Below are 72,089 nucleotides of genomic sequence, written 5' to 3'. Positions count from 1 at the left end.
GGTGAGATTTAGTAACCAGCGTACAGCAGGAGGTAACAGATTGGGGGTCTTGTAGAAACTATCATACAGCTTGTTGCAGTATAGTAGTACCCAGCATACAACAGGAGATGGTGGACTGGTGCAACTAGTATCCAATATACACCAGGAGGTGGCGGCTGTTATCCAGTGTAAAGCAGCTGGTGATGGACTGCTGTTGGAGTGGGGCTAGCATACAGCAGGAGGTCATATGCTGTTGGTCGCCAGCTACAGCAGGAGATGGCTGAATGTTGTCTTCGAGTTTCCAGCGTACAGCAGGAAGTGGCTGTCCATAGTATTTAGCATACAGCAGGAGTTGGCAAGCCATAGTAACCAACGTACAGCAGGAGGTGGATGTAATGTAGTGTCCAGAATACAGCAGGAGGTAGCGGATTGGGGGCTTGTAGAAACTAGCATACAGCAGTAGGTCGCAGTATAGTAATATCCAGCATACAGCAGGAGATGGTTGACTGGTGCAAGTAGTAACCAACATACAGCAGGAGGTGGCAGTTGGTAGTATCCACTGTAGAGCAGCAGGCGATGGACAGAGTAGTACTAGCCAGCATACAGCAGGAGGTCGTAGGCTGTTGGTCGCCAGCATACAGCAGGAGATGGTGCTTTGCTAGAAGTCAGTGTATAGCAGGAGATGACTGACTTTTGTCTTGTAGTTTCCAGCACACAGCAGGAAATGGTTGTCTATACTATTCAGGGTATAGCAGGAGTTGGCAGCCATAGTAACCAGCGTACAGCAGGAGGTGATGGAAGATGGCTTGTTAGTCTGAGCAGCTCAATAGCAGGTGACGGTGACACTAGGTCTGGATCTGAAGGCCTGAGGGAAAAAGGCTGCGCGCCTGATGAAAGGGCCATCTTGGCCATGAAACGCATTGTGTGTGAATAAAGGTTTTCATCATATTCATCTTTGGCTCCTACCTTGTTCCTTGGAGATTTGGCAGCGCGGGAAGACTTCCAATAATTTCCATTGGGTTTGGTCCGGTATCTATTGCACACCATTCTGGCGTGGGAAGCCTGCAGCAGCCAGTCAGCACTGCTGGTGTGAACTCTGTTAAGCCCTGTGAGCGTTGTGCCTTGTCTATTGCACAACAACATAAGGGGAGCAAAATACTCACCTATCTGTCCTATTGCTTTATTGGTTGTCCTACACATACAAGCGCTCCTGTCCCCGTTATGTTCTCTGCAGATACGGCACTGTGCCTGCTTTCCTACATCTGGTAAGATAGTAATTTCCACGTGGCAGAATACCGTAAAGAGATAGATACATCACAATCCAACTGTGCCCCTGAACATTACCACTAGAGATGAGCGAACTTTTCAAAAATTTGATGCGGCCGATTAGCCGAATTTTCCCGGAAAGTTTGTTTTGATCCGAAATTATTTGTGGCAAATTGATATTAAAAAAAGGCTATTTCTAGCCTACATACAGCCTCTATAGGGGTATAGAACACTTTGCTGTGTCCTAAAACGCATATGGAGTGTTCTGGGGTAGTGAAATAATACTGTTATTCAGAATAACATGCAGATTACCGGCATCGCTTTTAGAATCATTGCTGCACAGCAGCACAATGACAGAGCCTGGTGGTGGCATCAGTGTCAGGAGACCATATAGTGGCTGAATGGCACAGCCTGGAGGTGTTGGCAGCATGAGGAGACCATTTAGTGGCTGAATGGCACAGCGTGGAGTTGGCTGATACACTAGTACACTACACACCAGGGCTTCACAATCCCCCCCCAAAAAACAACAAAATATATGAAATTTTTACAAAGATTTCTCATAGGTAGCACCCGCTATCCAAAAATTAGAAATTTCCAGACCCAGGCCCCACCCCTGCGGCATCAGGAACCCATATATTGCCTGAAGGACACAGCCTGGAGTTGGCTGATGCACCAGTACACACCCGGGCTTCACAATCCCCTCCAAAAAACAACAACATTTTAGATTTTTTTTTTAAGAAATACCTTTGTGTAAGAACAAGCGCATATCCAATAGTTCACAAGACCCTATAATGCAGGACGGTGGACCACCCAAAGACATTCTTCTCAAAAATAATAAACCACACAATGTTTGACATTTTTTTACAAAAACTAATTCAATATGTGTGTAAGCGCCTCTGTCTCCAAAAGATCAAATCACCAAAGGACTTTTTTGCCCAAAATGATGAAGCAGAGTTAATCCCTGTCCGTATTTTTTTTAAAGTTTTTTAAATTTTCCTAAAAAAATCACACGCAACAAGCATTCCATTGTGTAACGATTAGCATTCTGGAAAATTCAATTTTATTACTGATAAAATTATCAGTAAATAAAAAAATAAAAAAAACACTACCAAAGAGTATTTAATAACCCCTGACATTGCACCAGGAGCAGTCAGGAGTAGGCCTCAGCACTACCCAAGAGTGTTTAATTACCCCATACATTACACCAGGAGCAGTCAGGAGTAGACCTCAGCACTACCCAAGAGTGTATAATTACCCCATACATTACACCAGGAGCAGTCAGTAGTAGGCCTCAGCACTACCCAAGAGTGTATAATTACCCCATACATTACACCAGGAGCAGTCAGGAGTAGGCCTCAGCACTACCCAAGAGTGTTTAATTACCCCATACATTACACCAGGAGCAGTCAGGAGTAGGCCTCAGCAGTACCCAAGAGTGTTTAATTACCCCATACATTACACCAGGAGCAGTCAGGAGTAGGCCTCAGCAGTACCCAAGAGTGTTTAATTACCCCATACATTACACCAGGAGCAGTCAGGAGTAGGCCACAGCAGTACCCAAGAGTGTTTAATTACCCCATACATTACACCAGGAGCAGTCAGGAGTAGGCCTCAGCACTACCCAAGAGTGTTTAATTACCCCATACATTACACCAGGAGCAGTCAGGAGTAGGCCTCAGCACTACCCAAGAGTGTATAATTACCTCATACATTACACCAGGAGCAGTCAGGAGTAGGCCTCAGCACTACCCAAGAGTGTATAATTACCCCATACATTACACCAGGAGCAGTCAGGAGTAGACCTCAGCACTACCCAAGAGTGTATAATTACCCCATACATTACACCAGGAGCAGTCAGGAGTAGGCCTCAGCACTACCCAAGAGTGTTTAATTACCCCATACATTACACCAGGAGCAGTCAGGAGTAGGCCTCAGCACTACCCAAGAGTGTTTAATTACCCCATACATTACACCAGGAGCAGTCAGGAGTAGGCCTCAGCACTACCCAAGAGTGTATAATTACCCCATACATTACACCAGGAGCAGTCAGGAGTACCCAAGAGTGTTTAATTACCCACATACATTACACCAGGAGCAGTCAGGAGTAGGCCTCAGCACTACCCAAGAGTGTTTAATTACCCCATACATTACACCAGGAGCAGTCAGGAGTACCCAAGAGTGTTTAATTACCCCATACATTACACCAGGAGCAGTCAGGAGTAGGCCTCAGCACTACCCAAGAGTGTTTAATTACCCCATACATTACACCAGGAGCAGTCAGGAGTAGGCCTCAGCACTACTCAAGAGTGTTTAATTACCCCATACATTACACCAGGAGCAGTCAGGAGTAGGCCTCAGCACTACCCAAGAGTGTTTAATTACCCCATACATTACACCAGGAGCAGTCAGGAGTAGGCCTCAGCAGTACCCAAGAGTGTTTAATTACCCCATACATTACACCAGGAGCAGTCAGGAGTAGGCCTCAGCAGTACCCAAGAGTGTTTAATTACCCCATACATTACACCAGGAGCAGTCAGGAGTAGGCCTCAGCACTACCCAAGAGTGTTTAATTACCCCATACATTACACCAGGAGCAGTCAGGAGTAGGCCTCAGCAGTACCCAAGAGTGTATAATTACCCCATACATTACACCAGGAGCAGTCAGGAGTAGGCCTCAGCACTACCCAAGAGTGTATAATTACCCCATACATTGCACCAGGAGCAGTCAGGAGTAGGCTTCAGCAGTACCCAAGAGTGTTTAATTACCCCATACATTACACCAGGAGCAGTCAGGAGTAGGCCTCAGCACTACCCAAGAGTGTTTAATTACCCCATACATTACACCAGGAGCAGTCAGGAGTAGGCCTCAGCACTACCCAAGAGTGTTTAATTACCCCATACATTACACCAGGAGCAGTCAGGAGTAGGCCTCAGCACTACCCAAGAGTGTTTAATTACCCCATACATTACACCAGGAGCAGTCAGGAGTAGGCCTCAGCACTACCCAAGAGTGTTTAATTACCCCATACATTACACCAGGAGCAGTCAGGAGTAGGCCTCAGCACTACCCAAGAGTGTTTAATTACCCCATACATTACACCAGGAGCAGTCAGGAGTAGGCCTCAGCACTACCCAAGAGTGTATAATTACCCCATACATTACACCAGGAGCAGTCAGGAGTACCCAAGAGTGTTTAATTACCCACATACATTACACCAGGAGCAGTCAGGAGTAGGCCTCAGCACTACCCAAGAGTGTTTAATTACCCCATACATTACACCAGGAGCAGTCAGGAGTACCCAAGAGTGTTTAATTACCCCATACATTACACCAGGAGCAGTCAGGAGTAGGCCTCAGCACTACCCAAGAGTGTTTAATTACCCCATACATTACACCAGGAGCAGTCAGGAGTAGGCCTCAGCACTACTCAAGAGTGTTTAATTACCCCATACATTACACCAGGAGCAGTCAGGAGTAGGCCTCAGCACTACCCAAGAGTGTTTAATTACCCCATACATTACACCAGGAGCAGTCAGGAGTAGGCCTCAGCAGTACCCAAGAGTGTTTAATTACCCCATACATTACACCAGGAGCAGTCAGGAGTAGGCCTCAGCAGTACCCAAGAGTGTTTAATTACCCCATACATTACACCAGGAGCAGTCAGGAGTAGGCCTCAGCACTACCCAAGAGTGTTTAATTACCCCATACATTACACCAGGAGCAGTCAGGAGTAGGCCTCAGCAGTACCCAAGAGTGTATAATTACCCCATACATTACACCAGGAGCAGTCAGGAGTAGGCCTCAGCACTACCCAAGAGTGTATAATTACCCCATACATTGCACCAGGAGCAGTCAGGAGTAGGCTTCAGCAGTACCCAAGAGTGTTTAATTACCCCATACATTACACCAGGAGCAGTCAGGAGTAGGCCTCAGCACTACCCAAGAGTGTTTAATTACCCCATACATTACACCAGGAGCAGTCAGGAGTAGGCCTCAGCACTACCCAAGAGTGTTTAATTTCCCCATACATTACACCAGGAGCAGTCAGGAGTAGGCCTCAGCACTACCCAAGAGTGTTTAATTACCCCATACATTACACCAGGAGCAGTCAGGAGTAGGCCTCAGCACTACCCAAGAGTGTTTAATTACCCCATACATTACACCAGGAGCAGTCAGGAGTAGGCCTCAGCACTACCCAAGAGTGTTTAATTACCCCATACATTACACCAGGAGCAGTCAGGAGTAGGCCTCAGCACTACCCAAGAGTGTTTAATTACCCCATACATTACACCAGGAGCAGTCAGGAGTAGGCCTCAGCACTACCCAAGAGTGTTTAATTACCCCATACATTACACCAGGAGCAGTCAGGAGTAGGCCTCAGCAGTACCCAAGAGTGTTTAATTACCCCATACATTACACCAGGAGCAGTCAGGAGTAGGCCTCAGCACTACCCAAGAGTGTTTAATTACCCCATACATTACACCAGGAGCAGTCAGGAGTAGGCCTCAGCAGTACCCAAGAGTGTTTAATTACCCCATACATTACACCAGGAGCAGTCAGGAGTAGGCCTCAGCAGTACCCAAGAGTGTTTAATTACCCCATACATTACACCAGGAGCAGTCAGGAGTAGGCCTCAGCAGTACCCAAGAGTGTTTAATTACCCCATACATTACACCAGGAGCAGTCAGGAGTAGGCCTCAGCACTACCCAAGAGTGTTTAATTACCCCATACATTACAACAGGAGCAGTCAGGAGTAGGCCTCAGCACTACCCAAGAGTGTTTAATTACCCCATACATTGCACCAGGAGCAGTCAGGAGTAGGCCTCAGCACTACCCAAGAGGCTTTAATAACCCCCTACCTTTGTACGATCAATTGCGAGATCGAGCAATACCAGGTGTGTTATGCCCTCTGATTTCCGGGGCCACAGGCGCGCTCCATTGAAAGGATTAGCGTCTCTCTATCTTTCATCGACCGGTGCTGGTAACCCGCTAACTCCCGGAAAGGTAAGCTGCCGCGAAGCAGGTGGTCTCCCCCGGGCACGTTTGGCTCCAGAATTTCCACTACTGCCGCACCACGCTGACTGCCAACCATGCTACCTCCTTGCTGACTCAAGGGCAACCTGCAACTCTCTTCTCCCGATGATGAACCCCCCTTCTCCTGAGATCGAGCAATAACAGGTGTGTTATGCCCTCAGATGTCCGGGGCCGCAGGCACGCTCCACTGAACGGATTAGGGTGTGTCCATCTTTTTTTGTAGCACCCGCAATCCAAAAATTTTAAATTCCCAGACCCAGGCCCCACCTCTGCGGCATCAGGAACCCATTTATTGCCTGAAGGACAAAGCCTGGAGTTGGCTGATGCACCAGTACACACAGGGCTTCACAATCCACCCCAAAATCAGCAAAATTGTATAATTTTTTTTTTTTATTTACAACTTTGTGTAAACACAAGCGCATATCCAACATTTCAGAGGACTCTATAAGGCAGGACGGTGGACCACCCAAAGACTTTCTTCTCAAAAATAATGAACAGCCAATCAAAGGGCCGTATGTGGCAAGCGGTCCGTACAATGCCCAGGTCTGCCCCAGAGGGTTTCATAACCAACCACAATAGAGAAAATGTTGTTGTAGGAGCATGGTCAATCTACTCAGACCCATCTGTCATTGGTGGCTGGAGATCCTGGCTGATCCATCCCTGATTCATCTTGACAAACGTCAGTCTCTCCACATTTTTAGTGGACAGACGAGTTCGCCTTGGGGTGACCATGGCCCCGGCCGCACTAAACACCCGCTCTGATGGCACACTACTGGCCGGGAAGGACAGCTTTTCCAGGGCAAACTCCACTAATTGCGGCCATAAATTGAGCTTGGCTGCCCAGAAGTCCAGCGGATCTTCAACGGTTGTTGGCAGGGTCATGTCGAGGTAAGCCCCCACCTGCTGGTTCAGGTCCTGCTCCATGTCCACCTGCTGCTGATGAGTAGCTTCACTATGCGGCTGAAGGAAGCTACTCATCAGCGACTGTAGACTCAGGCTGCTGCTGATAGAGCCGGTACTGATCCTGCCACCCCTCCCCTCCCCAGCAGCCGTGGCAGTGGAAGGTGAGAGCAGAGGGCCCCCCGAGTCAGACCTGCGAGTGGATGGACCATGTGGCCGATAGCATCGGCCAACCGACTACATAGAAGCTCCCTGAAGTAGGTCAGTTTGTCCTCCCTCTCAGTGGGTGTAAAAAAGGCCCCCATTCTGGGCCAGTAGCGAGGGTCTAATAAGGTGGAGATCCAGAAGTCATCGCGCTGACGAATTTTGACAATTCGGGGGTCACTACGCAAGCAACTCAGCATGCATCATGCCATTTGTGACAGTGACTCGCTGGGACTACCTGCCTCCATCTCCACTGCACACTGCCACGGTGTGTCTTGGACCTCTGTCTTGCCTCCCTCGTAATAACCCTCCAGCTCCTCTGGCTGCTCCTGCTCCTCCTCTCCTGTCCAATGACCAGAAACACCGGCCATCTCATCCACCGTAAACTGTGCTCTGCTCTGCCCCTCCTCATCCTCCTCCAGTTCATCCCCCACAGGACTCATGTAGCCTTCTGATGTAGGCGCAACATCTCCATTGCCGTGACCAGCCATGTTTTCAATCATTTTTTGGAGTAAATGTAAGAGTAAAATTATGTCGTTCATGGCTTAATTCGAGCGACTAACAAAAAATGTGGCTTCCTCAAAGGGCCTCAGCAAACAGCAGGTGTCACGTATGAGCTGCCACTGGTTCACATTGAAGTTACACAGGGGAGTACTCCTATCTGCTTGTATCATCAAAAAATCGGTGATGGCTTTTCTTTGTTCGTATAGTCTGTCCAACATATGGAGGGTGGAATTCCAACGTGTGGCAACGTCACAAATGAGACTATGTTGTGGGATACCATTCTGACGCTGCAGTTCCAGCAAAGTGTGCTTGGCGGTGTACGAGTGGCTGAAGTGCATGCACAGTTTCCTTGCCATTGTCAGGACGTCTTGCAAATGGGGTGAAGACTTGATGAACTTCTTGACAACCAGATTCAACACGTGTGCCATGCAGGGCGAATGGTTCACACTTCCTTGTCGCAGCACGGCCACAATGTTCTTCCCATTGTCGGTCACAGTGGTTCCCATTTCCAGATTTCGTGGAGTAAGCCATACTCGGATTTCTTCCCTAATGAACATCAGCAGTTTCTCCCCTGTGTGACTCCGTTCGCCAAGGCAAACCATGTGAAGGACGGCTTGACACCGCTGTGCCCTACACACATGGTACGATGAAGGGCCACCAAGATTTGGACGTGCAGTGGAGGACGAGGACACAGTGGAGGATGACGAGGCGGAGGCGCACACTGTAAAAGGACCAACTGCCTGAGAGTGTGGAGGAAGAAGCGGTGGGACCTGTCCAAGTTGCTGTTGTGGCTATGCAGGAACAACATTTACCCAGTGGGCTGTAAAAGACAAGTATTGTCCCTGCCCGTAGTTACAGCTCCACACGTCAGCGCTCCCGTGCACCTTTGAACACACCGACAGGCTCAAGGACTGGCCCACCTTCTCTGGTACAAACTTATGCAGGGCTGGTACTGCTTTCTTCGCAAAGAAATGACGTCTTGGGACTCTCCACCTCGGCTCGGCACAAGCCATCAATTCTCTGAAAGCTGCAGAGTCCACCAGTTGAAATGGGAGGGAATGCAACACCAGCAACTTGGACAGGAGCACATTCAACTTCTGCGCCATTGGATGAGTGGGCGCATACTGTTGTCTCTTGGACATGGCTTCGCTGATCGATTGTTGGTGGAATGGCTGACTACGAGCGGAAGAAGCAGGAGCGCAAGAAGGAGAGTTTGACACAATGCTCCCTTCGGCTGAGGTGGTGGAGTCTTGGCTGGATGACGGAGGGAGCGGATAGCCACTGGGTGATGCGGCAGGCTGGACCACTACCTCGGAGCCACGGTTATCCCAGGCAGCTTTATGGTGGCGAATCATGTGTTGACGCAGGGCCGTGGTGCCGAGATTGGGACCCTGGCCACGCTTCACTTTCTGCCCACAGATTTTGCATGTGACTACGCTAAGGTCCTCCGGATTCTTTATGAAGAACAACCACACCGCAGAGTAGCTGATTTTCCCACCCGCAGTTCGCACTATTTCACTGCTATTGGCGCCGTCTCCAGGAACCCCTGTTCCACTACCTCCCTGAATGGTAGCTTGCCGCGAAGCAGGTGGTCTCCCCCTGGCACATTTGGCTCCTGCATTTCCACTACTTCCACTACCACGCTGATTGCCAACCGTGCTACCGCCTTACTGCCTCATAGACAAAGAGCAAATCTCTTCTCCTGATGATAATGAAGCCCCGGCTTCCGCACCCGGCTCCCAATTGCGATCGGCTTCATCGTCATCAAAAGATGTGTGCACGTCACTGATGTCCTCCTCGTGTTCCACAACAGTGTCTGCCTCAGGACCCTGAACAATTGAAACACCGCCTCCCACGTCACTCTCCGCATCAATACTTGGCCGCCTTGCGGAGCAAGGGACGCATGTCTCCTCACATTCTTGGCTGCCCATTAGATGCTGACTGTCCTCTATTACATCGTCCTTGCTAAATAGTGGAGCTGAACCCAAAGCATGAGATACTTCTTTGGGAGAGGGAACAGCATAGGACAAAGGCAATGGGATTACAGGGACTGCTCCTGGGCCATGCCAACTGAGGGTTGTGTCTGAGGAACCCACCGACTCTTGAATGGGGTTGTCAGATGTCACTTGTGATGATGGGGATGAGTGTGCAAAAAAATTGACAAGGAGAGATGGGTCGACGACACGACCGCTGGGTGTTAACGGGAGCTCAGGCCTATTGCTGCGACTCCTGCTGCCACTCGCCCCAAGTCTGCTGCCAACTCTGTCTGATGTATGTAGGCCTCTGCCCCTTCTCTGTGCACGTCCTGGCACTTCCCTGCCTGACATACTTAGTGCATTTATGAGGGTATAGAACAGCAGCAGGCGATTACTTACGGCTGTCCTTTCAAAGTATATAGGCCCTAGACAGAATAACAGTTACTAAATAGTACACTCCTTTGTTGTATGTATGCCCTTTGTAATGATGAGCGCACTGTTAAACGTATTTATACACAGAAAAAAACTCTTTTTTTGTTGTATACACCAGCCAGTGTATGCTAATGTGTGGAATAGCACTGAATTTAGCACCGAGACAGAAATAGAGCTAGTAAATAGTACACTACTTGGTTGTATTTAGGCCTTTTGTAATGATGAGCGCTATTTGTACGCAGGAAAATCTTTTTTTTCTTTAATACATCGGCAGATATATAACATGTGGTATAACTCTTAATTTAGCACAGAGACAGAAAAAAACGTGGTATATGGTATGCTATTTGCTTGTATTTAGGCCCTTTGCAATGATGAGCGCACTGTTAAGCGTATTTGTACGCAGGAAAAACTTTTTTTCTTTAATACACCGGCAGGTATATAACGTGTGGTATAACACTGAATTTAGCACAGACACAGAGTAACAGGTGAAAGATGGTAAAAAGGCACTAAAATCCACACTAATATGACGTATTTCTGAACAGCAGCAGGACCCAACAGTGCAGCACCACAAAAAAAAAAAATCCAGGGATTAACCCCTAAATTGCACTCTGTCACACAATTCTGAGCAGCAGAAGATTTGTGGAGCAAATAAAATTAAACTCAATTGGGCTGAACAATGAGGAGATAAGATGGATGATAAAGTTGAGGCAGCTTGGAGATGTGTATGAGGCAGCTGACAGCTATCTGCCCCTCTCTGCTGCAATGCTCAATAACGTGAATAGGAGGTTTAGCAATCAATGATCCTTCTCACAGTAACAGCACAGCACTCTGCACTCCTGCCTTTCCCTAATGCTGATGTGACTAGCAGTTGCAGTGTAACGCTGTGGTATGAGCTATTCACACACACAGTCCCGTCCTCTCCATCTGACTGCATAGAGGAAATGAAGAGAGGCAAGATGGCCGCCGATTATATAGGGGCTGTGACATCACAGGGGTCAGTGAACACTGATAGGCTGCATCTCACATGTGGTTCTGGGTCAGTCCGCCTACCTTCATTCCCGCCGCTGTTTCCCGCCCTCCCATAATCCCCTGCCCCATGTACTCACATGTGGATCCGCCATCTTAGCTCTACAATAGCCTGGAACGCTGTAAAATGGAGTTTAATGAAGCGATTCGTGTGATAGATTCGCGGCGATATTCGTATTCGTTGCAAATCGAATTTTTCATGAAATTCGTAACGAATTCGGGTTCGTCAAGTTCGATTCGCTCATCTCTACCCGTAAGTATTGGCCTATGGGGATGTTTTCTATGAGATGACGTGGGTGGGCAGATGCGGCGTGTTAGACAATGTTTGCTGATGTCTTCTTTCTGAAGAGATCCGTGGTAATGTAGTTACGCTCATCAACATGGATTTTTATGTCCAGGAAATCAATGGACAGATTCCCAATCTGATCAGCTTAATATTGATGAAGTTCCAATTTAACCTTCCAATGAATTCTTCTAGTTCATCCGAAGTGCCCTCCCAAATGATGAGAATATCACCAATATAGCGGACGCAGAGTTGTACTTTTTGGACACCAAGTTCTCTAGTATCATCTTTTGTGCGCAGCGCGCATGTGAGGCGGCCATATTTTTGTAGATTTTTATTCAGTTGTCCTCTAGTACCCGGAGTCGGCCACTTTGCTGTGGTTCTTCAGGTGTTTTTAATACACGCCACATCCGGCTTACCAGATGCGGCGTCCATCCCACATGTAACGTCATGCTACTATTCACAGGAGTTTATTTTCATTCCGATTGGCTCCAGTTTCCCACCACTCCTGGACAAAGCCCCGCTTGGGCAAAATGCGTCGGAGGTGTGGTGGGTGACTGGGGAATACACAGGGGGCTTTTACCTTGAGAACCATTGTATTCTCCCTTCTCTGTGCGTTGGAGTTTTCACTCCATACTATTGTGGATCCTTGGATTTACTATTCACTATATTTGACATCTACCTTGGTACATTCCCTTTTTTTGCACTTTTTATGTATAATTGCACTTTATAATTGGGGGGCATGTGCTATTGATTCTTACCTTGCTATATCCAGTTACTGCGCAGTTTCATGCACATATGCACCTTATATAAAGACGCCATTGATTACTGCTGCTATATTTTCGCTCTTCATTTGATTTGTTACCATTTTTGCACTGGACCTGCATTTGCTTTTTCTCTCCCCCGTTCCCTGGTCCCCACCAATTTTCTGTGTCCATGTCTTTTTGTGTCTTTTTAACATTCTTTATGTGTACTTATATTGCTTAATAAAATATATTTCCTTTTACAAGTGGTCCTCTTTAGAGTGGTCTTTCTAGATTGGATATTCATACAATGGGAGCTTTGTAAACGCACATGGCCCCTGATCTCAATTCACGCCAAATTCTCTCTCCAAAAGCCCAATTACGCTCCTTCCCTTCTGAGACCTCTAGTGCGCCAGCAGAGCACTTTTTTGACCAAATATAGGTTTTTCCTTACTTGGGAGAAATGGAGTTTAAAATTTTGGGGGGCATTTTCTCCTATTACCTCATGTGAAAATGAAAAATTTGGGGTAACACCAGTAATTTAGTGTTAAAAATTAAATTTTTAATTTTTTTGTCCAATTTTAATGAAAAGTCGTCAATCACCTGTGAGGTGTTAAGGCTCACTGTACCCCTTATTACATTCCTTGAGGGGTGAAGTTTCCCAAATAGTGTGCCATGTGAGGTTCTTTTGCTGTTCTGGCACCCTGGGGGCTTCCTAAATGCAACATGCCCCCAGTAAAAATAAAGTGCAATATTCATTCTACAAAATCCTAAAGTTGCTCCTTCCCTTCTGAGCCCTCTAGTGCGCTTGCACAGCACTTCACATGCACATATGAGGTATTGCCATACTCAAGAGAAATTGGGTTACAACTTTTTGGGGGATTTTTCTTCTTTTACCCCATGCAAAAATAAAAAATGGGGCTGCAAGAACATATTAGTGTAAAAATTGGAGATTTTGAGTTTTCTCCTCCACACTGCTCCTATTCCTGTGAAACACCTAAAGGGTTAACAAACTTTCTGAATGTGATTTTGAATACTTTCAGAGGAGCTGTTTACATAATGGGCTCCATTATGGTAGAATTCTTACAGAAAGGCCCCTCAAATCCACTTCAAACTGAACTAGGGCCCTGAAAATTTCCGATTTTGCATTTTTCATGAAAATTTGGGAAATTGCTGCTTTACTTTGAAGCCCTCTAATATCTTCAAAAAGTAAAAACATGTCAACTTTATGATCCCAACATAAAGTAGACATATAGTATACGTGACTCAATTTATAATTTATTTGTTATGACCATTTTTCTTAGAAGCAGAGAGTTTCAAAGTTAGTAAAATGCAAAATTTTCAAATTTTTCATGAAATTTTGGAATTTTCACCCAAAAATTATGCAAGTATCGACAAAAATTTACCACTATCAGAAATCCCAATATTTCACAAAAAAAAATCTCAAAATCAAATTCCTAAGTAAAAGCATCTCAGAGTTATTAATGCTTAAAGTGACAGAGGTCAGATTTGCAAAAAATGCTCCCGTCCTTAGGGTCAAAATGGGCTCCATCTCAAAGGGGTTAAGGACTCCATACACTTCAGGGAAAAGTTGGCCAAAGCCGATGGTTTCAGTAGGACTGGCCAACTATGTAATGTGTACTTAGGCCTCCTGAATCTCCCTCAACAGGCGAAGTTAGGTGACAGATAGATTGGGCATGTTGGATTTGAACTGATTGATTCTTTTGTTCTCTAAAATATATGGGGGGTAGGTGTGTGGCAGTAACCCCCCCCCCCCCTCCATTTATAACATAGAAACACTTTGCTGAGCTAAGCATGCATGTATATGAGGGATGGGAAGAGATAACTTATTAATTTGAGTCTGTCCATTAATCTTTGATCCACCAAATAACCGGCTTCTGAAGGGTTTCCTGTACAGCTTTCCTGATGTCTTTATTCCTCAGACTGTATATTAAGGGGTTGACCAAAGGAGTGAACACTGTGTATAGCAGGGAGAGGATCTTACTCATGGAGAGTGTTCGGCCTTTTGTTGGGACAAGATAAACTCCGATCAGAGTCCCGTAGAATATGGAGACCACAATGAGGTGGGAGCTACAGGTGGAGAAGGCTTTCTGTCTGCCGGTACTGGATGAGATCCTTAAGACAGATGAGAAAATATAAGTATAAGACACAACAATGATGGTGGTTGGAATGAAGAGAATCGGAACGCCTAATAGATAAATCACCAAGTGGACAATGAAAGTGTCAGAGCAGGAGAGGTCTAGTAAAGGCATGATGTCACAGAAGAAATGGTCAATGATATTTGGTCCGCAAAAGTTTAGCTTTACTAATGTGATGACTAAAAATAATGCAATCAAAAACCCGCTGGTACTGCGCTAGTACCGAACACTTCTTGGTGGATTGCCCTATTCGCCCTCCACGTCTGGGAAACGCACGCACGCATCCAGCTCACGTGGGTGTGGTGTCTCTTGGTACGAAGTCTGCTTCTCCACGTCTCACTGTGCCCGTGCGGATTTCTCCTTCTGCCAACTCCTCCTTCTCAGCTGTGGCCTTCTTGGACTCTGGTTCTTCTGGAAATTTTATTCTGGCCTCTTTGGTGAATAAGTTCTGCATCCCGGTGACCCGTCTCGTCAAGCCGCTCTACATTTCCTCGGTCAACGGAGTTAAATTGGACTGCACCATGCGTTACCACACAGAACCCCTGCTCATGAGTATTGGACGGCATCACGAAAAAATTGAACTTTTTGTTTTGCCTAACTGCACCTCTGAAGTCCTCCTTGGTCTGCCATGGCTCCAACACCACTCTCCTACCCTTGATTGGACCACCGGGGAGATCAAGAGCTGGGGGGCTTCTTGCCATAAAAAATGCCTCACGTCTGCTCCCAGTCCCGTCAGTCAAACCTCAGTGTCTCCTCCTTTACCTGGCCTATTAGGACTATGCTGTGTCTCCTCCTCATAGCCCCCGTACTGTTACGCCGAGCGCTCCGGGTCCCTGCTCCTCCCCGGAGCGCTCGCGGCGTTCCTCTCTCTGCAGCGCCCCAGTCAGACCGGGAGCGCTGCACTGACATTGCCGGCGGGGATGCGATTCGCATAGCGGGATGCGCCCGCTGGCGAATCGCATGCCAAGTCACTCACCTGCTGTCACGTCCTGGCGTGCGTGGCTCCGCTCCTTAGGGGGCGCGCGCGCCAGCTCTCTAAGATTTAAAGGGCCAGTGCACCAGTGATTGGTGCCTGACCCAATCAGCCTAATTAGCTTCCACCTGCTCCCTGTCCATATTACCTCACTTCCCCTGCACTCCCTTGCCGGATCTTGTTGCCTTGTGCCAGTGAAAGCGTTTAGTGTTGTCCAAAGCCTGTGTTCCAGATCTTCTGCTATCCTTATTGACTATGAACCTTGCCGCCTGCCCCGACCTTCTGCTACCTCTGACCTTGCCTCTGCCTAGTCCTTCTGTCCCACGCCTTCTCAACAGTCAGCGAGGTTGAGCCGTCGAGGTTGAGACGACCTGGTTGCTACCGCCGCAGCAAGACCATCCCGCTGTGCGGCGGGCTCTGGTGAAAACCAGTAGCAACCCTAGAACCGGTCCACAGACACGGTCCACGCCAATCCCTCGTTGACACAGAGGATCCACATCCAGTCTGCCGAATCGTAACAGTCATTCATCCACTATATGGTCTCCTCATGCTGCCAACACCTCCACGCTGTGTCATTCAGCCACTATATGGTCTCCTCTCACTGCCAACACCTCCATGCTGTGTCATTCAGCCACTAAATGGTCTCCTCATGCTGCCAACACCTCCACGCTGTGCCATTCAGCCACTATATGGTCTCCTCATGCTGCCAATACCTCCACGCTGTGCCATTCAGCCACTATATGGTCTCCTCATGCTGCCAACACCTCCACGCTGTGCCATTCAGCCACTATATGGTGTCCGCATGCTGCCAGCACCTCCACGCTGTGTCATTCAGCCACTATATGGTCTCCTCATGCTGCCAACACCTCCACGCTGTGTCATTCAGCCACTAAATGGTCTCCTCATGCTGCCAACACCTCCACGCTGTGTCATTCAGCCACTTTATGGTCTCCTCATGCTGCCAACACCTCCACCCTGTGCCATTCAACCACTATAAGGTCTCCTCATGCTGATAACATCTCCACGCTGTGTCATTCAGCCACTATATGGTCTCCTCATGCTGCCAACACCTCCATGCTGTGCCATTCAGCCACTATATGGTCTCCTCATGCTGCCAACACCTCCACACTGTGTCATTCAGTCACTATATGGTCTCCTCATTGTTACGCCGAGCGCTCCTGGTCCCCGCTTCTCCCCGGAGCGCTCACAGCGTTCTCCTGTTCGCAGCACCCCGGTCAGACCTGCTGACCGGGTGCGCTGTGATAATGTCCCCAGCCGGGATGCGATTCGCGATGCGGGACACGCCCGCTCGCAATGCGCATCCCGACCCGCTTACCAGACTCGTTCCCCATCTGTGCTGTCCTGGCGCGCGCGGCCCCGCTCCCTAGGGCTCGCGCGCGCCGGGTCTTTGCGATTTAAAGGGCCGGTGCGCCACTGATTGGCGCATGAGTTTTATCAGTACCTTCAGCCCGAGCCTCTTCTGCCGAGACTGCCCTGCTGAACCTGGTCCAGGGTAATTCTTCTGTTGGCGAGTACGCCATCCAATTCCGTATTCTCGCCTCCAAATTGTCCTGGAATAACGAGGGCCTCTGCGCGACCTTCAAAAAAGGCCTATCCAGTAACATCAAAGATGTGCTGGCCGCACCAGAAATCCCTGCTAACCTGCATGAACTTATTCATCTGGCCACCCGCATTGACATGCGTTTTTCCGAAAGGCGTCAGGAGCTCCGCCAGGATATGGACTTTGTTCGCACGAGGCGGTTTCTCTCCCCGGCTCCTCTCTCCTCTGGTCCTCTGCAATCCGTTCCTGTGCCTTCCGCCGTGGAGGCTATGCAAGTTGACCGGTCTTGCTTGACACCTCAAGAGAGGACACGCCGCCGCATGGAGAACCTTTGCCTGTACTGTGCCAGTACCGAACACTTCTTGAAGGATTGTCCTATCCGACCTCCACGTCAGGAAAGACGCATTCCGACTCCGCACAAAGGTGAGACAGCTCTAGGTGTGAACTCTGCTTCTCCACGTCTTACTGTGCCTGTGCGGATTTCTTCTTCTACCTTCTCAGCTGTGGCCTTCTTGGATTCCGGATCTGCAGGAAATTTTATTTTGGCCTCTTTCGTCAACAGGTTCAACATCCCGGTGACCAGTCTCACCAGACCCCTCTACATCGCCTCTGTTAATAATGGAAGATTGGACTGTACTGTGCGTTACCGCACGGAACCCGTCGTAATGTGGACCCCATCACGAAAAGATTGAATTTCTGGTCCTCTCTAACTGCACTTCGGAAATTCTTCTTGGTCTACCTTGGCTTCAACGCCATTCCCCAACCCTCGATTGGACCACCAGAGAGATCAAGAACTGGGGTACTACTTGCCACAAGAACTGTCTTATGTCTGCTCCCAGTACTGTCAGTCAAAACCCTATGGCTCCTCCGATACCAGGTCTCCCCAAGGCCTATCTGGACTATGCTGATGTTTTTTGCAAAAAACAAGCAGAAACTTTGCCTCCTCACAGGCCTTATGACTGCCCAATTGACCTCCTCCCTGGTACTACTCCACCCCGGGGCAGAATCTATCCTCTGTCCACTCCGGAAACACAAGCCATGTCGGAGTACATCCAAGAAAATTTAAAAAGGGGGTTTATCCGCAAGTCTTCCTCCCCTGCCGGAGCTGGATTTTTCTTCGTTTCCAAAAAAGACGGCTCCTTACGACCTTGCATTGATTACCGCGGACTTAATAAAATCACTGTAAAAAAACGCTATCCCCTACCTCTTATCTCGGAACTCTTTGACCGCCTACGTGGCGCAAAACATCTTTACCAAATTGGACTTAAGAGGTGCATATAATCTTATCCGCATCAGGGAAGGGGACGAGTGGAAGACCGCATTTAACACCAGAGATGGACACTTTGAATATCTGGTTATACCTTTTGGGCTTTGCAACGCCCCTGCCGTCTACCAAGACTTTGTAAATTAAATTTTTCGTGATCTTCTATATACCTGTGTTGTGGTCTACCTGGATGATATTTTGATTTTTTCTTCTAACCTAGAAGAACACCGCCGGCATGTCCGCATGGTTCTTCAGAGACTTCGGGACAATCAATTATATGCCAAAATGGAAAAATGTCTCTTTGAATGTCAATCTCTTCCCTTCCTAGGATATTTAGTCTCTGGCCAGGGACTCCAAATGGACCCGGACAAACTATCAGCCGTATTGGATTGGCCACGCCCCTCCGGACTCCGTGCTATCCAACGTTTCTTGGGGTTTGCCAATTATTACAGACAATTTATTCCATATTTTTCCACTATTGTGGCCCCAATCGTGGCCCTAACCAAGAAAAAACACCAACCTTAAGTCCTGGCCTCCTCAAGCGGAAGAGGCGTTCAACCGTCTCAAAACTGCCTTTTCTTCTGCTCCAGTACTCTCCAGACCTGATCCATCTAAACCCTTCTCACTGGAGGTAGACGCCTCCTCGGTGGGAGCTGGAGCGGTACTCCTACAGAAAAATTCTTCTGGACATGCTGTTACTTGTGATTTCTTTTCTAGGACCTTCTCTCCGGCAGAGAAAAACTACTCCATTGGTGATCGAGAACTACTGGCTATAAAATTGGCGCTTGTGGAATGGAGGCACCTGCTGGAGGGATCCAAATACCCAGTTATTATATACACCGACCACAAGAATCTCTCTTATCTTCAGTCTGCCCAACGGCTGAACCCTCGCCAGGCTAGGTGGTCGTTGTTCTTTGCCCGTTTTAACTTTGAAATTCATTTTCGCCCCGCTGACAAGAACATTAGGGCTGACGCTCTCTCTCGTTCATCGTATGCCTCTGAAATGGAAGCTTCCCCGCAACACATCATTCCTCCGGACTGTCTGATCTCCACTTCTCCAGCTTCCATCAGACAAACTCCTCCAGGGAAGACCTTCGTCTCTCCACGCCAGCACCTCAGGATTTTCAGGTGGGGACACTCCTCACACCTCGCAGGCCATGCTAGCATCAAAAAATCCATCCAGCTCATCTCTCGATTTTATTGGTGGCCTACCCTGGAGGCTTCCTACACATATCGTCTCGGATAGAGGCGTTCAATTTGTGTCGAAATTCTGGAGGGCCCTCTGTAATCAACTTAAATCAAATTAAACTTCTCGTCTTCTTATCATCCCCAATCCAATGGGCAAGTGGAAAGAATTAATCAGGTTCTTGGTGACTATTTGCGACATTTTGTTTACTCCCGCCAGGATGACTGGGCCGATCTTCTACCATGGGCAGAATTCTCGTACAATTTCAGAGTCTCTGAGTCTTCCGCTAAATCCCCATTTTTTGTGGTGTCCGGCCATCACCCTCTTCCCCCCCTTCCCACCCCCACGCCTTCTGGTTTGCCCGCTGTTGATGAGGTGACTCGGGACTTCTCCACCATCTGGAAAGAGACTCAAAAATCTCTCCTACAGGCCTCATCCCGGATGAAGAGACATGCCGATAAAAAAAGAAGAACTCCCCCTGTTTTTTCTCCCAGAGACAAAGTATGGCTCTTTGCCAAGTATGTCCGCTTTCGTGTCCCCAGTTATAAACTGGGACCACGTTATCTTGGTCCTTTTAAAATCAAATGCCAAATCAACCCTGTCTCCTACAAACTCCTTCTTCCTCCTTCTCTCCATATTCCCAATGCTTTTCATGTCTCTCTCCTCAAACCACTCATCCTTAACCGCTTCTCTCCCAAGGTTGTTGCTCCTACTCCTGTTTCCGGGTCCTCTGACATCTTCTCGGTGAAAGAAATTCTGGCATCCAAGACGGTCAGAGGTAAAAAAAAATGTCTTGTAGATTGGGAGAATTGCGGCCCAGAGGAGAGGTCATGGGAACCCGAGGACAACATCCTTGACAAGAACCTTATCCACAAATTCTCAGGTTCTAAAAAGAAGGGGAGACCCAAGGGGGGGGGGGGGGGGGTACTGTTACGCCGAGCGCTCCGGGTCCCCGATTCTCCCCGGAGCGCTCACAGCGTTCTCCTGTTCGCAGTGCCCCGGTCAGACCTGCTGACCGGGTGCGCTGCGATAATGTCCCCAGCCGGGATGCGATTCGCGATGCGGGACGCGCCCGCTCGCGATGCGCATCCCGACCCGCTTACCAGACTCGTTCCCCGTCTGTGCTGTCCCGGCGCGCGCGGCCCTGCTCCCTAGGGCGCGCGCGCGCCGGGTCTTTGGGATTTAAAGGGCCGGTGCGCCACTGATTGGCGCATGGGTTTTATCAGTACCTTCACCTGTGCACTTCCCTATTTATACCTCACTTCCCCTGCACTCCCTTGCCGGATCTTGTTGCTATTGTGCCAGTGAAAGCGTTTCCTTGTGTGTTCCTAACCTGTGTTCCAGACCTCCTGCCGTTGCCCCTGACTACGATCCTTGCTGCCTGCCCTGACCTTCTGCTACGTCGGACCCTGCTCTTGTCTACTCCCTTGTACCCCGCCTATCTCAGCAGTCAGAGAGGTTGAGCCGTTGCCGGTGGATACGACCTGGTTGCTACCGCCGCTGCAAGACCATCCCGCTTTGCGGCAGGCTCTGGTGAAAACCAGTAGCAACTTAGAACCGGTCCACCGACACGGTCCACGCCAATCCCTCTCTGGCACAGAGGATCCACCTCCAGCCAGCCGAATCGTGACACTCATGCTGCCAACACCTCCACGCTGTGTCATTCAGCCACTATATGGTCTCCTCATGCTGCCAACACCTCCATGCTGTGTCATTCAGCCACTATATGGTCTCCTCATGCTGCCAACACCTCCACACTGTGTCATTCAGTCACTATATGGTCTCCTCATGCTGCCAACACCTCCATGCTGTGTCATTCAGCCACTATATGGTCTCCTTATGCTGCCAACACCTCCACGCTGTGTCATTCAGCCACTAAATGGTCTCCTCATGCTGCCAACACCTCCACGCTGTGTGATTCAGCCAATATATGGTCTCCTGACACTGATGCCACCACCTCCACGCTGTGTCATTCATCCACTATATGGTCTTCTCTCACTGCCAACACCCCACGCTGTGTCTTTCATAGTTACATAGTTAGTATGGTTGAAAAAGACATACATTCATCAAGTCCAACCAGGGAATTGAAGTGCAGGGTGTAAGGGGATAAGGGAAAGGGATGTAGTTTTATAATTCTGCATAAGCATTAATGTTATTTTGTTCCAGGAATGTATCTAACCCTGTTTTAAAGCTATTAATTGTTCCTGCTGTGACCAGTTCCTGAGGTAGACCGTTCCATAAGTTCACAGCTCTCATGGTAAAGAAGGCGTGTCGCCCCTTTAGGCTAAACCTTTTCTTCTCCAGACGGAGGGAGTGCCCCCTCGTCCTTTGGGGGAGTTTTAGCCTGGAACAGTTTTTCTCCATATTTTTTGTATGGGCCATTTATATACTTATATACGTTTATCATATCCCCCCTTAAATGTTTCTTCTCAAGACTAAACAATTGTAACTCCTTTAATCGCTCCTCATAGCTAAGATGTTCCATGCCCCATATTAGTTTAGTTGCGCGTCTCTGCACCCTTTCCAGCTCCGCAGTGTCCCTTTTATGGACAGGCGACCAAAACTGAACAGCATATTCCAGGTGAGGCCGTACCAATGCTTTATAAAGGGGGAGTATTATGTCCCTGTCCCTTGAGTCCAGGCCTCTTTTTATACATGACAATATCCTGCCGGCCTTGGAAGCAGCAGCCTGACATTGTGCTATTCTGTAGTCTGTGATCTACAAGTCACCCAGATCCTTCTCTACCAGTGACTCTGCCAGTTTAATCCCCCCTAAGACATACGACGCTGCAGGTTATTAGTATACGCAGCCCCCCTCTATATACACAGCCCCCCTCTATATACACAGCCCCCCTCTATATACACAGCCCCCCTCTATATACACAGCCCCCCTCTATATACACAGCCCCCCTAAGACATACGATGCATGCAGGTTATTAGTACCCAGATGCATAACTTTGCATTTATCCACATTGAACCTCATTTGCCAAGTGGAGGCCCAGACACTTAGTCTATCCAAGTCATCTTGTAACCTATACACATCCTCTATAGACTGTACTGTGCTACAAAGCTTGGTGTCATCTGCAAAGATAGAAACAGAGCTGTTATACCATCCTCTATATACACAGCCCCCCCTCTATATACACAGCCCCCTCTATATACACAGCCCCCCACTATATGCACATCCTCATTGTCATTGGTGCCAATTTGTACCATGACTGCTGGATCCTCTCCAGCCCCACCCAGCAACCTGTCAACCCGATCCGCGATGTGCCGAACTCGAGCGCCAAGAAGACAACACACTGTTCGGCGATCACGGTCTTTGTGACAGATCGCCCTGTCTGTCCCCCTAATAATTGAGTCGTGGTATTGGAGGCAAGTCTAATTTTTGCATCCGGGTCCGTCCCGATGCAAATCCCTAATTCAGGCCTCAAATGTGCATGGCGCTCTCTCACTTCGGAGCCCTGTAGTGTTTCAAGGCAACAGTTTAGAGCCACATATGGGGTATTTCTGTACTCGGGAAAAATTCTGTTACAAATGTTGGGGGGCTTTTTCTCCTTTTACCACTTATGAAAAGGAAAAGTTGGGCGCTACACCAGCATTTTAGTGTAAAATATATCCTTCCCTTCTGAGCCTTCTAGTGCGCTAGCAGTGCATTTTTCGACCACATATGGGGTATTTCCTTACTTGAGAGAAAAGGAGTTTTCAATTTTGGAGAGTATTTCCTTCTATTACCCCATGTGAAAATGAAAATTTGGGGTAACACCAGCATTTTAATGTTATTTTTTTTTTTTTCATTTTCATGTCCAACTTTAACGAAAAGTGGTCAATCACCTGTGAGTTGTTAAAGCTCACTGGACCCCTTGTTACATTCCTTGAGGGGTGTGGTTTCCCAAATAGTGTGCTATGTGAGTTTCTTTGCAGGAGGGAACGAGGAGAAAGTGGAAGCTGAGGTCGCGCTGTCATAAAGTGGAACAAATCCGGGGTATAAAGGTAAATTCCTTTATTTGAAATACATGCAACGCGTTTCAAAACACTTAGGTTTTTTCATCAGGAATGATCTAACAAGGTTTTGGCTGAGATTTATACAGGATGTGATCATGACGTCACAATCATGTGACATATTAATCCTTTGTAAAACATGGAAAAAGGTAAAAACAAAAGTATGGAAAAAAGATTAAAAAAAGGAGAAAAAGGAAAAAAGAAAAAACAGCTCATTTATGAGAAAAAGACACACGACCCATATATCCTTATACATTAATAAATACATTGCAAGGCACACACACAAAAAAAAAAAAAAATATATATATATATATATATATATATATATATATACAAAAATTGTACATATAAAAAGAACATATAGACGTATCCATATATGTATGTATATATAAAAAACATGCAAAAGATTTGCAAATAGATATACATACACACATACACATACATCACAGCATTAGGCAAGGATATCCCAAAAGGAAAAAATTATGATGAAATTAAAGATTAAAAAGTCGTCTTTTCGATCTGTTCATTTAATCCATATGGCCATAATGAATTTATATTAAAAATCCAAAAATACTCTCTATTAATAAGTGTTTGGTATCTATTATATGTGTCCTCGGGAATAGCTTCAATAACACTTACTGTCAGACACTGGGGATCATTGCGTGGGTCATGGTGATGCGCCTGGAGACACTATGTTGCATGAATTTATTTAGAACATTAAAACGATGTTTATTCATTCTCATTCTTAGTGTCTGGACAGTGCGGCCAATATATTGGATTCCACACTTACATGTGAGGAGATAAACCACATACATGGAAGAACAATCATATCTTCCTTTGGTGGAAACATTCTCACCTGTTGAAAATGAATTAAATGGAGAGGTGTCCTTTTTGGAAATCCATGAACAACAAAGACAACGAGGATGTTCACATTTAAAAGTGCCAGTGCAGGATGGGGATATATCTTTTCTATTATTTATATTCCCAGATACAACTGTCTTAAGGCGGCCAGGAGCTAGATGATTTTTTAATGTGTGGGCTCTCCGGTAAGTAATTAGAGTTTTTTTTAGAATTTTTTTGTTTAAGTATAGGGTCATTTAATAATATTGCCCAATGTCTTTTTAAAATATTCTGAATTTGTGCTGTGGAGCTATTAAAATTAGTAATAAAATGAAATCTCCTTTTTTCATCTACTTTATTATGTTGTCTTTTTGCCTTCTTTTTTTGTTCATTTTTTATAATAAAATGTTCTTGTTTGCACACTTTCATTTTATTATAGGCGCCCTTTAATCATTTCTTTGGGTATCCTTTTTCTAAAAAACGTTTCTGTAGGATCTTTGCCTGGTCTACGAAATTTTTGTCGAGTGAACAGTTCTTTCTTATCCTCTGGTACTGCCCATAAGGAATATTCTTACCCATTTGGGAAGATGGCAGCTGTGAAAGGACAGAAAGATGTTAACGTCGACCTTTTTAAAGTGTGTACGTGTGCCTAAAAAATTAGTACCATTCTTAAAAATCTCCAAATCCAGGAAAACTATAGTTTTCTCAGATATATTCGGGGTAAAGACTAAACCCCAATCATTACAATTAATTTTATCGACAAATTCAAGAGCTTCCTGCTCTGACCCTCCCCATATAATAATCAGGTCATCTATATACCTGCGATAAAATAAAATACGTGGATGTGCGATAAAAGAGGACTCGAAACGCCCCATATAAAAATTTGCATAACTTGGGGCGAATTGAGTCCCCATCGCACATCCACGTATCTGCCGATAGATGGCATCATTAAATGAAAAAATATTATGTTGTAAAATGTATAAAATTGAATCTGTGAGGAAATCGGCCTGGATTGGCATAATCTCGTCATCTGAATCGAAATAAAATCTCACAGATTCAATACCTTTTAACGCTAAAATATTTAAATAAAGTGCACTTACGTCTAATGGCAAAGATCCTACAGAAATGTTTTTTTAGAAAAAGGATACCCAAAGAAATGATTAAAGTGCGCCTATAACAAAATTAAAGTGTGCAAACAAGAAGATTTTATTATAAAAAATGAACAAAAAAAGAAGGCAAAAAGACAACATAATAAAGTAGAGGAAAAAAGGAGATTTCATTTTATTACTAATTTTAATAGCTCCACAGCACAAATTCAGAATATTTTAAAAAGACATTGGGCAATATTATTAAATGACCCTATACTTAAACAAAAAAATTCTAAAAAAAACTCTAATTACTTACCGGAGAGCCCACACATTAAAAAATCATCTAGCTCCTGGCGCCTTAAAGGGGTACTCCGGTGAAAACCTTTTTTCTTTTTAATCAATTGGTGGCAGAAAGTTAAACATATTTGTAAATGACTTCTATTAAAAAATCTTAATCCAGTACTTATTAGCTTCTGAATGCTACAGAGGACATTCCTTTCTTTTTGGAACACTGATGACATCCCGAGCACAGTGCTCTCTGCTGACATCTCTGTCCATTTTAGCAATCATACATAGCAGATGCATGCTAAGGGCAGCATGGTGGCTCAGTGGTTAGCACTGCTGCCTTGCAGTGCTGGGGACTTGGGTTCTAATCCCACTAAGGACAACAATAAATAAAGCGTTATTATTATTATAATAACATCAGCAGAGAGAACTGTGCTCGTGATGTCATCAGAGAACATTCCAAAAAGAAAAAAAATTCCTCTGTAGTATTCAGCAGCTAATAAGTACAGGAAGGATTAAGATTTTTTTTTAATAGAAGTAATTTACAAATATGTTTAACTTTCTGCCACCAGTTGATTTAAAAGAATTTTTTTTTCACTGGAGTACCCCTTTAAGACAGTTGTATCTGGGAATATAAATAATAGAAAAGATATATCCCCATCCTGCACTGGCACTTTTAAATGTGAACATCCTCGTTGTCTTTGTTGTTCATGGATTTCCAAAAAGGACACCTCTCCATTTAATTCATTTTCAACAGGTGAGAATGTTTCCACCAAAGGAAGATATGATTGTTCTTCCATGTATGTGGTTTATCTCCTCACATGTAAGTGTGGAATCCAATATATTGGCCGCACTGTCCAGACACTAAGAATGAGAATGAATAAACATCGTTTTAATGTTCAAAATAAATTCATGCAACATAGTGTCTCCAGGCGCATCACCATGACCCACGCAATGATCCCCAGTGTCTGACAGTAAGTGTTATTGAAGCTATTCCCGAGGACACATATAATAGACACCAAACACTTATTAATAGAGAGTCTTTTGGGATTTTTAATATAAATTCATTATGGCCATATAGATTAAATGAACAGATCGAAAAGACGACTTTTTAATCTTTAATTTCATCATTATTTTTTCCTTTTGGAATATCCTTGCTTAATGCTGTGATGTATGTATATGTGTGTATGTATATCTATTTGCAAATCTTTTGCATGTTTTTTATATATACATACATATATGGATACGTCTATATGTTCTTTTTATATGTACAATTTTTGTATATATATACGTACAATTTTTGTATATATATACGTACAATTTTTGTATATATATATATATTTTTTTTTTGTGTGTGCATATTTTATACCTTGCAATGTATTTATTAATGTATAAGGATATATGGGTCGTGTGTCTTTTTCTCATAAATGAGCTGTTTTTTCTTTTTTCCTTTTTCTCCTTTTTTAATCTTTTTTCCATACTTTTGTTTTAACTTTTTTTCATGTTTTACAAAGGATTAATATGTCCCGTGATTGTGACATCATGATCACATCCTGTATAAATCTCAGCCAAAACCTTGTTAGATCATTCCTGATGAAAAAAACTGAGTGTTTTGAAACGCGTTGCATGTATTTCAAATAAAGGAATTTACCTCTATACTCCGGATTTGTTCCACTTGATGACAGCGCGACCTCAGCTTCCACTTTCTCCTCCTTCCCTCCTGCATATTATCACGTCAACCAGCCGGCGTGGGAAGCCGCTGCAGTCTCATTCATTTACACCTCTGTGAGCTTTGCGCCTTTCCAGCACTACCTAATCAGGTGAGCGAGTTTTCATTATCTGTACTCCCTCACTGCTCAGCCCACATTGATTCCACACAGGGAGCGCTCCGTTGTTCTTTTTTTTTTATGTGAGTTTCTTTGGATGTTCCGGCACCATGGGTACTTCCTAAATGCAACATGCCCCCAGAAAAAATAAAGTGCAATATTTGTTCTCCAAAATCCCAAAGTTGCTCCTTCCCTCCTGAGCCATGTTGTGCGCTTGCAGAGCACATTACATGCACATATGAGGTATTTCCATACTCAAGAGAAATTGGGTTACACATTTTGGGTGGATTTTTCTCCTTTTACCCCATGTAAAAATAAAAAAAAATTGGGCTACAAGAAAATGTTAGTGTTAAAATTGGAGATTTTGAGTTTTCTCCTCCACATTGCTGCTATTCCTGTGAAATACCTAAAGGGTTAACAAACTTTCTGAATGTCATTTTGAATACTTTCAGGGTTGCTGTTTTCCTAATGGGGTCCATTATGGGGGATTTCTTACAGAATGGCCCCTCAAATCCACTTCAAACTGAACTGGGCCCTGAAAATTTCAGATTTTGAATTTTTCATGAAAATTTGGAAAATTTCAGCTTTACTTTGAAGCCCTCTAATATCTTCAAAAAGTAAAAACATGTCAACTTTATGATGCCAACATAAATTAGACATATTGTATTTGTGAATCAATATATCATTTATTTGGTATGACCATTTTTCTTACAAGCAGAGAGTTTCAAAGTTAGAAAAATGCAAAATTTTCTAATTTTTCATGAAACTTTGGAATTTTCATCAAAAAATTATGCAACTATCGTCAAAAATTCACGACTAGCATAAAGCACAATATGTCACCAAAAAAATCTTAGAATCAAATTCCTAAGTAAAAGCATTTCAGAGTTATTAATGCTTAAAGTGACAGAGGTCAGATTTGCAAAAAATGCTCCCGTCCTTAGGGTCAAAATGGGCTCCGTGCCCAAAGGGTTAAGGACTCCATACACATCAGGGAAAAGTTGGCCAAAGCCGATGGTTTCAGTAGGACTGGCCAACTATGTAATGTGTACTTAGGCCTCCTGAATCTCCCTCAACAGGTGAAGTTAGGTGACAGATAGATTGGGCATGTTGGATTTGAACTGCTTGATTCTTTTGTTCTCTAAAATATATGGGGGGTAGGTGTGTGGCAGTAACCCCCCCCCCCTCCATTTATAACATAGAAACACTTTGCTGAGCTAAGCATGCATGTATATGAGGGATGGGAAGAGATAACTGTCCATTAATCTTTGATCCACCAAATAACCGGCTTCTGAAGGGTTTCCTGTACAGCTTTCCTGATGTCTTTATTCCTCAGACTGTATATTAAGGGGTTGACCAAAGGAGTGAACACTGTGTATAGCAGGGAGAGGATCTTACTCATGGAGAGTGTTCGGCCTTTTGTTGGGACAAGATAAACTCCGATCAGAGTCCCGTAGAATATGGAGACTACAATGAGGTGGGAGCTACAGGTGGAGAAGGCTTTCTGTCTACCGATACTGGATGAGATCCTTAAGACAGACGAGACAATATAAGTATAAGACACAACAATGATGGTGGTTGGAATGAAGAGAACTGGAGTTCCTATGATATATTTGACTAAATGAACAATGAAAGTGTCAGAACAGGAGAGGTCTAGTAAAGGCATGATGTCACAGAAGAAATGGTCAATGATATTTGGTCCACAAAAGTTTAGCTTTACAAATGTAATGACAAAAAATAATGTAATCAAAAACCCGACAAACCAGCAGATGATGGAGGATATGACACAATGTCCACTAGTCATGATAGAGGAGTAGTGGAGGGGGTTACAGATGGCCACATATCTGTCATAGGACATCACAGCGAGGACAAAACACTCAACATTTTCTGAAGAACTAAAAATATAAATCTGAGTAATACAGCCGATAAAAGTAATGGCCCCCCCATTATTCAGGACTATATGAAGCATATTAGGGACAATGTCTGTAGATATTAAGATGTCACTGATGGACAGATGTGAGATGAAGAAGTACATGGGGGTGCGGAGGTTCCTGCTGGAGGACACCAGGGAGATGATCAGGAGGTTCCCACATATGGTCCCACAGTAAACCACCAGGAAAAGACAGAACAGGAGAATTCTTACATCTCCATTAATCTGAAATCCTAAGAGGAAAAACTTGTAGACCGCAGTCACATTCTTCTCCTGTAGGACAGAGAGCGGAGGAGAGATAACGTTATTTTATATTCCACAAGTTACACAAGAGGAAAGGAGATTCCAAGGACCCAGTAGGTGATGATATGGAAGCTAAGCAGTTAATAATTTGAAGTACAAAATTTGTTAAAATAATTTAAAAAGAAGATGAGATGGTTCTACTTGGTGTTAATCTGAGTCCGAGAAAAGGAGAACTAGTGATAAGACAAATCTAAATAATGTCTTGGATGGTCGCCAATAATTGTTGAATTAACAGGTGTCTTCTGGTTAAGTGTTATGTAGAAGTAATATAATCTCTGATGTATATCTGGTGTATAAAGGATGGATAACTTCTAATAAACAGCACTTTGCTCAGATCGTTCTGGATTACTCAGCTTTCCTCTATTTCCTGTATTCTCTAATGCTAATGACTGGTCAGTCATACCTCATATCATAATTTGGACCCACACAATGGACCCGTAACTGGATGATTTCCATATCAGTGACAAGGATCCTTTATTGTGACAATTATGAGTAAGTAGCCATGAGGTCCGAAATGCATTGACCATCAGTAGTTCTGCATTCTGTTTTGTGTATTTTATAGGATTGCCATAATAAAGGTCACTGCTTTTACCGGTTCCCTAGAATCTATTTTCTGATACTTTCCATGTCATTCCCATTTTATAAAACAGATAATATTATTTTCCCCATTTAGCCATAAAATTAAAACCACTGAAAAGTGAAGTGAAGAACATTGTCAAGACTAAGTCCCCCCTACCTCCCTAATGGCAGAGGGACCCGGTAGTGTCAGTGGCCTCTATCAGCAGGATAATGCCCCCGGTCACACTGCAGACATTGTTCACGAATTAGTAACATGACAGAGATGAAGGTGGTGACAACTTACAGGACTTACAGGATCTGCTGCTGAAGTCTCGGTGCAGACACCACAGGACATCTCCAGGATGGGTCACACCTAGAATTCTGGTCAGTATTGGTCTCTAGGACATTACTCACATCACTTCTGTCTGGATCCTCAGCCATCGTTCTCATGGAGGTTTTCTTGGATTTTCTCTCAGGACGAGCCCCGGATGATGACAATGTTACCTGGCAGCGTCCTCAGCCTACACGGCCACCAGACACCTGAATGTGAAGCGTTACCTGCCCATATTTATCTACAAGATGAAGACAAGGTGCACGGAGAAGAACTCCCAATAGATATCTCCGCTGCTGCCTGATGAGTCTCCGGTGTGCCGCTCAGAGGAGGAATATAATTATTTATAGATTAATCCCAGAGAAAATATGTTGATTTATAAGAATATGTAATAAAAATAAAAAAATAAAAAATACATACCCCCCCCCCCCCCTTTATTTAACAATTATTTGTGCTCAGGGCTACAAGCATTACATATGCATCAGTAAGATTATCAAACAGACACTACAATAGCGGTTGAGATGTGCCATAAGTAGACATTGCATACGTACCTGTATGACTGATAGTTGACCCTACCATAGCGGTTGAAGTGTGCCATAAACTGTGTCCGAGGTCACGCCTATAGAGGGCAAAAAATACAAGTCAAGTATGAAGAAAAACAAAGTTGACAAACAAATCACCATATCAAACCAAAGACTGAAAGCATCAAACATGTCCTTCCGTAGACTGTAGCTAACTAACAAGACAACACAAGAATGATCAAACCTGGATTCCATCCATCTGAGCAGACATCTGGCATAATGGAGCTGAGGATGCCGCACCTATTCAAATAGAAACCTGCCGACTAGAAATGACCGAACTTTTCAAAAATTTGATTCGGCCGATTCGAATTTGTTCGCGGCGAATATTTTAAAAAGGCTATTTCTAGCCTACATACAGTCTTTATAGGGGTATAGAACACTTTGCTGTGTCCTAAAACGCATATGGAGTGTGCTGGGGTAGTGAAATAATACTGTTATTCAGAATAACATGCAGATTACCGGCATCGCTCTTAGAATCACGGCCGCACAGCAGCACAATGACAGAGCCTGGTGGTGGCATCAGCATGAGGAGACCATATAGTGACTGAATGACATAACGTGGACATGTTGGCAGCAAGAGGAGACCATTTAGTGGCTGAACGACACAGCCTGGAGGTGTTGGCAGCAAGAGGAGACCATATAGAGACTGAATGAAACAGCGTGGAGGTGTTGGCAGCATGAGGAGACCATATAGTGGCTGAATGGCACAGTGTGCAGGTGTTGGCAGCATGAGGACACCATATAGTGGCTGAATGACACAGCGTGGACATAGAGTGGCAAGAGGAGACCATTTAGTGGCTGAATGGCACAGCCTGGAGTTGGCTGATACACTAGTACATTACACACCAGGGCTTCACAATCCCCCCCAAAAAAACAACACAATATATGACATTTTTGACAAAGATTTCTCATAGGTAGCACCCGCTATACAAAAATTAGAAATTTCCAGACCCAGGCCCCACCCCTGCGGCATCAGGAACCCATATATTGCCTGAAGGACACAGCCTGGAGTTGGCTGATGCACCAGTACACACCCGGGCTTACCAATCCCCTCCAAAAAAAAACAACATTTTAGAATTTTTTTAAAGAAATACCTTTGTGTAAGAACAAGCGCATATCCAACAGTTCTCAAGACCCTATAATGCAGGACGGTGGACCACCCAAAGACATTCTTCTATAATATAATAAACCACACAATGTTTGAAATTTTTTTACAAAAACTAATTCAATATGTGTGTAAGCGCCTCTGTCTCCAAAAGATCAGATCACCAAAGGACTTTTTTCGCCCAAAATGATGAAGCAGAGTTAATCCCTGTCCGTATTTTTTTTTTTTTCATAAAAAAATCACACGCAACAAGCGTTCCGTTGTGTAACGATTAGCATTCTGGAAAATAAAATGTTATTACCGATAAAATTATCAGTAAATAAAAAAAAAAACACTACCCAAGAGTGTTTAATTACCCCATACATTACACCAGGAGCAGTCAGGAGTAGGCCTCAGCAGTACCCAAGAGTGTTTAATTACCCCATACATTACACCAGGAGCAGTCAGGAGTAGGCCTCAGCACTACCCAAGAGTGTTTAATTACCCCATACATTACACCAGGAGCAGTCAGGAGTAGGCCTCAGCACTACCCAAGAGTGTATAATTACCCCATACATTACACCAGGAGCAGTCAGGAGTAGGCCTCAGCAGTACCCAAGAGTGTATAATTACCCCATACATTACACCAGGAGCAGTCAGGAGTAGGCCTCAGCAGTACCCAAGAGTGTTTAATTACCCCATACATTACACCAGGAGCAGTCAGGAGTAGGCCTCAGCAGTACCCAAGAGTGTTTAATTACCCCATACATTACACCAGGAGCAGTCAGGAGTAGGCCTCAGCACTACCCAAGAGTGTTTAATTACCCCATACATTACACCAGGAGCAGTCAGGAGTAGGCCTCAGCACTACCCAAGAGTGTTTAATTACCCCATACATTACACCAGGAGCAGTCAGGAGTAGGCCTCAGCAGTACCCAAGAGTGTATAATTACCCCATACATTACACCAGGAGCAGTCAGGAGTAGGCCTCAGCACTACCCAAGAGTGTATAATTACCCCATACATTACACCAGGAGCAGTCAGGAGTAGGCCTCAGCACTACCCAAGAGTGTATAATTACCCCATACATTACACCAGGAGCAGTCAGGAGTAGGCCTCAGCAGTACCCAAGAATGTTTAATTACCCCATACATTACACCAGGAGCAGTCAGGAGTAGGCCTCAGCAGTACCCAAGAGTGTTTAATTACCCCATACATTACACCAGGAGCAGTCAGGAGTAGGCCTCAGCACTACCCAAGAGTGTTTAATTACCCCATACATTACACCAGGAGCAGTCAGGAGTAGGCCTCAGCACTACCCAAGAGTGTTTAATTACCCCATACATTACACCAGGAGCAGTCAGGAGTAGGCCTCAGCACTACCCAAGAGTGTTTAATTACCCCATACATTACACCAGGAGCAGTCAGGAGTAGGCCTCAGCAGTACCCAAGAGTGTATAATTACCCCATACATTACACCAGGAGCAGTCAGGAGTAGGCCTCAGCACTACCCAAGAGTGTATAATTACCCCATACATTACACCAGGAGCAGTCAGGAGTAGGCCTCAGCACTACTGTTACGCCTAGCGCTCCGGGTCCCCGCTCCTCCCCGGAGCGCTCACGGCGTCTTTCTCCCTGCAGCGCCCCGGTCAGTCCCGCTGACCGGGAGCGCTGCACTATCATGGCCGTTGGGGATGCGATTCGCACAGCGGGACGCGCCCGCTTGCGAATCGCATCCCAGGTCACTTACCCGTCCCGGTCCCCTGCTGTCATGTGCTGGCGCGCGCGGCTCCGCTCTCTAGGGCGCGCGCGCCAGCTCTCTGAGACTTAAAGGGCCAGTGCACCAATGATTGGTGCCTGGCCCAATTAGCTTAATTGGCTTCCACCTGCTCCCTGGCTATATCTGATCTCCTCCCATGCACTCCCTTGCCGGATCTTGTTGCCTTGTGCCAGTGAAAGCGTTTAGTGTGTCCAAAGCCTGTGTTACCTGAACTTCTGCTATCCATCCTGACTACGAACCTTGCCGCCTGCCCCCGACCTTCTGCTACGTCTGACCTTGCCTCTGCCTAGTCCTTCTGTCCCACGCCTTCTCAGCAGTCAGCGAGGTTGAGCCGTTGCTAGTGGATACGACCTGGTTGCTACTGCCGCAGCAAGACCATCCCGCTTTGCGGCGGGCTCTGGTGAAAACCAGTAGCCTCTTAGAACCGGTCCACTAGCACGGTCCACGTCAATCCCTCGCTGACACAGCGGATCCACAACCCGTAAGCCGAATCGTGACAACTACCCAAGAGTGTTTAATTACCCCATACATTGCACCAGGAGCAGTCAGGAGTAGGCCTCAGCACTACCCAAGAGTGTTTAATTACCCCATACATTACACCAGGAGCAGTCAGGAGTAGGCCTCAGCACTACCCAAGAGTGTATAATTACCCCATACATTACACCAGGAGCAGTCAGGAGTAGGCCTCAGCACTACCCAAGAGGCTTTAATAACCCCATACATTACACCAGGAGCAGTCAGGAGTAGGCCTCAGCACTACCCAAGAGGCTTTAATAACCCCTTACCTTGCCCGATCAATTGCGAGATCGAGCAATAACAGGTGTGTTATGGCCTCAGATGTCCTGGGCCGCACTAGCGCTCCACTGAACGGATTAGCGTCTCTATCTTTCAAGGACAGGTGCGTGTTGCACGCTGAAACCAGTTTGTGATAGGGATTTGTGATTGCAATTATTTAACCTTAAAACGAGGAATTACCAGTAAGTGAGGGTCATAAGCAGGTATTTATTAAGTCCCTGCCCTTTGTACACACCGCCCCTCGCTATAAGCGATTGGATTAGTTAGTGAGTTGGTTAGTGAGGTCCTCGGATCGGCCCAGGCGGGGTAGGAGGAGGACCTGGCAGAGCGCCGAGAATTTAACGATCATTGTTGAAATTTGCATTAAGCATGTATTTAGCTACTGCTAAACATCCAAAAATGTAAGGCCCAAGGCCAGAGGCACCAGGGAGGCAAGTAGTTCCTGAAAGACACAGAAGGAGTCTGGAGCATGCATTTGCAGTACCCAAGAGGTTTTCATAACCCCTTACATTTAAAGATCAATGTTGACATTTGCATTAAACATGTATTTAGCTACTGCTAAACTTCAAAAAATTATAGGCCCAAGGCCTGAGGCACCAGGGAGGCAAGTAGTTTGTGAAAAACACAGAATGAGTCTGGAGCAGTCATTCGCAGTACCCAAGAGGGTTTCATAACCCCTTACATTTAAAGATCAATGTTGACATTTGCATTAAGCATGTATTTAGCTACTGCCAGAAGCCAGAAGCTTCAGTTTTCCCCATATTAGGAGCATAGTTGTCCCCCAGATTAGGCAGCATACATGTCCCCCAGATTAGGAGCATACTTGTCCCCCAGATTGGGCAGCATAGATGTCCCCAGGATTAGGAGCATACTTGTCCCCCAGAGTAGGCAGCATAGATGTCCCCCAGATTAGGAGCATACTTGTCCCCCAGATAAGGAGCATAGTTGTCCCCCAGATTAGGCAGCATAGATGTCATCCAGATTAGGCAGCATAGATGTCCCCCAGATTAGGCAGCATAGATGTCACCCAGATTAGGCAGCATAGATGTCCCCCAGATTAGGAGCATACTTGTCCCCCAGATTAGGCAGCATAGATGTCCCCTATATTAGAGCATACTTGTCCCCCAGATTAGGCAGCATAGATGTCCCCCAGATTGGGAGCATACTTGTACCCCAGATTAGGCAGCATAGATGTCCCCCAGATTGGGAGCTTAGTTGTCCCCCAGATAAGGAGCATAGTTGTCCCCCAGATTAGGCAGGATAGATGTCATCCAAATTAGGCAGCATAGATGTTCCCCTGATTAGGAGCATACTTGTCCCCCAGAGTAGGCAGCATAGATGTCCCCCAGATTAGGAGCATACTTGGCCCCCAGATTAGGCAGCATAGATGTCCACCAGATTAGGAGCTAAATTGTCCCCCAGATTAGGAGCATGGTTGTCCCCCAGATAAGGAGCATAGTTGTCCCCCAGATTAGGCAGCATAGATGTCATCCAGATTAGGCAGCATAGTTATCCCCCAGATTAGGCAGCATAGATGTCCCCCAGATTAGGCAGCATAGATGTCACCCAGATTAGGCAGCATAGATGTCACCCAGATAAGGCAGCATAGATGTCACGCAGATTAGGCAGCATAGATGTTCCCCAGATTAGGAGAATACTTGTCCCCCAGAGTAGGCAGCATAGATGTCCCCCAGATTAGGAGCATAGTTGTCCCCAAGATAAGGAGCATAGTTGTCCCCCAGATTAGGCAGCATAGATGTCATCCAGATTAGGCAGCATAGATGTCCCCCAGATTAGGAGCATACTTGTCCCCCAGAGTAGGCAGCATAGATGTCCCCCAGATTAGGAGCATACTTGTCCCCCAGATTAGTCAGCATAGATGTCCACCAAATTAGGAGCTTAGTTGTCCCCCAGATTAGGAGCATAGTTGTCCCCCAGATAAGGAGCTTAGTTGTCCCTCAGATTAGGCAGCATAGTTGTCCCCCAATGAGTGTGGGCCGGTCAGAGCCAATAAAAGGGCCGTATGTGGCAAGTGGGCCGTACAATGCCCAGGTCTGCCCCAGAGGGTTTCATAACCAACCACAATAGAGAAAATGTTGTTGTAGGAGCATGGTCAATCTACTCAGACCCATCTGGCATCGGTGGCTGGAGATCCTGGCTGATCCATCCCTGATTCATCTTGACAAACGTCAGTCTCTCCACATTTTTAGTGGACAGACGAGTTCGCCCTGGGGTGACTATGGCCACGGCCGCCATAAACACCCGCTCTGATGGCACACTACTGGCCGGGCAGGACAGCTTTTCCAGGGCAAACCCTGCTAGTTGCGGCCATAAATCGAGTTTGGCTGCCCAGAAGTCCAGCGGATCTTCAACAGTTGTTGGCAGGGTCAGGTCGAGGTAAGCCATCACCTGCTGCTCCATGTCTACCTGCTGCTGATGATTAGCTTCACTGTGCGGCTGAAGGAAGCTACTCATCAGCGACTGTAGACTCAGGCTGCTGCTGATAGAGCCGGTACTGCTCCTGCCAACCCTCCCCTCCCCAGCAGGCTTGGCAGTGGAAGGTGAGCGCAGAGGGCCCCCCTGAGTCAGACCTGTGAGTGGATGGACCATGTGGCCGATAGGCATCGGCCAACCGACTACGTAGAAGCTCCCTGAAGTAGATCAGTTTGTCCTCCCTCTCAGTGGGTGTAAAAAAGGCCCCCATTCTGGGCCGGTAGCGAGGGTCTAATAAGGTGGAGATCCAGAAGTCATCGCGCTGACGAATTTTGACAATTCGGGGGTCACTATAAAAGCAACTCAGCATACATCGTGCCATTTGTGACAGTGACTCGCTGGGACTACCTGCCTCCATCTCCACTGCATACTGCCATGGTGTGTCTGGGTCCTCTGTCTCGCCTTCCTCATAACCCTCCAGCTCCTCTGTCTCGCCTCCCTCGTAATAACCCTCCAGCTCCTCTGGCTGCTCCTGCTCCTCCTCTCCTGTCCAAGGACCAGAAACACCGGCAATCTCATCCACCGTAAACTGCTCCGCTCTGCCCCTCATCATCCTCCTCCAGTTCATCCCCCACAGGACTCATCTAGCCTTCTGATGTAGGCGCAACGTCTCCATTGCCGTGACCAGCCATGTTTTCAATAATTTTTTGGAGTAAATGTAGGAGTAGAATTACGTCGTTCATGGCGTAATTCGAGCGACTAACAAAAAATGTGGCTTCCTCAAAGGGCCTCAGCAAACGGCAGGTGTCACGTATGAGCTGCCACTGGTTCACATTGAAGTTACACAGGGGAGTACTCCTATCTGCTTGTACTCCGAATCCGTGATGGTTTTTCTTTGTTCGTATAGTCTGTACAACAAATGGAGGGTGGAATTCCAATGTGTGGCAACGTCACAAATGAGACTATGTTGTGGGATACCATTCTGACGCTGCAGTTCCAGCAAAGTGTGCTTGGCGGTGTACGAGTGGCTGAAGTGCATGCACAGTTTCCTTGCCATTGTCAGGACGTCTTGCAAATGGGGTGAAGACTTGATGAACTTCTTGACAACCAGATTCAACACGTGTGCCATGCCGGGCGAATGGTTCACACTTCCTTGTCACAGCGCGGCAACAATGTACTTCCCATTGCCGGTCACCATGGTTCCCATTTCCAGATTTGTGGAGTAAGCCATACTCGGATTTCTTTCCTAATGAACTTCAGCAGTTCCTCCCCTGCGTGACTCTGTTCGCCAAGGCAAACCATGTGAAGGACGGCTTGACACCGCTGTGCCCTACACACATGGTACGATGAAGGGACACCGAGATTTGGACGTGCAGTGGAGGCCGAGGACATGGGGGAGGAGGAGGCGCACACTGTAAAAAGACCAACTGCCTGGGAGCGAGAACGTGGAGGAGGAAGCGTTGTGACCTGTCCAAGTTGATGTTGTGGCTGTGCAGGAACCACATTTACCCAGTAGGCCGTAAAAGACATGTATTGTCCCTGCCCGTAGTTACAGCTCCACACGTCGGCGCTCCCGTGCACTTTTGAACACACCGACAGGCTCAAGGACGGGCCCACCTTCTCTTGTACAAACTTATGCAGGGCTGGTACTGACTTCTTCCCAAAGAAATGACGGCTTTGGACTCTCCACCTCGGCTCGGCACAAGCCATCAATTCCCTGAAAGCTGCAGAGTCCACCAGTTGGAAAGGGAGGGACTGCAACACCAGCAACTTGGACAGGAGCACATTCAACTTCTGAGCCGTTGGATGATTGGGCGCATACTGTTGTCTCTTGGACGTGGCTTCGCCGATCGATTGTTGGCGGAATGACTGACTACGAGCGGAAGAAGCAGGAGCGCAAGAAGGAGGGTTTGACACAATGCTCCCTTCGGCTGAGGTGGTGGAGCCTTGGCTGAATGACGGAGGGAGCGGATGGCCACTGGGTGATGCAGCAGACTGGACCACTACATCGGAGCCACGGATATCCCAGGTCGCTTTATGGTGTCGAATCATGTGTTGACGCAGGGCCGTGGTGCCGAGATTGGGACCCTGGCCACGCTTCACTTTCTTCCGACAGATTTTGCATGTGACTACGCTAAGGTCCTCCGGATTCTTTATGAAGAACAACCACACCGCAGAGTAACTGATTTTCCCATCCGCAGTCCGCACTATTTCACTGCTATTGGCACCGTCTCCAGGAACCCCTGTTCCACTACCTCCCTGAATGGTAGCTTGCCGCGAAGCAGGTGGTCTCCCCCTGGCACGTTTGGCTCCTGAATTTCCACTACGGCCACCACCACACTGATTGCCAACCGTGCTACCGCCTTGCTGCCTCATAGACAAAGAGCAAATCTCTTCTCCTGATGATGATGAAGCCCCGGCTTCTGCACCCGGCTCCAAATTGCAATCGGCTTCATCATCATCAAAAGATGTGTGCACGTCACTGATGTCCTCCTCGTGTTCCACAACAGTGTCTGCCTCAGGACCCTGAACAATTGAAACACCGCCTCCCACGTCACTCTCCGCATCAATACTTACCCGCCTTGCGGAGCAAGCGACGCATGTCTCCTCACATTCTTGGCTGCCCATTAGCTGCTGACTGTCTTCTATTGGATCGTCCTCAGTAAATAGTGGAGCTGAACCCAATGCATGAGATACTTCTTTGGGAGAGGGAACAGCATAGGAAAAAGGCAATGGGATTATGGGGACTGCTCCTGGGCCATGCCAACTGAGGGTTGTGTCTGAGGAACCCACCGACTCTTGACTGGGGTTGTCACATGTCGTTTGTGATGATGGGGATGAGTGTGCAAACCAATTGACGAGGAGAGATGGGTCGACGACACGACCGCTGGGTGTTAACGGGAGCTCAGGCCAATTGCTGCGACTCCTGCTGCCACTCGCCCCAAGTCTGCTGCGAACTCTGCCTTATGTATGTAGGCCTCTGCCCCTTCTCTGTGCACGTCCTGGCACTTCCCTGCCTGACATACTTAGTGCGTTTATGAGGGTATAGAACAGCAGCAGACGATTACTTACGGCTGTCCTTTCAAAGTATATAGGCCCTAGACAGAATAACAGTTACTAAATAGTACACTCCTTGGTTGTCAGTATGCCCTTTGTAATGATGAGCGCACTGTTAAGCGTATTTGTACGCAGGAAAACCTTTTTTTTTTCTTTAATACACCGGCAGGTGTATAACGTGTGGTATAACACTGAATTTAGCACAGACACAGAAAAAAGGTAGTATATTGTTACGCCGAGCGCTCCGGGTCTCTGCTCCTCCCCGGAGCGCTCGCGGCATTCACCTTCTCGCAGCGCCCCGGTCAGACCCGCTGACCAGGAGCGCTGCATCAATGTTACCGGCAGGGATGCGACCCGCGTAGCGGGACGCGCCCGCTCGCGGCTCGCATCCCAGTCACTTCACCCGTCCTGTTCCCCGACGGCTCTGTCCCGGCGCGTGCGGCCCCGCTACCTAGGGCGCGCGCGCGCCGGCTCTCTGCAATTTAAAGGGCCAGTGCACCACTGATTGGCGCCTGGCTCAATCAGTGCTCACACCTGTGGCCTCACTATATTACCTCACTTCCCCTTCCCAACATTGCCGGATCTTGTTGCCTCAGTGCCAGTGAAAGCGTTCCCGTGTATGTCCCAAGCCAGTGTTCCAGACCCTCTGCCGTTGCCCCTGACTACGATCCTTGCTGCCTGCCCTGACCTTCTGCTACGTCTGACCTTGCTCTTGCCTAATCCCTTGTACCGCGCCTGTCTCAGCCGTCAGTTGGGGTTGAGTCGCTATCGGGTGGAACGACCTGGGGGTTACCTGCCGCTGCAAGTCCATCCCGCTTTGCGGTGGGCTCTGGTTAAAACCAGTAACCCCTTAGACTCCGTTCCCCTGGTACGGCCCACATCATCACCCCACTGACACAGAGGATCCACCACCAGTATCCTCACAGTATCCGGATCCTGACAGTAGATCCGGCCATGGATCCCGCTGAGGTTCCACTGCCAGTTGTCGCTGACCTTACCACGGTGGTCGCCCAGCAATCTCAACAGATAGCGCAACAAGGACATCAGCTGTCTCAACTGACAGTCATGCTGCAACAACTCCTGCCACAGGTTCAGCAACCATCTCTTCCGCCAGCTCCTGCACCTCCTCCGCAGCGAGTGGCCACTACCAGCCTCCGCCTGTCCCTGACGGACAAATTTGATGGGGACTCTAAACTATGCCGTGGTTTCTTGTCTCAATGTTCCCTACACTTGGAGATGATGTCGGACCAATTTCCCACAGAACGGTTTAAGGTGGCTTTTGTGGTTAGTCTCCTGTCTGGGAAGGCCTTGTCATGGGCCACACCGCTCTGGAACCGCAATGATCCTGTCACTGCCACTGTCCAGTCCTTCTTCGCTGAGGTTCGTAGTGTCTTCGAGGAACCAGCCCGGGCCTCCTCTGCCGAGACAGCTTTGCTGAACCTAGTCCAAGGAAGTTCTTCTGTGGGCGAATACGCCATCCAATTTCGTACTCTCACCTCTGAATTATCTTGGAACAATGAGGCCCTCTGTGCGACCTTCAAGAAAGGCCTATCCAGCAACATCAAGGATGTACTGGCCGCACGGGAAATTCCTGCTAACCTGTCTGAACTTATTCATTTGGCCACCAGCATTGACATGCGTTTTTCTGAAAGACGCCAGGAGCTCCGACAGGAGAAGGACCTTGTTCGCACCAGGCGATTTCTTTCCCCGGCTCCTCTCTTCTCAAGTCCACTGCAATCTGTTCCTGTGCCTTCCGCCGAGGAGGCTATGCAAGTGGACAGGCCCCGCCTGACCCTACAAGAGAGGACTCGCTGCCGTAACGAGAATCTATGCCTGTACTGTGCTAGTACCGAACACTTCCTAATAGACTGTCCTATCCGCCCTCCGCGTCAGGAAAAACGCACTCCGATTCCTCACAAAGGTGAGACAGCTCTAGGTGTGAATTCTGCTTCTCCACGTCTTACTGTGCCTGTGCGGATTTCTCCTTCTGCTAACTCCTCCTTCTCAGCTGTGGCCTTTTTGGACTCCAGTTCTGCAGGAAAATTTATTTTGTCCTCTTTCGTTAATAGGTTCAACATTCCAGTGACCAGTCTCGTCAGACCACTCTACATCTCTTCAGTCAATGGAGAAAAATTGGACTGCACTGTGCGTTACCGCACAGAACCCCTGCTAATGTGCATTGGACTGCATCACGAAAAAATTTAATTTCTTGTCCTACCCAACTTCACCTCTGAAATTCTCCTCGGCTTGCCATGGCTCCAACGTCATTCTCCTATCCTTGACTGGACCACCGGGGAGATCAAGAGTTGGGGTTCTTCTTGTCTCAAACAATGCCTCACGTCTGCTCCCGTTAATCAAACCCCTGTGGCTCCACCTATACCAGGTCTTCCCAAGGCCTACCAGGACTTTGCCGATGTTTTCTGTAAAAAACAAGCAGAGACTTTGCCACCTCATAGGCCTTATGACTGCCCTATTGACCTCCTTCCTGGTACTACTCCACCCCAGGGCAGGATCTATCCTCTGTCCGCCCCTGAGACTCAAGCCATGTCTGACTACATCCAGGAAAAGTTAAAGAGGGGATTCATTCGTAAGTCCTCATCCCCTGCCGGAGCGGGGTTCTTCTTTGTTTCGAAAAAAGATGGTACCCTACGGCCATGTATAGACTACCGCGGTTTAAATAAAATCCCCATCAAAAACCGCTATCCCCTGCCTCTAATCTCTGAACTCTTTGACCGCCTTTGTGGCGCCAACATCTTCACTAAATTGGACTTAAGAGACGCATATAATCTCATTCGCATCAGGAAAGGGGATGAGTGGAAAACCGCATTCAACACCAGAGATGGACATTTCGAATATCTTGTTATGCCCTTTGGGCTCTGCAACGCCCCTGCAGTCTTCCAGGACTTCGTTAATGAAATATTTCGGGACTTGTTATATACCTGTGTTGTGGTTTACCTGGACGACATCTTGATTTTCTCCTCTAGCCTGGAGGAACACCGTCGTCATGTCCGCGTAGTGCTCCAGAGACTCAGGCGGAAAAAAACTGTATACCAAAATGGAGAAATGTCTCTTTGAATGTCAATCTCTTCCCTTCCTAGGTTACCTAGTCTCTGGCCAGGGACTTCAAATGGACCCAGACAAATGGTCAGCGGTTTTAGATTGGCCACGCCCTTATGGACTCCGTGCTATCCAACGCTTCTTGGGATTTTCCAACTACTACCAACAGTTCATTCCCCATTTTTCCACCATTGTGGCCCCTATTGTGGCCCTGACCAGGAAGAATGCCAACCCTAAATCCAGGCCTCCTCAAGCGGATGAGGCCTTCAATCGCCTCAAAACTGCCTTCGCTTCTGCTCCAGTGCTGTCCAGACCTGATCCATCGAAACCTTTCTTGCTGGAAGTGGACGCCTCCTCAGTCGGAGCCGGAGCCGTACTCCTCCAAAAAAAACTCTACCGGACATAATATTACTTGTGGTTTCTTTTCTAAAACCTTCTCTCCGGCGGAAAAAAATTACTCCATTGGTGATCGTGAACTTCTGGCCATCAAATTAGCTCTCGAAGAATGGAGGCATCTACTGGAGGGTTCCAAACACCCCATTGTCATTTACACTGACCACAAGAATCTCTCGTATCTCCAGTCTGCTCAACGTCTGAACCCTTGCCAGGCTAGGTGGTCGTTGTTTTTTGCCCGCTTTAACTTCGAGATTCACTTTCGTCCTGCTGACAAAAACGTCAGGGCTGACGCCCTTTCACGTTCCTCTGATGCTACCGAATCTGAAGTCCCTCTACAACACATTGTACCTCCTGAGTGCCTGGTCTCCTTTGCTCCAGCTTCTATTAGACAAACTCCTCCTGGAAAGACCTTTGTCCCCCCATGCCAGCACCTCAAGATTCTCAAGTGGGGACATTCCTCTCACCTCGGTGGCCACGCTGGCGTCAAGAAGTCCATCCAGCTTATTTCTCGTTTATATTGGTGGCCTACGCTGGAGGGTGATGTCACTGATTTAATTCGGGCCTGTACAGTTTGTGCCCGGGTGTTACGCCGAGCGCTCCGGGTCCCCACTCCTCCCTGGAGCGCTCGCAACACCCTCGCTACGGCAGCGCCCCGGTCAGATCCACTGACCGGGTGCGCTGCGATACCGCCTCCAGCCGGGATGCGATTCGCGATGCGGGTGGCGCCCGCTCGCGATGCGCACCCCGGCTCCCGTACCTGACTCGCTCTCCGTCGGTCCTGTCCCGGCGCACGCGGCCCCGCTCCCTCCCGCTCTCTGCGATTTAAAGGGCCACTGCGCCCCTGATTGGCGCAGTTGTTCTAATTAGTGTGTTCACCTGTGCACTCCCTATATATACCTCACTTCCCCTGCACTCCCTCGCCGGATCTTGTTGCCATCGTGCCAGTGAAAGCGTTTCCTTGTGTGTTCCTAGCCTGTGTTCCAGACCTCTTGCCGTTGCCCCTGACTACGATCCTTGCTGCCTGCCCCGACCTTCTGCTACGTCCGACCTTGCTCTTGTCTACTCCCTTGTACCGCGCCTATCTTCAGCAGTCAGAGAGGTTGAGCCGTTGCTAGTGGATACGACCTGGTTACTACCGCCGCTGCAAGACTATCCCGCTTTGCGGCGGGCTCTGGTGAATACCAGTAGTAACCTAGAACCGGTCCACTAGCACGGTCCACGCCAATCCCTCTCTGGCACAGAGGATCCACCTCCTGCCAGCCGGCATCGTGACAGTAGATCCGGCGCCATGGATCCCGCTGAAGTTCCTTTGCCAGTTGTCGCCGACCTCACCACGGTGGTCGCCCAGCAGTCACAACAGATAGCGCAACAAGGCCACCAGCTGTCTCAACTGACCGTGATGCTACAGCAGCTACTACCACAGCTTCAGCAATCATCTCCTCCGCCAGCTCCTGCACCTCCTCCGCAGCGAGTGGCCGCTTCAGGCCTACGACTATCCTTGCCGGATAAATTTGATGGGGACTCTAAGTTTTGCCGTGGCTTTCTTTCACAATGTTCCCTGCACTTGGAGATGATGTCGGACCAGTTTCCTACTGAAAGGTCTAAGGTGGCTTTCGTAGTCAGCCTTCTCTCTGGGAAAGCTCTGTCATGGGCCACACCGCTCTGGGACCGCAATGACCCCGTCACTGCCTCTGTACACTCCTTCTTCTCGGAAATTCGAAGTGTCTTTGAGGAACCTGCCCGAGCCTCTTCTGCTGAGACTGCCCTACTGAACCTGGTCCAGGGTAATTCTTCCGTTGGCGAGTACGCCATACAATTCCGTACTCTTGCTTCCGAACTATCCTGGAATAATGAGGCCCTCTGCGCGACCTTTAAAAAAGGCCTATCCAGCAACATTAAAGATGTTCTGGCCGCACGAGAAATTCCTGCTAACCTACATGAACTCATTCATCTAGCCACTCGCATTGACATGCGTTTTTCCGAAAGGCGTCAGGAGCTCCGCCAGGATATGGACTTTGTTCGCACGAGGCGTTTTTTCTCCCCGGCTCCTCTCTCCTCTGGTCCTCTACAATCCGTTCCTGTGCCTCCCGCCGTGGAGGCTATGCAAGTTGACCGGTCTCGCTTGACACCTCAAGAGAGGACACGACGCCGCATGGAGAATCTTTGCCTGTACTGTGCCGGTACCGAACACTTCTTGAAGGATTGTCCTATCCGTCCTCCCCGCCTGGAAAGACGTACGCAGACTCCGCACAAAGGTGAGACAGTCCTTGATGTCAACTCTGCTTCTCCACGCCTTACTGTGCCTGTGCGGATATCTGCCTCTACCTTCTCCTTCTCTACTATGGCCTTCTTGGATTCCGGATCTGCAGGAAATTTTATTTTGGCCTCTCTCATCAACAGGTTCAACATCCCGGTGACCAGTCTCGCCAGACCCCTCTACATCAATTGTGTTAACAATGAAAGATTGGACTGTACCATACGTTACCGCACGGAGCCCCTCCTAATGTGCATCGGACCTCATCACGAAAAAATTGAGTTTTTGGTCCTCCCCAATTGCACTTCCGAAATTCTCCTTGGACTACCATGGCTTCAACGCCATTCCCCAACCCTTGATTGGTCCACAGGGGAGATCAAGAGCTGGGGTACCTCTTGTTTCAAAGACTGCCTTAAACCGGTTCCCAGTACTCCCTGCCGTGACCCTGTGGTTCCCCCTGTAACCGGTCTCCCTAAGGTCTATATGGACTATGCTGACGTATTTTGCAAAAAACAAGCTGAGACTTTACCTCCTCACAGGCCTTATGACTGTCCTATTGACCTCCTCCCGGGCACTACTCCACCCCGGGGCAGAATTTATCCTCTGTCCGCCCCAGAGACTCTTGCTATGTCTGAATACATCCAGGAAAATTTAAAAAAGGGGTTTATCCGCAAATCCTCCTCTCCTGCCGGAGCTGGATTTTTCTTTGTGTCCAAGAAAGATGGCTCCCTACGTCCTTGCATTGACTACCGCAGACTTAATAAAATCACGGTAAAGAACCGCTACCCCCTACCTCTTATCTCTGAACTCTTTGATCGCCTCCAAGGTGCCCACATCTTTACCAAACTGGACTTAAGAGGTGCTTATAATCTCATCCGCATCAGGGAGGGGGACGAATGGAAAACTGCATTTAACACTAGAGATGGACACTTTGAGTATCTGGTCATGCCCTTTGGCCTGTGCAACGCCCATGCCGTCTTCCAAGACTTTGTTAATGAAATTTTTCGTGATCTCTTATATTCCTGTGTTGTTGTGTATCTGGACGATATTCTGATTTTTTCTGCCAACTTAGAAGAACACCGCCAACATGTCCACATGGTTCTTCAGAGACTTCGAGACAATCAACTTTATGCCAAAATGGAGAAATGTCTGTTTGAATGTCAATCTCTTCCTTTCCTAGGATACTTGGTCTCTGGCCAGGGACTACAAATGGATCCAGATAAACTCTCTGCCGTCTTAGATTGGCCACGCCCCTCCGGACTCCATGCTATCCAACGTTTTTTGGGGTTCGCCAATTATTACAGACAATTTATTCCACATTTTTCCACCATTGTGGCTCCTATCGTGGCTTTAACCAAGAAGAATGCCAATCCTAAGTCCTGGCCTCCTCAAGCGGAAGACGCTTTTAAACGGCTCAAGTCTGCCTTTTCTTCTGCTCCCGTGCTCTCCAGACCTGACCCATCTAAACCCTTCCTATTGGAGGTTGATGCCTCCTCAGTGGGAGCTGGAGCGGTCCTTCTACAAAAAAAACTCTTCCGGGCATGCTGTTACTTGTGGTTTTTTTTCTAGGACCTTCTCTCCGGCGGAGAGGAACTACTCCATCGGGGATCGAGAGCTACTGGCCATTAAATTAGCACTTGAGGAATGGAGGCATCTGCTGGAGGGATCAAAATTTCCAGTTATCATTTACACCGATCACAAGAATCTCTCCTATCTCCAGTCTGCCCAACGGCTGAATCCTCGCCAGGCCAGGTGGTCTCTGTTCTTTGCCCGTTTTAATTTTGAAATTCACTTTCGCCCTGCCGACAAGAACATTAGGGCCGATGCTCTCTCTCGTTCCTCGGATGCCTCGGAAGTAGAGCTCTCTCCGCAACACATCATTCCCCCTGACTGTCTGATCTCCACTTCTCCAGCCTCCATCAGGCAAACTCCTCCAGGGAAGACCTTCGTTTCTCCACGCCAACGCCTCGGAATCATCAAATGGGGTCACTCCTCCCACCTCTCAGGCCATGCGGGCATCAAAAAATCCTTGCAACTCATCTCTCGTTTCTATTGGTGGCCGACTCTGGAGACGGATGTTGTTGATTTTGTGCGGGCCTGCACTGTCTGTGCCCGGGATAAGACTCCTCGCCAGAAGCCTGCTGGTCTCCTTCATCCTCTGCCTGTCCCCGAACAGCCTTGGTCTCTGATTGGTATGGACTTTATTACAGACTTACCCCCATCCCGTGGCAACACTGTTGTTTGGGTGGTCGTTGATCGATTTTCCAAGATGGCACATTTCATCCCTCTTCCTGGTCTTCCTTCAGCGCCTCAGTTGGCAAAACAATTTTTTGTACACATTTTTCGTCTTCACGGTTTGCCCACGCAGATCGTCTCGGATAGAGGCGTCCAATTCGTGTCAAAATTTTGGAGGGCTCTCTGTAAACAACTCAAGATTAAATTAAACTTCTCTTCTGCTTATCATCCTCAATCCAATGGGCAAGTAGAAAGAATTAACCAGGTCCTGGGTGACTATTTACGGCATTTTGTTTCCTCCCGCCAGGATGACTGGGCAGATCTTCTACCATGGGCCGAATTCTCGTACAACTTCAGAGTCTCTGAATCTTCTTCCAAATCCCCATTTTTCGTGGTGTACGGCCGTCACCCTCTTCCCCCCCTCCCTACTCCCTTGCCCTCTGGTTTGCCCGCTGTGGATGAAATAACTCGTGATCTTTCCACCATATGGAAAGAGACCCAAAATTCTCTCTTACAGGCTTCATCTCGCATGAAAAAGTTTGCCGATAAGAAAAGAAGAGCTCCCCCCATTTTTTCTCCCGGAGACAAGGTATGGCTCTCCGCTAAATATGTCCGCTTCCGTGTCCCCAGCTACAAATTGGGACCACGCTATCTTGGTCCTTTCAAAATCCTGTGCCAAATTAATCCTGTCTCTTACAAACTTCTTCTTCCTCCTTCTCTTCGTATTCCTAATTCCTTTCATGTCTCTCTTCTTAAACCACTCATCATCAACCGTTTCTCTCCCAAACTTGTTTCTCCCACTCCTGTTTCCGGCTCTTCGGACATCTTTTCCGTAAAGGAGATACTGGCCTCCAAGAAGGTCAGAGGGAAAACTTTTTTTTTGGTTGATTGGGAGGGTTGTGGTCCTGAAGAGAGATCCTGGGAACCTGAGGACAATATCCTAGACAAAAGTCTGGTCCTCAGGTTCTCAGGCTCCAAGAAGAGGGGGAGACCCAAGGGGGGGGTACTGTTACGCAGAGCGCTCCGGGTCCCCGCTCCTCCCCGGAGCGCTCGCAACACCCTCGCTACGGCAGCGCCCCGGTCAGATCCACTGACCGGGTGCGCTGCGATACCGCCTCCAGCCGGGATGCGATTCGCGATGCGGGTGGCGCCCGCTCGCGATGCGCACCCCGGCTCCCGTACCTGACTCGCTCTCCGTCGGTCCTGTCCCGGCGCGCGCGGCCCCGCTCCCTAGGGCGCGCGCGCGCCGGGTCTCTGCGATTTGAAGGGCCACTGCGCCCCTGATTGGCGCAGTTGTTCTAATTAGTGTGTTCACCTGTGCACTCCCTATATATACCTCACTTCCCCTGCACTCCCTCGCCGGATCTTGTTGCCATCGTGCCAGTGAAAGCGTTTCCTTGTGTGTTCCTAGCCTGTGTTCCAGACCTCTTGCCGTTGCCCCTGACTACGATCCTTGCTGCCTGCCCCGACCTTCTGCTACGTCCGACCTTGCTCTTGTCTACTCCCTTGTACCGCGCCTATCTTCAGCAGTCAGAGAGGTTGAGCCGTTGCTAGTGGATACGACCTGGTTACTACCGCCGCTGCAAGACCATCCCGCTTTGCGGCGGGCTCTGGTGAATACCAGTAGTAACTTAGAACCGGTCCACTAGCACGGTCCACGCCAATCCCTCTCTGGCACAGAGGATCCACCTCCTGCCAGCCGGCATCGTGACACCGGGACAAGACCCTTCGCCAGAAGCCTGCTGGACTCCTCCATCCTTTACCTTTTCCTGAGCAGCCTTGGTCTCAAATTGCCATGGACTTTATTACGGATCTTCCTGTATCCCAGGGCAACTCCGTCATCTGGGTGGTCGTTGATTGTTTCTACAAAATGGCACATTTCATTCCGCTTCCAGGTCTTCCTTCTGCGCCACAGCTGGCAAAGCAATTTTTTATGCATATTTTTCACCTTCACGGGCTACCCACGCACATCGTCTCGGATAGAGGCGTCCAATTTGTATTGAAATTTTGGAGAGCTCTCTGTAATCAATTAAAAATCTAATTCAATTTCTTGTCTATTATCCCCAATCCAATGGGCAAGTAGAGAGAGTTAACCAGATTCTTGGTGACTAATTGCGACATTTTGTTTCCTCCCGCCAAGACGATTGGGCCGATCTTCTACCCTGGGCTGAATTCTCGTACAATTTAAAAAACTCTGAATCCTCTGCCAAATCCCCGTTCTTTGTGGTGTATGACCGTCATCCTCTGCCCCCCCTCCCCATTCCCACTTCTTCTGGATTTCCTGCCGTTGATGAAGTTACCCGGGACTTCTCTGTCTTCTGGAAGGAAACTCAAAAGTCGCTCCTACTGGCCTCATCTCGTATGAAGAAGCATGCCGATAAGAAGAGAAGAACTCCTCCTGTCTTTGCTCCTGGAGACAAAGTGTGGCTCTCTGCCAAGTATATCCACTTCCGTGTTCCCAGCTATAAGCTGGGACCACGTTATCTTGGACCTTTTAAAATCAAGAGTCAAATCAATCCTGTCTCCTACAAACTTCTTCTTCCTCCTTCTCTCTGTATTCCTAACTCCTTTCATGTTTCACTTCTCAAACCTCTTCTTCTTAACAGCTTCTCTCCCAAGATTGTCGCTCCAGCTCCTGTCTCTGGCTCCTCTGATGTCTTCGCTGTTAAGGAAATTCTCGCGTCCAAAATGGTCAGAGGTAAAAAAAAAATTCTCGTAGATTGGGAGAATTGTGGCCCCCGAAGAGAGGTCTTGGGAGCCCGAGGATAATATCCTCGACAAGGAGCTCATACGCAAGTTTTTGGGTTCCAAAAAGAGGGGGAGACCCAAGGGGGGGTACTGTTACGCCGAGCGCTCCGGGTCCCTGCTCCTCCCCGGAGCGCTCGCGGCGTTCACCTTTTCGCAGCTGACCGGGAGCGCTGCATCAATGTTACCGGCAGGGATGCGACCCGCGTAGCGGGACGCGCCCGCTCGCGGCTCGCATCCCAGTCACCTCACCCGTCGTGTTCCCCGACGGCTCTGTCCCGGCGCGCGTGGCCCCGCTCCCTAGGGCGCGTGCGCCGGCTCTCTGCAATTTAAAGGGCCAGTGCGCCACTGATTGGCGCCTGGCTCAATCAGTGCTCACACCTGTGCCCTCACTATATTACCTCACTTCCCCTTCCCAGCATTGCCGGATCTTGTTGCCTCAGTGCCAGTGAAAATGTTCCTGTGTATGTCCCAAGCCAGTGTTCCAGACCCTCTGCCGTTGCCCCTGACTACGATCCTTGCTGCCTGCCCTGACCTTCTGCTACGTCCGACCTTGCTCTTGCCTAATCCCTTGTACCGCGCCTGTCTCAGCCGTCAGTTGGGGTTGAGTCGTTATCAGTTGGAACGACCTGGGGGTTACCTGCCACTGCAATTCCATCCCGCTTTGCGCCGGGCTCTGGTGAAAACCAGTAACCCCTTAGACTCCGTTCCCCTGGTACAGCCCATGTCATCACCCCACTGACACAGAGAATCCACCACCAGTATCCTCACAGTATCCGGATCCTGACATAAATGGTATGCTATTTGCTTGTATGTAGGCCCTTTGCAATGATGAGCGCACTGTTAAGCGTATTTGTACTCAGGAAAACGTTTTTTTTTTCTTTAATACACCGGCAGGTGTATAACGTGTGGTATAACACTTAATTTAGCACAGAGACAGAAAAAAAGGTGGTATATGGTATGCTATTTGCTTGTATTTAGGTCCTTTGCAATGATAAGGCCACTGTTAAGCGTATTTGTACGCAGGAAAACCATTTTTTTCTTTAATACACCGGCTGGTATATAACGTGTGGTATAACATTGAATTTAGCACAGAGACAGAGTAACAGGTGAAAAATGGTAAAAAGGCACTAAAGTCCACACTAATATGACTTATTTCTGAACAGCAGCAGGACCCAACAGTGCAGCACCACAAAAAAAAAATTCCAGGGATTAAACCCTAAATTGCACTCTGTCACACAATTCTGAGCAGCAGAAGATTTATGGAGCAAATAAAAAAAAAACTCAATTGGGCTGAACAATGAGGAGATAAGATGGTTGATAAAGTTGAGGCAGCTTGGAGATGTGTATGAGGCAGCTGACAGCTATCTGCCCCTCTCTGCTGCAATGCTCAATAACGTGAATAGGAGGTTTAGCAATCAATGATCCTTCTCAGAGTAACAGCACAGCACTCTGCACTCCTGCCTTTCCCTAATGCTGATGTGACTAGCAGTTGCAGTGTAACGCTGTGGTATGAGCTATTCACACATGCAGTCCCGTCCTCTCCATCTGACTGCATAGAGGAAATAAAGAGAGGCAAGATGGCCGCCGATTATATAGGGGCTGTGACATCACAGGGGTCAGTGAACACTGATAGGCTGCATCTTACATGTGATTCAGGGTCAGCCCGCCTACCTTCATTCCCGCCACTGTTTCCCGCCCTCCCATAATCCCCTGCCCCATGTACTCACATGTGGATCCGCCATCTTAGCTCTCCAATAGCCTGGAACGCTGTAAAATGGAGTTTAATGAAGCGATTTGCGCGATAGAATCTCGGCGATATTCGTATTCATTGCGAATCGAATTTTTCATGAAATTCGTAACAAATTCGGGTTCGTCAACTTTGATTCGCTCATCTCTACTGCCGACTGGACCGGATCACGGTTGATCTCCTAACTGACGTATCAACATAATTAGTCAAACTTAGCAGTGGTAAGCTCAGTAAAAGAGAAAGCGCATATCTTTCAGACACAGGAATAACATCATTGGTACTTTGCAATAAAGAGCAACAAATACAAAAACTAAGGGAAATGCATAAGGACCTAAAAACAAAACCCTACAATCCAATGAATATGTTCGACCAGCACCTAAGTAAATATGTCATAGCTAAGACACCAGCCTGAAAGTACGATCTGTGGAGATGGCATCCAACCTGAAGATACCACTAAACATACGCAGAACTAAATGAAGAAAAAACAAAAACAAGCAACAAAACAATATATATATATATATATATATATATATATATATATAACCCCCAAAGACTATAAGCGCAGAAATGTTGCTGATCTGATGATGCGCCGGAGTAAATATCAGAGACACACCCACCTGGAACGTAAAAGATTAACACAATAAAGCAATCTCATCTTGTTCTCCATAAGGACATGATACTCACGCAACCAGGAGGACACCTGAGAACCGTTCCGTTAGAAGAAAACGCCGCCTGAGCCTGAGACCGATCTCAGTGTGGACAGTTTGCCTGTGAAACATTCCTGTTACCTGAAACAACAGGAATGTTACACCCTGAGGAAAGTTACACCCTGAGGAAGTCATGAAGATCCGTATGTTATAAACCAAGAAAAACGTGCACCGCATATACATACTATAAAACGCGAGTACTGAAGCAACATGAATGTAAGCGTAGTACAAACATTACCACCCACAAGCACTTACACAACACCAAGAAAAAATGGACAGCACGGCAAAGAAAAACACAGGACAAATGCTAAGAAAGTATTTTAGCATGAAGCATATAACCTTAAACTCTGCATGAATGCTATAACTGCACATACAGAATATTAATGCAGAGTGAGTTGTGGTGAACCAGGAGAGTAACGGGGACTGGGGTGTTGCAGTGGTCCATAAACGGCAGGGAAAAATAACGGAATTTCCACAGCAGATTTTGTGAATGAACTGAAGAAACTTTACTTGCAAATTTTATGAAACAGTCTTTAACATAACAGTCTTTTCAAGAGTGAACCGGTATACAGGTTCCTCACAGGTTTGCTGGGACTTTGAAGCAATGAGCTTTTATGCAGGCCACTGTGCTACTAATTATAATATTGGAGCTTGTAGTAGTCACACAGGATTTAATAGATGGAGCTTTTGAGTAACTCTCGGTTTAGTGGCTGTAGATGCTTAGGCTTTTTGCCTAGCTGATATGAATTGATGCTGAGGAGATGATGAGATTTGCTTGGCTTTGTAGTGCAGGAACAAGAGAGCAGGAATAAAGAGAGCAAATTGATTGACTAACGCCCTTTATATAATAAGGCTCTGGACTAAGCTCATTGGTTGGCAAATCTGTAAGTCCTGAACCCAGTGAACTCTGGGTACATCACATGACCTCTAAGGTCCTTGAACATTTTACACATCACAACCGTACATCATGTGACCACTAAGGTCCTTTACATATATTTTCTATACATTAAATAAATATAAACACACTTTACATGAGGCGACCAAGGGTAAGCCCTGCAGGAGAGCCCTATATGAATGGAGGGACTTTAGCTGAGGGGACTTTAGACAAGGGACAGGACAAGGTCTTGTACCAGGACACCACAGTATGCAATAAACAAAAGTTTTATTGCAGACAGGAGACTCCTAAATTGATGCAAATCTTTCTTTACTGGCTCAGGATAGCAGCAAAGAGTTAACATAAATCACCAGAAAAAACCTTCAGGTAGCAACAGTTATGTCATTAGTCCAGGTATCAACCAATCAGCTTGCAGGTTAGGTGATATAAGGAGGGGATGTCCCCTCATAGTCCTCTTTCTTTGCTGCTATACTCAGAGATAAGTGCTCATTTTTTCATGTAAAAATTTTGTATGTTATCAACTTATATTATTGTTGACATTTCTTCCCCTATAACATTTTTCGTTCCGGACACTGTGTGCATAGGTCCCAGCAGCGTATAGTGTAGAACATACATTGCATTTATCTTCTCCTTCTCACGTTACCTCCCTTACCTGGTTTCTATCTTCCACCGTCTGCTCGGGTTTCTTTGCGGTCCCCCTGTTGTTACCAGGGATCTCCTGGACATCACTACACCTGCTTAATATCATCTATACTGTATAACAGCACTCTTTATATCATTTCTATATATATATATATATATATATATATATATATATATATACAGTATATAGCTATTCCTAGATGGTAATAGTTTTGCCATTTTGCCAATTCTATCTATTCTATCACCAGCTATCATTACTATTACTTCTATATAATTATCATTATTAATTATTCCTACCATGGAAAATGTAGACCCCTATCTGGGTCTCCCTCAGCAGAAAAAGATTTTGAGTATGCTATTGAGGACCACTTTAAAATAGTGTTGAGAGGCATAGGCCATATTCGAATTCGCGAATATTCACGAATATATGACGAATATTCGCCTATTCATAATATTCTTGTTTTATTTTCGCATATGCGAATATTCGCGTATGCGAAAATTTGCATATGCAAATGTTCGCATATGCAAAAATTCGCACACCAGTCTCACACAGTAGTATTAGAGCCTTTATTACACCACACAAGCTGGAAGCAGAGAGGGGTGATCACTGTGATGCGTACTGTGAAAAAAAAAAAAAAAACAATATTCGTAATTACGAATATATAGTGCTATATTCGCGAATATTCGCGAATTCGCGGATATGCAAAATTCGCGAATAAAATTAGCTTTGCGAATATTTGCGAGCAACACTACTTTAAAAACCTAGTAGATGAATCTGTGGCCAGATCTGTCAGGTCCGCCGTTCATTCGGTTATGGAATCTATGCATGAGTCTATTACAAAATCTGTTGTCATGGCAGTCACACAGGCATCTTCTGCTAAGTGTCACGATTCGGCTGGCTGGAGGTGGATCCTCTGTGCCAGAGAGGGATTGGCGTGGACCGTGCTGGTGGACCGGTTCTAAGTTGCTACTGGTATTCACCAGAGCCCGCCGCAAAGCGGGATGGTCTTGCTGCGGCGGTAGCAACCAGGTCGTATCCACCAGCAACGGCTCAACCTCTCTGACTGCTGAAGATAAGCGCGGTACAAGGGAGTAGACAAGAGCAAGGTCGGACATAGCAGAAGGTCAGGGCAGGCAGCAAGGATCGTAGTCAGGGGCAACGGCAGGAGGTCTGGAACACAGGCTAGGAACACACAAGGAAACGCTTTCACTGGCACAATGGCAACAAGATCCGGCGAGGGAGTGCAGGGGAAGTGAGGTATAAATAGGGAGTGCACAGGTGAACACACTGATTAAGCCTGCTGCGCCAATCAGTGGCACAGTGGCCCTTTAAATTGCAGAGACCCGGCGCGCGCCCTAAGGAGCGGGGCCACGCGCGCCGGGACAAGACAGACGGGGAACGAGTCAGGTACGGGAGCCGGGATGCGCATTGCGAGCGGGCGCCTCCCGCATCGCGAATCGCATCCCGGATGAGAGGGATATTGCAGCGCACCCAGTCAGCAGGTCTGACCGGGGCGCTGCAAATGCGAGGATGCTGCGAGCGCTCCGGGGAGGAGCGGGGACCCGGAGCGCTCGGCGTAACAGTACCCCCCCCTTGGGTCTCCCCCTCTTCTTGGAGCCTGAGAACCTGAGGATAAGACTTTTGTCTAGAATGTTGTCCTCAGGTTCCCAGGATCTCTCTTCTGGGCCACAGCCTTCCCAATCCACCCAAATTTTTTTTTTCTTTCTGACAGTCTTGGAGGCCAGAATCTCCTTCACGGAGAAGACGTCAGAAGAACCGGAAACAGGAGTGGGGGAAACAAGTTTGGGAGAGAAGCGGTTAATGACGAGTGGTTTAAGGAGAGAGACATGGAAGGCATTGGGAATACGAAGAGAAGGAGGAAGAAGGAGTTTGTAAGAGACAGGGTTAATCTGGCACAAGACTTTGAAAGGGCCAAGATAGCGTGGTCCCAGTTTGTAACTGGGGACACGAAAGCGGACATATTTAGCGGAGAGCCATACCTTGTCTCCGGGAGCAAAAATGGGGGGAGTTCTTCTTTTCTTATCGGCAAATCTTTTCATCCGGGATGAAGCCTGTAAAAGAGAATTTTGGGTCTCTTTCCATATGGTGGAAAGATCACGAGTCACTTCATCCACAGCGGGCAAACCAGAGGGCAAGGGAGTAGGGAGGGGGGGAAGAGGGTGACGGCCGTACACCACGGAAAATGGGGATTTAGCAGAAGATTCGGAGACTCTGAAATTGTATGAGAATTCGGCCCATGGTAGAAGATCTGCCCAGTCATCCTGGCGGGAGGAAACAAAATGCCGTAAATAGTCACCCAGGACCTGATTAATTCTTTCTACTTGCCCATTGGATTGGGGATGATAAGAAGAAGAGAAGTTTAATTTGATCTTGAGCTGTTTACAGAGGGCCCTCCAGAATTTAGACACGAATTGGACGCCTCTATTCGAGACGATAAACCGTGGGCAAACCGTGAAGGCGAAAAATGTGTACAAAAAATTGCTTTGCCAACTGAGGCGCTGAAGGAAGACCAGGAAGAGGAATAAAATGTGCCATCTTGGAAAATCGATCAACGACCACCCAAACAACTGTGTTGCCACGGGATGAGGGTAAGTCCGTAATAAAGTCTATACCAATCTGTGACCAAGGCTGTTCGGGGACAGGCAGAGGATGAAGGAGACCAGCGGGCTTCTGGCGAGGAGTCTTATCCCGGGCACAGATAGTACAGGCCCGCACAAAATCAACAACATCAGTCTCCAGAGTCGGCCACCAATAAAAAAGAGAGAGGAGTTGCAAGGATTTTTTGATGCCCGCATGGCCTGCGAGGTGGGAGGAGTGTCCCCATTTGAGAATCCCGAGACGCTGGCGTGGAGAAACGAAGGTCCTCCCTGGAGGAGTTTGCCTGATGGAGGCTGGAGAAGTGGAGATCAGACAGTCAGGAGGAATGATGTGTTGCGGAGAGAGCTCTACTTCCGAGGCATCAGAAGAACGAGAGAGGGCATCGGCCCTAATGTTCTTGTCAGCAGGGCGAAAATGAATTTCAAAGTCAAAACGGGCAAAGAATAACGACCACCTGGCCTGGCGAGGATTCAGCCGTTGGGCAGACTGGAGATAGGAGAGATTCTTGTGATCAGTGTATATGATAACTGGAAATTTTGATCCCTCCAGCAGGTGCCTCCATTCCTCAAGCGCCAATTTAATGGCCAGTAGTTCTCTATCCCCGATGGAGTAGTTTCTCTCCGCCGGGGAGAAGGTCCTAGAAAAAAAACCACAAGTCACAGCATGCCCGGAAGAATTTTTTTGTAGAAGGACAGCTCCAGCTCCCACTGAGGAGGCATCTACCTCCAATAGGAAGGGTTTAGCTGGGTCAGGTCTGGAGAGCACGGGAGCAGAAGAAAAGGCAGACTTGAGATGTTTAAATGCGTCTTCCGCTTGGGGAGACCAGGACTTAGGATTGGCATTTTTCTTGGTTAAAGCCACGATAGGAGCCACAATAGTGGAAAAGTGTGGAATAAACTGTCTGTAATAATTGGCGAACCCCAAAAAACGTTGGATAGCACGGAGTCCGGAGGGGCGTGGCCAATCTAAGACGGCAGAGAGTTTATCTGGGTCCATTTGTAGTCCCTGGCCAGAGACCAAGTATCCTAGGAAAGGAAGAGATTGGCATTCAAACAGACATTTCTCCATTTTGGCATAAAGTTGATTGTCACGAAGTCTCTGAAGAACCATGCGGACATGCTGGCGGTGTTCTTCTAAGTTGGCAGAAAAAATCAGAATATCGTCCAGATAAACCACAACACAGGAATATAGGAGATCATGAAAAATTTCATTAACAAAGTCTTGGAAGACGGCAGGGGCGTTGCAAAGGCCAAAGGGCATGACCAGATACTCAAAGTGTCCATCTCTGGTGTTAAATGCAGTCTTCCATTCGTCCCCCTCCCTGATGCGGATGAGATTATAAGCACCTCTTAAGTCCAGTTTGGTAAAGATGTGGGCACCTTGTAAGCGATCAAAGAGTTCCGAGATAAGAGGTAGAGGATAGCGGTTCTTTACCGTGATTTTATTAAGTCCGCGGTAGTCAATGCAAGGACGTAGGGAGCCATCTTTTTTGGACACAAAAAAAAATCCAGCTCCGGCAGGGGAGGAGGACTTGCGGATAAACCCCTTTTTTAAATTCTCCTGGATGTACTCCGACATGGCAAGAGTCTCTGGAGCAGACAGAGGATAGATTCTGCCCCGGGGTGGAGTAGTACCCGGGAGGAGGTCAATAGGACAGTCATAAGGCCTGTGAGGAGGCAAAGTCTCAGCTTGCTTTTTGCAAAAAACGTCAGCATAGTCCATATAAGCCTTAGGAAGACCGGATACAGGGGGAACCACAGGGTCACGGCAAGGAGTACTGGGAACCGGTTTAAGACAGTCCTTGTGACAAGAAGTACCCCAGTTCTTGATTTCTCCTGTGGACCAATCAAGGGTTGGGGAATGGCGTTGAAGCCACGGTAATCCAAGAAGAATTTCAGAAGTGCAGTTGGAGAGGACCAAAAATTCAATTTTTTCGTGATGAGGTCCAATGCACATTAGGAGAGGTTCCGTGCGGTAGCGCACGGTACAGTCCAATCTTTCGTTGTTAACAGAATTGATGTAGAGGGGTCTGGAGAGACTGGTCACCGGGATGTTGAACCTGTTGATGAGAGAGGCCAAAATAAAATTTCCTGCAGATCCGGAATCCAAGAAGGCCATAGCAGAGAAGGAGAAGGTAGAGGAAGATATCCGCACAGGCACAGTAAGGCGTGGAGCAGCAGAGTTCACATCAAGAACTGTCTCACCTTTGTGCGGAGTCAGCATACGTCTTTCCAGGCGGGGAGGACGGATAGGACAATCTTTCAAGAAGTGTTCGGTACTGGCACAGTACAGGCAGAGATTCTCCATGCGGCGTCGTGTCCTCTCTTGAGGTGTCAAGCGAGACCGGTCAACTTGCATAGCCTCCACGGCGGGAGGCACAGGAATGGATTGCAGAGGACCAGAGGAGAGAGGAGCCGAGGAGAGAAACCGCCTTGTGCGAACAAAGTCCATATCCTGGCGGAGCTCCTGACGCCTTTCGGAAAAACGCATGTCAATGCGAGTGGCAAGATGAATGAGTTCATGCAGGTTAGCAGGAATCTCTCGTGCGGCCAGCACATCTTTGATGTTACTGGATAGGCCTTTTTTAAAGGTCGCGCAGAGGGCCTCATTATTCCAGGATAATTCGGAGGCAAGAGTACGGAATTGGATGGCGTACTCGCCAACAGAAGAATTACCCTGGACCAGGTTCAGCAGGGCAGTCTCAGCAGAAGAGGCTCGGGCAGGTTCCTCAAAGACACTTCGGATCTCCGTGAAGAAGGAGTGTACAGAGGCAGTGACAGGGTCATTGCGGTCCCAGAGCGGTGTGGCCCATGACAGAGCTTTCCCAGACAGAAGGCTGACTACGAAAGCCACCTTAGACCTTTCTGTAGGAAACTGGTCCGACATCATCTCCAAGTGCAGGGAACATTGCGAAAGAAAACCACGGCAAAACTTAGAGTCCCCATCAAATTTATCCGGCAAGGATAATCGTAGGCCGGAAGCGGCCACTCGCTGCGGAGGAGGTGCAGGAGCTGGCGGAGGAGATTGTTGCTGGAGTTGTGGTAATAGCTGCTGTAGCATCACGGGCAGTTGAGACAGCTGGTGGCCTTGTTGCGCTATCTGTTGCGACTGCTGGGCGACCACCGTGGTGAGGTCGGCGACAACTGGCAGTGGGACTTCAGCGGGATCCATGGCCGGATCTACTGTCACGATTCGGCTGGCTGGAGGTGGATCCTCTGTGCCAGAGAGGGATTGGCGTGGACCGTGTTGGTAGACCGGTTCTAAGTTGCTACTGGTATTCACCAGAGCCCGCCGCAAAGCGGGATGGTCTTGCTGCGGCGGTAGCAACCAGGTCGTATCCACCAGCAACGGCTCAACCTCTCTGACTGCTGAAGATAGGCGCGGTACAAGGGAGTAGACAAGAGCAAGGTCGGACGTAGCAGAAGGTCAGGGCAGGCAGCAAGGATCGTAGTCAGGGGCAACGGCAGGAGGTCTGGAACACAGGCTAGGAACACACAAGGAAATGCTTTCACTGGCACAATGGCAACAAGATCCGGCGAGGGAGTGCAGGGGAAGTGAGGTATAAGTAGGGAGTGCACAGGTGAACACACTGATTAAGCCTGCTGCGCCAATCAGTGGCGCAGTGGCCCTTTAAATTGCAGAGACCCGGCGCGCGCACGCCCTAAGGAGCGGGGCCGCGCGCGCCGGGACAAGACAGACGGGGAACGAGTCAGGTACGGGAGCCGGGATGCGCATCGCGAGCGGGCGCCTCCCGCATCGCGAATCGCATCCCGGCTGAGAGGGATATTGCAGCGCACCCGGTCAGCAGGTCTGATCAGTAAATACAAAGGATTATTCTCCTCACTGAATCTTCCTTGAAAAAAGGTTTTTAAGGAAAGGTTTTTGGAAAGGCCAGGAAAGGCAAGGGACACTTCCCCGACCGCCAATTTCAGGACAGACGCTCTTATAAAGACCCCTCCGAATATGATAGGACTCAACAAAGTGACGACTTCATATCAGTCCACCCCATTCTTCCCCTCACGGAGCAGAACCTGGAGGGCTCACGATCATCGAGGATATCCCAGATCACGTCCATCCACAGGTAAGTACATTGATTCCACCTTCTTTCCCCACTTTATTGGGGCGGGGGCTCAAACATTTTTTCCATGTCTGGGTTATGATTACATCCGATTCATAGATTCTGAACACCATCTCAGGTTATCGGATAGATTTCACTCATCCCCCAGTCCAGTCGTTACCCCCTCGTCCCATAATCTTCTCAAAGTTAGATTATGCCCTGGTAACCTCAGAGATCAAAGATCTGTATACCAAGGGAGCTATTGTTCCAGTCTCCTATCATTCTCCAGGATTTCTAAGCAATCTCTTTTTATTCAAAAAGAAAGACGGCATTTACAGACCGGTGATAAATCTAAAATCACTAAACTCCTATGTCAAATACCATCATTTCAAGATGGAAGGCATTAATCTTTTAAGAGATCTCCTGATCACAGAGGACTGGTTGGTCAAAATAGACCTCAAGGATGCCTATCTGACTCAACCATACCTCCAGTTTCTTTGGGTTTAAATAATTTTTATTGTTTTTTGCGAATTTTTTTACAAGAAATGTTGGCCAAAGAAAACAAAACACGGCCAAAAGAACATTACAAAACAATGTATCATATCCGGAAGGCAAACAAGGTGAAAGCCAGCTCACCCCGCCCCAAACAGTAGAGCGCGGATCCAGGTGCTGGACGGCACCAGCCAATATCAGGGAAATGAAGGAGATCAGATCCAGCTCAATGCAGGTAAAATCAGGTTTAATCCATAGGACAAGGAAGGAACAAGTAACGCGTTTCAAGCGCTGTAAGCGCTCTTAGTCATACAACAAATGCATGATACAGGTCGGCTTAAATAGGCAATGAGGTAATTGCGGCCGGTTACAGGTCATGTGACCGGCAGGAATTAACCTCTTATAAGTAAAAAAAAAGGGCAGTATAGAGACATAAGATGTATACTTCAAGTATCAGGAAGGTGAATAAATACAAATACAATACTAACTACATAAAGGAATAATGTCTGAAAATAATAAATGACCGATGTGTGGAGAAATGAGAGAAAAAATGAGGGAACAGGCATGAGTTAATGAATTAAATAGTAACTCATGCCTGTTCCCTCATTTTTTCTCTCATTTCTCCACACATCGGTCATTTATTATTTTCAGACATTATTCCTTTATGTAGTTAGTATTGTATTTGTATTTATTCACCTTCCTGATACTTGAAGTATACATCTTATGTCTCTATACTGCCCTTTTTTTTTACTTATAAGAGGTTAATTCCTGCCGGTCACATGACCTGTAACCGGCCGCAATTACCTCACTGCCTATTTAAGCCGACCTGTATCATGCATTTGTTGTATGACTAAGAGCGCTTACAGCGCTTGAAACGCGTTACTTGTTCCTTCCTTGTCCTATGGATTAAACCTGATTTTACCTGCATTGAGCTGGATCTGATCTCCTTCATTTCCCTAATGTATCATATCCGTATAGAATTAGAATCAAACAAACACTCAGTAGTATTATAGGTTTTTCGTTCTATAAAATTGAATCAAAAAATTATAAGGATAGGAAGGCCGGAAGTGACAATTCACTTGTCTAACTTTCGGTCTGTCCTCGGCCCCTTGGTGCTTCACGAAGCTGCTGAAACCAGTCATTGCTTCTCTACGAAGCAGAGGAGTTTAATAATTTACTTAGACGACATCCTCATCATGGTCCAATCTCACTCTCTAATTCAAACTCATATGCAATGTGTTACACTCTGCGCTCCGGCCAGACACGCTGGTTAATCAACTGGTTCCAGAAAGTTAAAAAGATTTGTAAATTACTTCTATTAAAAAATCTTAATCCTTCCAGTACTTTGTAGGGGCTGTATACTACAGAGGAAATGTTTATCTTTTTGGATTTCTCTTATGTCTTGACCACAGTGCTCTCTGCTGACCTCTGCTGTCCATTTTAGGAACCGTCCAGAGCAGCATATGTTTGCTATGGGGATTTTCTCCTGCTCTGGACAGTATCTAAAATGAAAAGCAGAGGTCAGCATAGAGCACTGTGGTTGTGACATAAGAGAAATACAAAAAGATAAACATTTCCTCTGCAGTATACAGCCCCTAAAAAGTACTGGAAGGATTAAGATTTTTTAATAGAAGAGATTTACAAATCTGTTTAACTTTCTGGCACCAGTTGATTTAAAAAAAAAAAAAAAGTTTTTCCCTTTTAGTTTCTCAGAGGAGCATTGCTCACATTGTAGGCCTTTTATCCGCCTCCATTCAGGCGATTTTTCTGGCTCCTCTTCATTACATAGACCTTCAATGCCTCAAGGCCAAACATCTAAGAGAAGGTCTAGAATACTCAAACAAAATACACTGCTCAAAATGATAAAGGGAACACTTAGACACCACAATGTAACTCCAAGTCACTGACACTTGTGTGAGATCCCACTGTCCACTCAGGAAGATCACTGATTGACCATCAATTTCACATGGAACAGACAACAGGTGGAAATTATAGGCAATTCTCAAGACACCCCCAATAAAGCTTCCTGGGTGATGTTTTGGTCACTTTTGAATGCTGGCGGTGCTTTCACTCTAGTGGTAGCATGAGATGGAGTCTACAACCCACACATGTGGCTCAGGTAGTGCAGCTCATCCAGGATGGCCAGTCAGAAACAGACTCCATGAGGATGGTATGAGGGCCCGACATCCACAGATGGGGGTTGTGCTTACAGCCGTGCAGGACGCTTAGCATTTGCCTGAGAACACCAAGATTGGCAAATTCGCCACTGAGACGCCGTGGAGAACGTTCTGCTACCTGCAACATCCTCCAGCATGACCGGTTTGGTGGTGGATCAGTAATGGTGTGGGGTTGCATTTCTTTGGGGGTCTGTACAGCTCTCCATGTGATTGCCAGAGGTAGCCTAACTGCCATTAGGTACCGAGATGAAATCCTCAGACCCCTTGTGAGACCATATGCTGGTGCGGTTGGCCCTGGGTTCCTCCTAATATAAGACAATGCTAGACCTCATGTGGCTGGAGTTTGTCAGCAGTTCCTACAAAAGGAAGGCATTGATGCTATGGACTGGCCGCCCGTTCCCCTGAATCCTATTGAGCACATCTGGGATGTCTCGCTCCATCCACCACAGACTGTCCAGGAGTTGGCGGATGCTTTAGTCCAGGTCTTGGAGGACATCCCTCAGGAGACCATCCTCCACCTCATCAGGATCATGCCCAGGCGTTGTAGGGAGGTCATACGGGCACGTGGAGGCCACACACACTACTGAGCCTCATTTAGACTTGTTTTTGTTTTTTTCCACTGTGACTCCATATCCAGACCTCCATGGGTTGATACATTTGATTTCTATTGATAATTTTTGTGTGATTTTGTTGTCAGCGAATTCAACTATGTAAAGACGAAAGTATTTCATACGATTAGTTCATTCAGATCTAGGATGTGTTCTCTTAGTGTTCCTTTTATTTTTTGGAGCAGTATATTTTTGTTTTGCCATACATTTTATGGTAGAATGAGTTGTGTCATTACAAAGTAAAATTGGTCACTCAAATAATAATAACAAGCCTCATATGGTTCTGTAGGTGGAAACTTAAAAGAGTTATGGCTCTTAGAAGGCGAGGAGGGAAAAACTAAAATGCAAAATAGAAAATGGGCTGTGTCCATAAAGGGGTACTCTGCCCCTAGACATCTTATCTCCTATCCAAAGGATAGGGGATAAGTTGTCTGATCAGGGGGGACCGCCGCTGGGGCCCATGTGATCTCCCTGCAGCACCCGTTGTTCATTTAGAACACCGGTTGCAGGGCTGGAGGCTTTTGACATCACGGCCATGCCCCCTTGTGATGTCACACCACGCCCCCTCAATGGAAGTCTATGGGAGGGGCCGTGGCGGACGCCAAGCCCCCTCCCATAGACTTACATTGAGAGGAAGGGCGTGACGTCACGTTACAAGCCTCCAGCGCGGCATCGCTAGCGCACCGGATGACTGTGGTGCCGCAGCAGAGATCGCGGGGGATCCCAGTGGCGGGACCCCCGCGATCAGACATCTTAGGAGTACCTCTTTAAGGGTTGGAGTACCCCTTTAAGGGGATTAAAAGGGTACTTGGCCCACAGACATCTTATCCCCTATCCAAAGGATAGGGGATGATGTCTGTTCGCAGGGGTCTTGTTGCTGGGATCTCCGTGCAGCACCCGTGCTGTCCCTGGCATTGTAAACAGTATGTTTAGAACACTGGATTTAGGCGACCAGAGACATGGGCTCACGCCACGCCCTCTTGTGATGTCACACCAGACCTCCTCCATTCATGTCTATGGGAGGGGGCGTGCTGCACGGAGATCGCAGGGGGCCCCAGCGGCAGGACCCTGCGATCAGACATCTTATCCCCGATCCTTTGAAGGGGTACTACGGTGGGAAAAAAAAAATTGTTAATCAACTGGTGCCAGAAAGTTAAACAGATTTGTAAATTACTTCTATTAAAAAATCTTTACCCTTTCAGTACTTTTTAGCAGCTGTATGCTACAGAGGAAATTCTTTTCTTTTTGAATTTCTTTTTTGTCTTGTCCACAGTGCTCTCTGCTGACACCTGATGCGTGTATCAGGAACTGTCCAGAGCAGGAGAAAATCCCCATAGCAAACCTATGCTGCTCTGGACAGTTCCTGACACGGACAGAGGTGTCAGCAGAGAGCACTGTGGACAAGACAAAAAAGAAATTTGAAAAGAAAAGAATTTCCTCTGTAGCATACAGCTGCTAAATATTTTTTAATAGAAGTAATTTACAAATCTGTTTAACTTTCTGGCACCAGTTCATTTAAAAAAAAAAAGAGTATCCCTTTAAGGGCATTTGGCTCAAAAAATTCTACAAAATGATAAATTATTTAAACAGTGGAAAAAAACAGGCAAGAATGAAATGATCTAAATTGGGTCTTTCCATGAATTTTTGGGGTCTTTCTATACCCAACATTAGACTCTGTTATCCGGCAGCACCACTAAGCGTTATATCAGGGGATTATGGTGCATTTCTATCTAGATATTTAATGAATATTTAGATGGATTTCACAAATACTGAGTAACAAAAGTTGGGAGTTCTGTTTAGAAAATGGCCAATCTGTGTTTGGGCACTCCGGTGTGGAAGGGGGTCACCTGGGTCATCTTCATGGCTCGAAGAAAGCTCGGGAACCTTCTTCCCTGATTTTTCATTTTTTCACCCTTATTGAATAAAATAAATATTACTAGATCGCGAGCTGTGGGAGAGAAGGGGCTCGGCTAGAACTGGACAATGGGGGAGATTTATCAAAACCTGTGTAGAGGAAAAGTGGTGCAGTCGCCCATAACAACCAATCAGATTGCTTCTTTCATTTTTTAAGAAACCTTTAAAAAATTAAAAAAAAGCAATCTGATTGGTTGCTAAGGGCAACTGCACCACTTTTCCTCTACACTGGTTTTGATAAATCTCCCCCATGTCCTGCTCAACATTAATTCAAGGTTCGAGGCTTTGCGATTTCATGATAATATTGAAGAAGCGCCAATATTTAGATATCACCAGATAAGACGCTTTTGGAATTGGGAAATAAAAAATAAATAAGTCTCTTTAGAGTGAAGATTCACATTATTGTGGATGTTATGGGGCATTGGGGGTTAATATAGGCGCCTTAGGAGGTAATTGGGTAGAAACATCCAATTCAAAGGGGTTTTCCAGGTTTTATGAACGTTTCACTATTGTGCCTGTGATCACAGGCACAATAGTGAAACGTTAATAAAACCTGGAGAACCCCTTTAATGGTAGAATTTGATGAGGATCAGGGACCAATAGAGGAAGAGAAATGGATCCCTATTTTAAGCCTAAATGGATCCCTATTCTATTCCTATAGATGATGGTTTAGGGTTAACAGCCATGATTCCTCCATATGAAGAGTCCTTCTTTATGTTAGGGGATTTGTCAGGTGTACATCCTGGTAGTAGGAGCCGAGGGGCTGACCTCTTGTTCTACGGCAGATTGGGGATCATAAGGGTTTGGTTTACTGACCAAATCCCTCTGTTCTTATTTGGGAAAATGTATAAAGGTCAGGAGATAGGAATGGCTTCTGTTTAGAGAAATAAATAAGATAGAAAACGTCTGGAAACTCTAAGGGGTCGAGGATAGTCGGCAAGTGAAAGGGATGATGTGCTGCTTTTTTTCCCCACGTTCCACTCATTCTATGTGTTGAAAGGAAGTGATGGGAAGAGGGGGGGGGGGGTAAAGGGGGGATAAGGGGGTTTATGTAGGTTGTAATTCAGGATTATTATGATTTTACTGAAAGAGATATAAAAAGGGGAAAAGCAACAATATGAGAACAGAAGAAACAACCAAATATGTATATGTGAGTATTTTTTATACATTGTTACATTTAGTAATAACATAATATTTGTGATAATATCTTTTTTCCTTTGAGATCTATATCAGGAACAATGAGGGTCGGATCGAGATGTGTAGGCAAGGATGAGTGGAGTGTGCCCGTATGTAGTGGTTAGCACCAAAAAGTTTCTCCAGGGAAGGACAACCAGGCCGCCTTGGTAAAGGGTCATGGGGGCCCAAAGACAGAAAATCAGGGACCAGTGACTGGGGATAGAATGATAGGTGTCTAAGGCTCCTTGATGTGTATGGGGGGGGGGGGGGAGACAATCTGACGGGGGCAGAGTGAGGGGCAATGTTCTGTTGGAGTCCATGTATCCTTGGAGGTTACTGTTACACGTACTATGGAACTCTCTCCAAATGATGTAGTGATGAAGTATTCTTTACTGTAACAGCAGATACCCTATGGAACTCTCTCCCTATGATGTAGTGATGGAGAATTAATTAGTGTAAGAGCAGGGAGACTATGGAACTCTCTCCAAATTATGTAGTGATGGAGTATTCTTTACTGTAAGAGCCAGACGGTATGGATCTCTCTCCACATGATGTTGGGATGTCTGATTAAGTTCAAGGGGGGCTGGGATGTTTTTCTGGAAAAATACATTACAGTATATGGATCAGCCTCATGGGGGGGGGGTTGCTTTACTCTGGATCAACACAGTAGGGACTCTTTTTTTCAAACTTACAAACTATGTTACTATGTGAAAAGTTTGGACCAGCACAGACTTCACACATCCTAGAGCAACACATATGTATCTAAACTATGCCCTTTGAACCCCCCCCCCCCTTGATTTCCACCATAAAATCAATGACAATTGGCAGGAGCTACAGTCGATCAGTTTCCTTGATACTATGGTACATAAAGATGGTAGACTTAAAAAAGACCCATACACCAAACCCACAGACTATAACAATGTATTGGAACATCCCAGTTACCACCCCAAGACCACACTTACATCAGATAATACCCAACAAGATCAACGGTTAAAGGTGATGTCCACCAAATTCAGAAACAAATGTCATCCTCTGTGCCTTTATACATCACCACCTGACTGTGCCCCTGTACATCACCATCCGACTGTGCCCCTGTACATCACCCCAAACTATGCCCCTGTACATCACCACCAGACTGTGCCTCTATACATCACCACCCGACTGTGCCCCTGTACATCACCACCCCACTGTACCCCTGTACATCACCATCCGACTGTGCCCCTGTACATCACCACCCGACTGTACCCCTGTACATCACCTCCCGACTGTGCCCCTGTACATCACCTCCCGACTGTGCCCCTGTACATCACCACCCGACTGTGCCCCTGTACATCACCACCAGACTGTACCCCTGTACATCACCACCCGACTGTACCCCTGTACATCACCCCCCGACTGTACCCCTGTACATCACCATCCGACTGTGCCCCTGTACATCACCCCAAACTATGCCCCTGTACATCACCACCAGACTGTGCCTCTATACATCACCACCCGACTGTGCCCCTGTACATCACCACCAGACTGTGCCTCTATACATCACCACCCGACTGTGCCCCTGTACATCACCACCAGACTGTGCCTCTATACATCACCACCCGACTGTGCCCCTGTACATCACCACCTGACTGTGCCCCTGTACATCACCACCCGACTGTACCCCTGTACATCAACCCCCGACTGTGCCCCTGTACATCACCACCCGACTGTGCCCCTGTACATCACCATCCGACTATGCCCCTGTACATCACCCCCCGACTGTACCCCTGTACATCACCCCCCGACTGTGCCCCTGTACATCACTTCCCGACTGTACCCCTGTACATCACTTCCCGACTGTGCCCCTGTACATCACCACCCGATCGTGCCCCTGTACATCACCACCCGACAGTGCCCCTGTACATCACCACCCGACTGTGCCCCTGTACATCACCACCCGACTGTGCCCCTGTACATCACCACCCGACTGTACCCCTGTACATCACCACCCGACTGTGCCCCTGTACATCACCACCCGACTGTGCCCCTGTACATCACCACCCGACTGTGCCCGTGTACATCACCACCCGACTGTACCCCTGTACACCACCACCCGACTGAGCCCCTGTACATCACCACTAGACTGTACCCGTGTACATGACCACCCGACTGTGCCCCTGTACACCACCACCCGACTGTGCCCCTGTACATCACCACCAGACTGTGCCCCTGTACATCACCACCAGACTGTGCCCCTGTACATCACCACCCGACTGTGCCCCTATACATCACCACCAGACTGTACCTGTGTACATCACCACCCGACTGTGCCCCTGTACATCACCAGCCGACTGTGCCCCTGTACATCACCACCCGACTGTACCCCTGTACATCACCACCCGACTATGCCCCTGTACATCACCACCCGACTGTGCCCCTGTACATCACCACCTGACTTTGCCCCTGTACATCACCACCCGACTGTACCCCTGTACATCACCACCTGACTGTGCCCCTGTACATCACCACCCGACTGTACCCCTGTACATCACCACCCGACTGTGCCCCTGTACATCCCCTCCTGACTGTGCCCCTGTACATCACCACCTGACTCTACCCCTGTACATCACCACCCGACTGTGCCCCTGTACATCACCACCTGACTCTACCCCTGTACATCACCACCTGACTGTGCACCTGTACATCACCACCCGACTGTGCCCCTGTACATCCCCTCCTGACTGTGCCCCTGTACACCACCCGACTGTGCCTTTGTACATCACCACCTGACTGTGCCCCTGTACATCACCACCTGACTGTGCCCCTGTACATCACCACCTGACTGTGCCCCTGTACATCACCACCTGACTGTGCCCCTGTACATCACCACCTGACTGTGCCCCTGTACATCACCACCCAACTGTACCCTGTACATCACCACCCGACTGTACCCTGTACATCACCACCCGACTGTGCCCATGTACATCACCATCCGACCTTGCCCCTGTACATCACCCCCCCCCCCAACTGTTCCCCTGTACATAAACACTCGACTCTTCCCCTGTACATCACTACCCGACTGTTGCCCTCCTCTGGAAGGCTTTTTTCTCAAGCCTTCAGATGCAGCAGTGTCACGGTCACCTGCTCCTGAGCTGCTCAGACCACTAGGCCTGCTGACATCATCATCATCCTCTTCATCATCCTCACCACTCCTCTTGGAATGAACTTTTGATGTGATCGTGGCATCCTTGCTCCCCCTCAGCACATCCACCATGATGTCTTACAGTGTCCCCACCACATCTACCACCACCAGTCCCACTAGTGCTATGCTCAACCACTGAACCCCCTCCACCACCTCAGCAACATGCTCCAAAGGCTGACCATGACCCAACTCCTCCTCATGGCTAATGCTATTCTTCTGCTAAGTATTAGGGGAGAGCAAAGACAGGGATGATGAAACAGACTGTCTAGGATAGACATTTTTACCTCACCATGTGACTGTTGTCATGCTAATTACACCCCAAAAATGAATCACTATGTTTTAATATGTTTCATAGCATAATTGCATGATGTCGGCCATTTTGCGTATAATCAAAGTAGGACACATTTTTTAAGTTTCATCTCTACTGTATCTCTAATGCTAGTCGGGGAGTAGAGATGTCTACTTGGCTTATTTATGGTGTTTAGACGAGAGATTGATAAGGGGTCTGGTTACACTCTCTCTAGACACCACTACTAAAACTCACCCAAGTAAAGGGGGTTGATATAACAAATTGTGAAATAACTATGTCTCATCCGAATGAACATTAGTTCTTTCTATATATAAGGTAATCAGTAGGACACATGATATTGTCATATGCTGTTGGTATTGTAAAGGACATCAGTATATATCTATTATCTTATATATGATTCTCATAGGGGCATTGCTCAATGTTTAGATAGACGTTGAGAATGAGTCTTTGTATAGGGCCACTGAAGGGCATTGTAACGAACAATCAATTACC

At 47.3% G+C, this 72,089-nt stretch overlaps 1 protein-coding gene across 1 annotated transcript; it reads right to left on the bottom strand.

Annotated features, from left to right (window-relative positions):
- Window positions 1-28,790: 28,790 nt before the first annotated feature.
- Window positions 28,791-71,359, bottom strand: LOC130328702 (olfactory receptor 1468-like). The gene is made up of 3 exons (XM_056553487.1): window positions 71,227-71,359; window positions 31,332-31,387; window positions 28,791-29,732 (listed from the first exon to the last, which is right to left on the bottom strand). Exons 1-3 carry the CDS (start codon window positions 71,357-71,359, stop codon window positions 28,791-28,793), a joined length of 1,131 nt encoding a protein of 376 aa, XP_056409462.1.
- Between the last annotated feature and the right edge of the window lie 730 nt (window positions 71,360-72,089).

This window comes from Hyla sarda, unplaced genomic scaffold (genome assembly GCF_029499605.1).
Source record: "Hyla sarda isolate aHylSar1 unplaced genomic scaffold, aHylSar1.hap1 scaffold_313, whole genome shotgun sequence".
Taxonomy (NCBI): domain Eukaryota; kingdom Metazoa; phylum Chordata; class Amphibia; order Anura; family Hylidae; genus Hyla; species Hyla sarda.
Note: the sequence above shows the minus strand (reverse complement) of the source record. Positions and strands in the feature narration are given on the sequence as shown.

Bases quoted from the DNA above. Each gene is read 5' to 3' on its own strand.
- LOC130328702 (XM_056553487.1), bottom strand. From the start codon at position 71,359: ATGGTGGATGTGCTGAGGGGGAGCAAGGATGCCACGATCACATCAAAA. The intron at 31,388-71,226 runs GTGACCGTGACA...TTGTCTTGTTAG, and splicing joins TCTGAGCAGCTCAGGAGCAG to TTAGCTACAGTCTACGGAAG. The intron at 29,733-31,331 runs GTGATTTGTTTG...TCTGTCCTACAG, and splicing joins TCAGTCTTTGGTTTGATATG to GAGAAGAATGTGACTGCGGT.